Here is a 64466-nt window from a genome sequence, read left to right on the forward strand (position 1 = left end):
CTAGCTTCCTCTCCTTTTTAACACTTTTGTGTCACCTCCAATTAAAATGTTTTGTCCCCATCATTATTTTTCTCTCTCTTCCTCTATCTCTCTTCATCTGACTAGTTATTACCAAGTTGTCAGCTTGGAACCCCTTATCTTGCCTGGTTCTAAGTACTCAGCTATAATCCATGCCATGGCCATAAACTTCTGCCATATTTTCTATTGATGAAGAAACATGTTAATATTCTAGTGACTAGAAATTGCCTTCTGACCATCCTGGTCACAGGAATCACCCCGAAATTTTTAAATATATTATCAAATTAAAAATAAAAAAGAACCCAGAACTCATTTATATCATAATTCATTTAAATTAATGTTGATTTTCATGCATTTACAAGTATGAAGTTGGAGATCTTGGTCTGGGAAAAATAGCTAAAGGTGGGAGAGAAAGTCTAATTCAGACACATATATATATATATATATATATATATATATATATATATATACACATACAGAGAGAGAGAGAGAGAGAGAGAGAGAGAGAGAGAGAGAGAGAGAGAAGGGTAACACCTTCTGATACAACTCATCACACACCACAGAAAGATCAGTCCAAGACAATTGCCTTATAGTTCATGCTTTTCTTTATTACTTATTGCAACACTGGGGAAGGATAAAAAAAATTTAAGACAAAATTGATGTTTTTGTAACTCTGTTAGCTTGACACCAACAGAGAAACAAAATAGATGATGAATTTAGGGTCTTCAAATTCTGTCTTTGTCTTCTTCCACTGGCCAACTAGAAAACAAAATATACATATATATGATAAGTAAAAATGATTTTAAAATCTTGAGTTCAAAATTCTCTCCCTCTTTCCTTTCACATCCTTTCCTGAGACATTAAGCAGTTTGATACATTGTACATGTGCAATAATATAAAACATATTTCAATATTAGTCATGTTGTAAAAGAAGACACAGACCAAAAAATATGAAAAAATAGAAAGTGAAAAATATTATATTCCAAACTGAATTCAGACTCATTAGGGCTTTCTTTAAACATGAATAGCATTTTTCATCATGAGTCCTTTGGAATTATCTTGGATCACTGCATTGATGAAAATAGTTGTTATGCTACATCATGTCAAGAATAATAAGATTCAGTGTGAAACAGATCCCCAATCAGCCTTTATCCCAAGAAGGATGATTTCTTAAAGACCACAAGACTCTTTGACTAAGGTAGTCTGGTGGTATAGAATTAAATTCAGGCTCCAGTATTGTCCATATGCCAGGTGACATGGCATAGGCCACAGAATGCTGGTAATTTAAATCAAGAGATTTAGATTGGTAGCCCACCTCTGATGCTCATCATTAAATCATTTAAACTCAACTAAGACTAAGTATGTATCAGCTGTGAAATGTATTACTGCAATGTGGTCCCACAAAGTTGAAATCCCAGATACTTGACTTATCGATTTATTGCCAATGAAATACCCAAAGAGAGTTACCTGAAATGCTAGTATTGGCTTGTCCATCTGGTGTTTAAGCTAAGGCAGCTTGAGTTGTAGCAACGAGTTTGGGACCCTGCATGCAAAAAAAATCACAATTGTGTGAGAAAGTGATTCTCATCAAAGAATTTGGGAAGATATTTTGCATAACCATCCTTCAATGTTAGATTTCTACTAAAGGAAAAGGGTGTCTGTCTTTATATTCAACTTGTCTTGAAGCTATAGGAAAGTCTCTCTTGTGAAAGAGATATTAGATTGCTTTTGTTGGACCCCAGATGATGGCAAAGCCAGGAGAAGTAATGAGTAGATGTTACAGAGAGAAACAGGGAATTCTTCTCCCTCAAGGTCTTCAAGTTGAGCCCGGATGAGAAATTTTCAGGTAGAGAAGAGAGAATTCTTTTATGGGTGAGTGTTGGACTATATCAACAATTCTCAATTTTTTTATATTGAGAAATGATTTTCAATATAACTGGTTTCCTTGACACCTGTGTGTATTTAATTTTTGTGTATTTCAAAAACGTCATTCTGAAAAGGACTCCATAGGATTCAATAGAATGACAAAGAGATCCATGAAACAAAAAAGGTTAAAAATTACTGACTTTGATGGTTTCTGGGGTCCCTTCCAATCATACAATTTTGGATTCAGTGATTGGGTGAAACTGGATCTGTTTTACCTCTGTACAAGCATTGAGACTGGTCCTTTTCAAAAAGATGATCAGCTAAAGGAATTCTTCTATTAAATCTTATAAATTTTACATATGTATGATTTTCATTCAACCTAACACATAGGAGTCAGGGGAGACTGAAACCATTTGGACAAATGAAAAAAACTACAACTGCATAACAAAAATCAAGCATCCAATGGACACATGAAAATACTGTAGTCAAGGGAAAAAGGGGAATAAGCTCTTGCTTCAAGGATGAACAGTGATGACCTTGTAGGAAGCTAAGGTAAAAAAACCTAATATTCCTGGATAAACCTCCATTTGAGATATCACCAGGGACTCCCAAAGATAGATGCATTAAAAGAAAAAAGAAATCCGTACATCTTCAGCAAAGCAAGCTTCCTGGTTGTCAGCTTTGCAGCATTTGTCCACGAAGGCAGTGAAATCAGTAATGACACCCTTGAGTTGGTCATCAGTGATCTTGGGCTTGTGTTTCACAAGTTCTACAAGTATACTGAAATGAAAGAAAACACAGAAATGATCAGGGAATGTAAGGAGCAACCAGGCTGGCCAACCATTTTTCATCTGCCCCTAGCTCTAGGTTGTAAATTAGAGGGGAGAGGCTGACATTGAAGCCTGAAGTTTGGAGGAAGATGTGAATAAAGATGGTCCTTTTGAAAACATTAGGGCTTCCTTAGGACATTTCCCCTTCAGTAATCCTAGGCTTCGTCCCAACTAACCAGAGAGATGTTCCTTTAGTTGACATTGTCCACCATGACAGATCTACCAGATAGCTCTCTTGTAATGGGCTGAGGTTTGAGTTGATGTACTGAGGTCCCAAGTACGTGAGACTAAATAGTAATTGGACTATACTCTATTAATATACATGCTTGGATAAAGAATGGCCCCCGCCCACTCTCTGTGCAAGTCCTGATGTGTTGTATAGGAAATGACGATTTTGGGGGGTGGAGGCAGAGGGAGACAGGAAGAGAAGCTGGGAGAGATTGAGCCTGGGTTCCATGCTAGCAGCTGCTGGTCGTGTGGCTTCTGGTCTAGCTAGCTTCTTGACTCAGCTACACACATTGCTATTGCCCATTCTCTTCCACCTCCGATCTTTCTTCACTGAGAATAAAGACTGATGATTTTCCCCTAACCTGAATTCCTGACTCCGGCTGATTTTAAAATACGCAGTCTTCACACTCTCTGTTTGATTCTGTTTGGGGATAGTAGTAGACTTAGGCAAGTGGTTAGATGCCAAGAAAGATCTAGTGCTGGACTTGAAATCAAGACTCTGGGCTAGTTGCTTTATTTCTTTAGCCTCTGTTTTCTCATCTGTAAAATGGGATTCATAAATAGCCTTTACCTCTCAGGATCATTGTGAGGATTAAGTGAAATAAAATGCATAAAGCATTTTGGATATCTTAAAGTACCATATAAATACCAGTAGCTATCATTGCTATTAGATAAAATTCAATTATAGTCATTTTCTTTTGAATGACTCGAACGTGAATCGTTTTATAAATACTTTTCCCTAACAGATTCTTGCCCTGTGACAGAAAGGTTTGTTCATGCTGACAGGAGCTATCTTTCTCACTCTCAAGGAGGAAACAAATAATTTTGAGACAAGCAGGAGACCTGACACTCCTTACCCCTGTTTCTTGTCCTGTTTTTCCTCCTCAGGAAGTGTGCATAGGTCAGCATGGAAAGTGAATGTGTCTGCAGAAAATGGCTTGGCTACATATGTGTCATCAACTCCCAAGGCACTGAGGCAGGGTCTGCGGTTCACCAAGGAGTCCTTGCAGCATTTGGTGATTCTGTCGCTCACTGGTGTCTTCTCATGCAGGCGGCACAGATTGTCAATGACGATGGCCAGCTGAAGAAAAAAGAAAATGTCAGGTGAATTCATCAAATGGGCAAGGGGAGCACATTGCTATTTAACAGACTAAATCAAACTGCTATATTGAAGCCACACTTATTCATTGCCTCAATCTAATTTCAAACATTGAATGTTTAAGCCTCAATTCCATGAGCAATTAGAAGCTTCTGAAAGTGTGGGGTTTTTTAAAAATAAATAAATCAAGATTTTTTTATGTGGGATTGTTTAGGTCCTCTGCCATGGATTTTTTAAATTGGCATCTCAAAGTGAAAACTCACAATAGGATGAAAGTAGAAAAGAAAAGAAAATAAACTCACATAACCCTCAGCACAGCCCAGTTTTTCATTGTCACTGACTTTACAGCATTTAGAGCCAACTTTTGCCAACTTATGTCCAAGGGCGAGCAATGTTGGGGTTGACACTTGAGGTGCTTTCCTGGTGTATCGGACCAGCAATCTGTAATTATAATGTTCAAGTGTTTGTAGTCAAAGAATCACTTTTTAGTAAAATAATAATAATAATTGCATTTTAAAACTTGTCAAGCAGCAAACACCAACCCAGAGTCAGCTTGACATCTTTAAACTGACCATCCCTGGCAGTCAATATGGCTCTTCCATTTTTCTCCTTCCCTGACTCTCCACTGCCATGGCATCTACCACTAATCTGTTCTCCTCTGTGCTGTGATTTGCATAATGCTGGAATATGAGCCTTCATAAATCACCTCAATCATGTTCACTTTTTTAATGATGTAAGTTTCCCAAATATCCCAGTTTCCCCCAATATTTATCTTTCATACACAGGTCTTTCTTAAATGTGGCACTTAAATAATGCTTTAGTCTCCACCACCTCTTTGTATTCTATAAATTTATTTTCCCATTACAAATAGTAATCCATCCATTTATTTGTCCTCAACCATTTTGTTAACATTTCAAATGTTGACCCAAGCCTTATAGTTGCCTGAGCAAGTCTGGCTTTCTTTGCTCTGTTGCTTTCTTTTGTAGTTTTTTTTAAACATTTTATCCCATTATCTTTTAAGTTTTGATTTCCGATGCTGAAAAATCTATTTAGTTCAACATTGGATCATTGATTTAGAACAGGAAAGGATCTTGGAGGTCATAGAGTCCAACACTTTCATCTTACAGTGAAGGAAACCGAGTCTGTTACTTGCCCAAGACTAGATAGCTAGCAAATGTCATTCAGGTCAGAATCAAATGCCAAATTCAGGTCTTCCTGACTCCAAGCCCAGTGGCCCTTTTACTGTCCAATGCTGCCTAAATCTATAAGGTCAGCAGACCTTCCAAATGCTACTCCTGCACTCCCAGTTTTAAAAGAACCAAAAGCTTACAGAGCACTTTGAAAACGAAAGTTGAAGCTTTTGTATTTTATTGTCTTTTATAAGACATACTCCTATTAAACCCTAAATATTAAAAATTGATCAAGCAGCAAGGTCCCACTTACGCATTTTCAAAACCATACTCTCCAACTTTGTCAAAAAGGTCACAGTTTTCCTTGATTAAATTCTGGCTTTCATCAATAAAATTTTTGCGATGTTCACCCTGAAAGAGAATAAGATAGTGTTTGTATTATGTCCTGTCTGGATATGTTGTATATATTGCTTATGGTTTTTCACTGATTATACCCCAGTTTAGAACTAATTTCACGCAAAAGCATATCTAAAATATCAAAAAAGGATCTTCAAGATTTCTCTATGAGGACATTCCAGTTCCAATGCCTAATGACCCTCAGGCTCAGGAAAACCCCAAAATTCTTGAGTCTCTTTTAAATTGTACCTCTCATAATGTTTTTTTTTTAATTTTGTCTTCAGTAAAAATGTAGAAAATCCAAACCTTTTCCGTTGTTAAAGAGCTGTTCTACAATGAGAGTCTCATCTGAAACCTTCCTATCTCTAGGGCAGCTCTTCTTAATTTTTTTTTTAACCATTGCTCATAACATCTTGATTTGAAAGCCCAGAATGAGACAAGATTCACAAGAAAAGATCCAATTACCCTTCCTTTGATTTTACTTTGCAAAAAAAGATAAGTGAGAAAGAGATACATAGATTCACAGATACATAGATACAGATGTGCTGTGCTATCATTTCCAGATCAAGCAATCCTGAGCACATGCCATCCCCAAGAAAGTACTTTGATTTTTCCTTTCTTATGAGAAACCTACCGCTTTAGCATAGCAAGTGGGAGGATCGGCTGTGGCGCAGCACTCCTCAAGTGTGGTTTCGTAGTCCTTGGCAATTCTAAGTAGTGTGGTTACAGCAAGCTCAGGGTGTCTTCTTCCATTGTCATACAAATAGCTTAAAAATGAAGATCAAACAGATGTCAGCATAGTAAGGAAAAGGACCAGTCCTCAGCATTATCTTCTATTCTGAGGTTCCATGAATTTTGTAAAATTAAAAGAACAACAAAAATGCTAAGAAAAAATGTTTAGATTTAACATTGCTCATCGGTGTCTATACTGACTGATTTAACAGATGGGTTAAATTTTCCTTTTTTTTTTTTTTTCAAAAAAAGTCTTACGTTATGTGAAGTCTTATTGTATAATATTATAACATATCACTGAGTCCAGAGGACAGCAGAAATAAATCTCCAGTTCCACACTTATTGCACTGAATTCCATACTGCTTTCTACCATTACTTAGTCGTCACATATCTGGATGGCTGTTGGTTTCTCAACTGGTCTGTACATTCAGTCTTAGACTTCTTTGTCTCCCTTGCAATGCCCTGTTAAGAACTGTGACTATAATGCAGACTCAACAAATATTTGTCCAATGAATGGGAGTGAATGTATGGATGGATAGATGGAGGGATATTTTAATGAACAAAAATCATCTTGGCAGGCAGGGAAAATGTAAAGCTTCCCTTTCTTCCCTAATAAATGAATGATAATGTCATCAAGCCGGAAGGCCATAAAGTGGGTCATTTTCAGAGATTAAAGGGGCCTCCGAGGTCTTTTGTACTCCTCCAACCAGCACATGTCCAAAACTAATCCAAGTTCCCATATATCTGTCCTCTCTGGACCAGCAAAGCAGTTATGACTTCCTGCCATCATTATCTGTTCTTGAACTTGAAGGGAAAAAAGTCTATTTCATGGAGCCAAAGATGAAATACAATTATACTGAAGTACAGTCATGGATCCCATAACTAAGCCCATCAGAAGGCACAAAGAAGGTTTGTCTCTATTTTTGCCTAAAAGGCTTGAGAGAGGAATAGGATACAGAATGAGGAAAAAGGCAAGGAGTGGCCAACTATTCTATAAAAGTGAAGCAAATAGACAATCAGATAAATGGTATTCAGCACATGAATGACACACATGAACAATATTAAACGTTAAATTACGTGGCTAAGAAGAGGTCTTTTGCTTCTTTGTAGTTTTGGCAAGCGTCCTTGGTGTTTACGTATTCAGCAAGAAGGTCAGGGAGGCCATCAGGAATAGCATCATTCCCCAAATCAGCGATGCACTGGCTCTTCTCTATCAGAGGCTTGTCACAGCACTCTCCAAGTTTGGTGGAAATTGTTTCTTTGTTGTTACAAAGGTATTCAGAAAGAGCCACCTACAAGCAATTAGATAGAAGTGATTAATTCAATAAATGTCTTGGGAACTCCAATTCAATTTTGCCTTTCTCTTCTAGAATGCCTTGGAGAACCTTCCTATTTTTAACAAGCTGTCCTTCACATAGGTCTCTTCCTCTGAAGTCCCTTCCATATCCTTGCAGCCTCAGAAAACTGATGTTCCCCTGGAGATATCTCATTCCTGTCTGCCCTCTCCAGAATGGGATGTCCTTTTCTCATTCTTTGCCTCAGTTCACACAGAGAGATACTAGCAGGGGTCCTCAAACTACGACCCACGGGCCAGATGCGGCAGCTGGGGACATTTATCCCCCTCACTCAGGGCTATGAAGTTTCTTTATTTAAAGGCCCACAAAACAAAGTTTTTGTTTTTATTATAGTCCGGCCCTCCAACAGTCTGAGGGACAGTGAACTGGCCACCTATTTAAAAAGTTTGAGGACCCTTGCGACTAGACCAAGAGAGAATGAGGAAGATGTCTTGCTTTGAAATTCAATCCAACCAGATGAATTACCCTATCCAATCCCTAATGGTTTTTAATCTACTTCCCCTAAGTGATTCTTTCTTTTCTCCTGCACTTCATTATTTGGACCGCAGCTCAAGCCTCTCCCCACTCTTGTCCATCCTCCACTTGGCTAATTTTTCCAAGACTTAGGTCTAACCAGGTCACTCCCTTATAACCAAAGTGCTCCATAGTCTGTCCCCTTTCTACCTTTCTAGTCTTCCTACACTTTACTCCTTTCCACAAACTCTTCTGTGTAGGGACACTGGCCTGCTTTGCACTGGCTGTCCCTCATTCATCAATGCTCTGGTACCCCTCACTTTTGCCACTTAGTTTTCCTGTCTTTTTAAAAGATAGATTAAGAGGTGCTTCAGTTGTAAATTCCCTCCTCAGATAACCTTCCATGTACTCTGTATATATCTTGTATATTCATTATTTATTCACATGCTGTCTCCTCCCATCAGAATTTAAGTTTTTTGAGGACAGGAAGTATTGTCTTTCTTTGCATATACAACACACACACACACACACACACACACACACACACATATCGCACAGTATCTGTCATATAATAAATGCTTGATAAATGCTTATTAACTGTCTGACCAACTGGATAGCAGTCATATTTACCTTAGTGTCCATCAGTTTTTTCCCCAAGATAACAGCAAAAATGACAATAATGACTCCATTAAGAATTAATTTTGGTAAGGGGAATAATAGAGAAAATTTGAACATATTAAGAATCATGGGAGTTTCCTCAAGGAGTGGAAAAATTTCTCAGAATAAGAGTTAGGGGGAAGCAATGAGAACACTAGAAACAAACCTTGTCTACTGTATTTCACCATCTTGCTAATGACCTCTCTTATTTTATCATGCAGCAAGTAATTACTAAGTGCCTTCCAAATACAAAGTATTATGCTAGGTCTCAGGAATTCAAAGTCAAAAAGCGCTTATCCTTCAAGAACTTATGTTCTGGCCAGGGAAATAACAAATATAAACATAAATATGTAAAAATATGTACAAGTCAATACATGGTAATGTTCTGTAGGAAGAAATAAGCAGTTGAGGAAATTAAAAGAAAGACTTCCTCTTGAGAGGTATACTTAATCTTACTCTACTGCCTGGCATACAGTAGGTGCTTAAAAATGGCATTCTGAAAGACTGAGGTGAGGTTTAAAAGAAACTAGGGATTTGAATTTATTCATTATGATTCCTCTTATCCTAAATTTATCAAATTTCTGTTTAAAAAATTGAGATAAGTATATCATAGAGAAGCTTACATAACAACAATATGGCTTAATGTCAGTAAATACTTACTCTATCATCAGCACACTCCAACAGGTCACCATGGCAACATTCAGTATGAATCTTAGCAAGATCTTCCACTATTTTGTGAATTTCAGCAAAATCAGCCTTAGGGAATTTCTGGCTTAGCCTAGCTACAAGCCTAAAAAGATAATCCAGAAGAGGTAAATAATTAAAACTTAAAGTTCACATGAAAATTTTCTGAAAATCATTTTAGTTGCTATGAAATTTTTTCATGAGTTAACACATAGAAAGTATTTGGCAAGGTTATGAATACAGTATCAGTGCTGACTTTGAACCATCATCACCATCACTACCTGAGTCTGGAATGAGGAACATGAATTCAAATTCAGCCTCACTATGTGACTCCAGGCAAATTATTTAATCCCTATCTGTTTCTTCATCTGCAAAAAATGGAATAATAGTAGCAGCTACTTTCCAGGCTTGTTGTGAGGATAAAATGAGATAACATTTGTCAAAACACTTTGCAAACCCAAAAGCATGATATGCATGCTAGTCATTATTAATTGTTACCAATGCCAGCATAATCCCTTATGAGGCACTATGGGTTTATGATCAGTAAAGAAGGCCAGAGTAATTAACCATTTCAACATAATCATAGAGCTATGAGATGTCTTCTGAAACTAGCCATTATCCCTCCAAATACTGCACCAAAACCTGTTAAAAAATGATCTATGTTTCCCTAACTTGTAAGGATCCCAAAGAACAGAGAATCCTAAGTTTTGAATTTCTTACAAGGGGTCTTAAGCATCCAGATGCACATGTTAACCTGCATTGTTGATCAGAAAAAAAAAAAAAAAACTAGGTTTTCATTTAGCCACAGGAAATAAATACATGGAATGTTTATCAAGGAGTTAACTGGTCTCCTTAAGAAGAAAACTACTTCCAGGTCTCACAAGAGGGAGATTTGGGCAGGGGATGATGAAAGGATTGGGGTGAGTGGGAATAGAAAAAGGTTCCTCAGTTCTGACAGGGTTAGCACATGCTGACTTTGATAAAACACCTTAAGGTTATAAAGTGCTTCCATATATATTTCAGCAGAACTCCACCACCTAAAATAGTGTATTTAATGTGTATCTCTCTTTTACAGAAGTAGACTGGTTTTCCCAAAGTCCCAAAGCTAGTAAGATGCCAAGTAGGAATCCTAATGAAGTCCTTTTTTAAACATTCTATTTCATTGGAAACTTAACAATCATCAACACAAATAAACTTTATGAAAAGAAAGATTATATATTTTAAAATACCTGTGACCTTCTGTAATAAACTGATTTTACAATCTATTTTCAGTCATATATTCACAAACACATAGACATATACATGTGCATACATATATGTTGTACATGTGCATGTGAGAGACTCTGACCAAATCACTCAACCTTTCATTTTTCTACACAACTCTCTAAGATTAGAAAGAAGTTGCAGAGAAATGTCAACTTCCATTAGTAAAGACTATGATCTCAAGACTTCTCCATAAAAATCCCTGTTCCAGTCCTCCTATCCCTCTATACATACTTATAGAGAAATATGCATAAACAAATATAGTTCTGTTTGTGTCCCCCTTCTGCATTTTTTCTTTTAAAAGATGCTTTTTTCCCATCTCTATCCCTACCCATTAATCTACCTCTTCTTTGTCTATCTCACCTCCATTTGAAACACTCCCTGTAATAAATCTGCATGTATAGTTACTTAGCAAAAAAGGCAATACACTGACCAGGTCAGAGATGTATATACTTCCTTCTGCACCCCTACTCCATCACGTGCCTCCCAAGGACTTGCATCATTAGTGATTTGAATCCACTATTACTCTAAAAAGCCAAAGACTTGGACATCTCTTCTTTTCAATTCTATTACTAAATATGGCATGTATTTCTGTCCTCAACTTATCAAATGTTGCTTTCAAATCCAGAGTTTTTGTATGTGGTTTTTAAGATCTTCCTTCTTATCATTTATTTTGGAGATGGGGAAGGATTATCCAATCCTTAGTATTAACGGTGACCTTCATTACTATATTTCTTATGGTCTTAGAAGGCAAAAACCACGATGTCTATTATTCTCTTTGTAATTTCTAAGTACTTAGTAAACATGGTCACCTAAAGATTCTATAAGGTACTTTGGGAAACCCCATAACAATGAGATACTTTGGGTAGTCAACCCAACGTAGATGGATACTTTTATAATGAAAATAGAATCAGGGTTTAGCTCGGCTGAATGAACCAAACTGAGCAGTAAACACAATCAGACTCCTTTACCGATGTGGCAGGAGTAGGAATTGGAACAATAATCTCAAGCAGGATGGGATTGTGGAATAAATCCCTCCCAAAAAGCCCCTCTAGTACTCTAAGTTTGAGGATAAACCTTTCTAGGTCTTATTATAAAACTGAAATAGAAAATGCTTGTCACTTTTATTACAAGGACTAACTAAACAGGAAATGTTCAATTCTAAAATAATTAAATTGACTCGTGTCATTTTTATTGATCCTATTTGCAGTTAATTGACTCTCTCCTATAACTGCCTAAATTATGATTCTTTGTCTCTGAACTTAGTGCAAAAATACATTGTCCTGTAATGAGCTAAGTATAGAAATCCAGTTCTTCTACTAACCATTGTTCAATTATTGCCTGAAGGAATTCTGCCATGCCTGGAGGATGAGGGTAGATGCAAAGCAAATGTTCCTTCAAGGATGACTAGTTTGCTATCCAAAGAAATCTAGCCCACTATCTTTTAACCTTGCAGGTGAACCCAAAAAATGAAATTTTTCTAAGTCACAAGAGGAAGGAAGGAGGCTATTGCTAGACCCTCATTTCCAACTTCCAATCAATCATATTATTTCCTGTGCCTCAGCTAATATAACAATCATATTGTCTTCAACCCCATGATGTCACCTATTCTGTATTATTGTTTGTTCTATCCTTATAAAAATGAGTTGCATCTTAAATTCTTTGTTTTTTTTCATTAATTGAGATAGTCTTTAGATTCATTCTACTAGGGGGTAGTTAGTTCACTGTAAATAAAATATTATCTTGCTTGGGAAAAGTGCCTCAGTTTACCATTTTGTTGAATTTCACTTGGGATATGTTTTTTTACTGCTTTGGAAATGAAGAAATTAACAACAAAAAATGGTGATAGCTATGGATATTGTAATCCCAGATCTTTTTCTGTCTTTGTTTCTTTTCTTCAAGAAATACAAAGGTTTTTAGACAAATGGAGCTTAGAGACTTACCCAGCCTTGACAGCTCTCTCTCCAAATTCATCTAAACTGGAGCATCGGAATCGTTGTTTTGCTCCTGAACTTATGACTTTATCTCTTAAAACAGAGAGCTGTAGGAAGAAGAAATCACCTCTTTCAAAAATAATTTTCCCTTTTTTCATTAATATGAAAAATAATTTCCCCACAAAACCCTCACAAATTAATCCAACATTTTCTTCATAATTTAATTCAAAATAAGGGGTTTAACCTGAATTTCATGAATAAGAGACAGAGACAGAGAGAGACAAAGAGAGATAGAGACAGAAAGAGACAGATACAGAGAGAGAAAGGGGGCAGGGGTTATGTTTCAATATTATTAGTTCCTTTCATAATTTTATGCTTTTCCTTTTATGTACCCAAAGACCTGATTATGAAAAGGATATATAAGCTTCACTAGACTGCCAAAGGGATCCATTACACAAAAAAGTTAAAAAATCCTGCTTTATATGAAGATGGGATTTCTCACCCACCAATAATAAAGTATGCACTTGGACTTTTTTTCTCTATAGTAGTGACAGATTTTTGGACTAAGTCCTTGATGCACACTTTCCTGGTGCCTCTTATGCTAAGGTAATAAAATTAGAAGACTATTATTCAGATTTAAGAATGGTCTGTTATGATCTCCCCAACTTGTAATACATTGCAAATTCCAAAGAAAAAGAAAATATTTTGAGTTTTCTCTTGGTGACTCTAGGACCTTGTAGGTATCTAATAAGGGACTGCTAATTGCTTGTTGGATTGGAATTGAAGCTAGGACCTTCATTTCTATTAACTTTATGTGAGAATCCATTGAGTTAATTAGGCACAAACAGAATAATTAGTTAACTGAATGTTTAACCTCAGTGGACCTGTTTCCTCATCTGCAATGAAATTATTAAACATAAGAATCTCTAAGGCCTCTCCCAGTTTTCAATCTCTGCTCCTATCTGCACTATAACATCTTTAACATTCTATATCCTATTGGAACAAGCTATATATCTTTGCTAAGTAGGATATATTCTACACATTTGTAAAATTATATAGCTTATGTTATTCTCAAAGAGAGTTTCAAAAGTATTTGACAGAAAATTTGTTAATAGTGTCAAAATTAAATTATTTATTTACTAAGCAACAGTACATTTGGGAATAAAGTGAAAATGTATAGGATTTGATGGGGATCCAAAAGGAGCTCATATACAAAAACCATCTCCTTCATTGGCTTACTATTGGTCTAAAATTTCACTCTTAGAGATTCATTCCTTCAGGGTAAGGAGCTGTATCTCTTAGAATCCTCTTTTTAAAAGGAAAACACCCTTAGGATGACAGTTCAATTATTAACAATTTCATGTGAATTACTTTACAAGATTATTTTTCAAAGAGAATGTTTGACTGAAAGAATGGTGTCAAAGAGAAAGGGAAGACGATAGAGTAATTTTCATGTGGGAAGACTCTTTTGGGGAAGAGTGGACTTGGGAATTTTACTGCAGTGGGATACTTTGAACAGTAAATAAGCAGTATAAAGATGCTAAATATTTCTTGGGGTATGGGAAAGACCCTAAAGGATCCAAGAAGAAAAACTTCACTGGCTTCCTAATTTTTGCCTAGGGTCAGACAACTAGATGGGTCAGTGCATAGAGTACTGAGGGTGGAGTCAGGAAGACTCACCTTCATGAGTTCTAATTTAGTCTCACACACTTACTAGCCGTGTGAACCTGTGTACGCCATTTATCCCTATTTGTATCTATAAAATGAGCTGGAAAAGGAAACGGCAAACCATGTTAGTATCTTTGCCAAGAAAAACCAAGCAGGATTACAAGGAGTCAGACACAATTGAAAAAGCCTGGACAAGAACATAACCATGTCATCAACTGCATCTTCAATCGTACCTAAATGTTCCCAATATCATCAGTCAGCACAAATCACTCTTCTGCCTGCAGTAGGGTCTGTCCATTCCAAATTCCCCCACAAATAGAAATCCCTATGCTTGGACACACACGTACAGGCAGATACACACACAATACTGATACCAGGTGCAGAAAGTTCTCAATTGCATTATTCCAAATAATGAAATGATAGAGTGGATTGGAAAGTTTAAGCAGCCTCTAGGCAGGCTTTATTACACTACCCTTCACAGACATGAGAACAGTTCTGAAGAGGAACAAAGAAAGAATCATATATTTAAAGTTGGGAAGAGCAGCAAGTATCATTCCCTCAAATTACAGATTAGAAAACTGAGGTCAGGAGAAATTAAGTGAGTTGCAGTACTAACTTACACAGTTAGTCAGCATCTGAGAGAGGGCTTCCACCCAAGTCTTCCTGACTTAACCCCACCCACACCCCCAAAGGTCTTCTCTCAAGCCAGAGCCAGGCCTCAAAAAGGTGCTAATTAATGATCATTGTAAAACATGGGACTTGTAGTGAAACAAGGTTGCCCACTATCACCTTTACTATTCAATATTGTATTAGAAATGCTAGCTTTAGCAATAAGAGTCGAGAAAGAGATTAAAGGAATTAGAGTAGGCAATGAGGAAACCAAATTATCACTCTTTGCTGATGATATGTTGGTATACTTAGAGAACCCCAGAGATTGTACTAAAAAATTATTAGAAATAATCCACACCTTTAGCAAAGTTGCAGGATACAAAATAAACCCACATAAGTCATCAGCATTCTTATATATCACTAATAAAATCCAACAGTTAGAGTTACAAAGAGAAATTCCATTTAAAATATGGGACTTTCTTGGGTCCATGTCAGGGATCCTACATTCTCTTCCTCTCTCCCTACTTTTTTCCCTTCCTCCCTCCTTCTCTCTCTCTCTCTCTCTCTTTCTCTCTTCCCCACTTTTTCTCCCTCTTTTATTAAATACCTTGTTGTCAAAGCAAGCGCCTTTGTCAGCCTCCTGGCAACATCCTTTCACTGCCTCCTTATACTGATGAGCGTAGGCAAGGAGAGCTGGGGCATAGAAGTAGGGGTGTCTTCTGGCAACCTCATACAGGTAGCTGAGAACAGGTAAAGAGAACAAAATGGTCACTTTTGAGTAACTATGGATAATAAATGTCCTCCATGCTGTATGATATCATTCAGAACCAGGGATAGCACTTTCCTCCGATTGAACCTATATGATTTTTATTGCCCTCTCTAATCCAGAGCTGTGATTTCATTGACCTTTCAGCTCTAACTAGGAACCAGTTGTGTCTAAGGCAACTATCCCCAAGAAGACCTGGAGCAAATGATATAAAAGCCTCCTCCCCATCCCCGACATCCCCATCCGCTGAGGAATGAATTTGGACACCCTGAGAGGGCAGCAAAAGGCCTGTGGAAGGCCAAGTGTAGACAATGATTCCCCAAGGCCCAGGATCTTCCTATAGAAATAAGCTATTACTGCCAGTTCAGGAGTAGATTCTATTTCCACTTTGATGAAAGTCCTATAAATGTTTTTGACTTTCTCTGACTCTACCACCTTTAGAATCCTAAATCTGGGTATACCTCTGAGCACAGGAAATTCTGAATAGAGAAACTCCCTCTATCTCTGCACATTGACCACTTTTCAATAATAGTCTTTGTCAAGCTGCCTGGGCCATTGAACCACAGAATTCTAGAGATAGAAAAGAGCTCAGTGTCCATCTGATCCAAGAGGCCCAGGGAGGTTGACTTGCCTTTGCCAATTAAATGGCAAAGTGGATAAAATACTAGGCCAGGATTCAGGAAGACCTGAAACATTTAGAACCTGGACTCAATAAAATGGAAATCATAACAGCATCTACCTGATTTGTGGCAATCAAATAAAAGAATATTTGTATTGTAAACCCCTTAGCGCCGGGCCTAGCCCATGGTAGGTGCTCCATAATTGCTTATTCCCCTTCCCTCTTGGTCCCACACAGTTAGTGTATGTGTCCTATGCCAGGGTTCCTTGAATCCTATGCTGGACCATTGGCCCCTACACTCATTTTCTGGTCTTACTTACAATCCCAGTACTCTGTTTTCATTCTCTTGGAAGTTTTTGCAGAGAGTCTCAGGTTCAGGGGCTTCAATTTTAGGAAGGTTTGGTTGGTCATCTTTGTGGCTCAGGAAACAGCGATGTCTCTCAGGTTCTTCCTTAGCACAGCAGTCTGCCATTTCGCCATAATTTTCCCGAAGACTTGGCACTTTACATAACTTATCACCTAAAAGTTCGTGCTAGGAAGAAAAAAATAGATCGTTAGTCCCTGACTTATTTAAAGCCCTGGGCATCCTTGACTTTCTTATTTGAATGGACCAAGACTCAGGAGACAAGAAGTTAGGAAAGGAAATTGCCTTAATAGCCTTCCATGCCTTTCAAATTATCTGACTTTCTTTTAGTTCAGACAACTCCTTGCATTTTTTTTAATGACAGGGAACAGTTCTGGGTTGGTATTTAGATGAGAAGTTCAAGAACAAAGAGAGAAATGGAACTTCTTAGTGGGACACATTACTATTGACTCTAATGTCCTATCTGAAATAAAATGAGAGGTCAAACTCAACTAAAGTTAATACTCACAAGGGATTTGCCACAATTTTCTGCTGATTCATCAGCAGCACAGCCTTTTGCGAATTCCACAACCTCAGACACTAATTTTACGTGATCTTCAAAAGGGCATTTCTGGAGGTACTGAGCAAATGTGATCAGAACTCTGAAACAGAGATTTCTTATGGTTACTGAAAGCAAAGATGGAATAAAATATAAAAATCCCATTATAAAATGTTTGCTATGGAGCAGCTAGTTGGTGCAGTGGCTAGAGCACCAGCCCTGAAGTCAGGAGGACCTGAGTTCAAATCTGGCCTCAGACACTTAACACTTCCTAGCTGGGTGACCCTGGGCAAGTCATTTAACCCCAATTGCCTCAGCAAAATAAATAAATAAATAAATGAATAAATAGACATATAAATGAAATAAAAAATAAAATGTTTCCTATGCTGAAGATCCAATTGCATCTATATTACCTCCAGGTTGTCTAGAAGACCATCTATACCTTGGCCAAGTTGACTACAGTATCAGTCCCTCAGAAGAGACAGGAATGGCATGTGCCACATGGGTAAACCATCACTACCACCTCAACCACCACCCCCTGTACTCCCACCCGTGACTCCATGCCCAAGGACCTAAGAATAGCAGCACCCCTCTAAGCCTACAGTTTGATTCTAATTTGACATCCTCACAGCCATTAAAAAGGGATCAGCCCTTCTAGAGATGAGATTTAGTAACTGTTTCTGAGGCTGCTTGCGGCCTCTACCTCTTTGACAGCCATAGCTACTAAAGAAAAAGAAAATTCTCATCACTGAAGTCCTTGGCAGTGTCAAATGGTTCAACATCAGAAGCAGAAAATAGTTTTATCAGTGGAAATGTCATTAAAGGAGAGATATTATCATGTTTTTTTGCCATTTTACCCTAAAGAATATGGAATTTTTCTATCTGTCATGTACATGGGTTCTCCTTGAAAACAGGGACTGCTTTGCTTTTCTATTTATGTGTATTTTTTTCCCTTAGCACAGTGTTTAATGCATGTTTTTTAATGCATTCACTCAAGGTTAAATATATATATTATGTCTTCCTCACTGCTCCTACCAAAGAATGGCGGGATAGGGAGAACAAGCATTTATAAAGTATTTACTATGTGCCAGGCAACTGTGCACAACACTACAGATATTAAGTCATTTGGTCCTTACAATCTTATACAAACCCTACTTTCAGATTCTCCAGTCACACTATATGATAAGTAACTGATAAGTTGAGAGTAATTTTCATCCCAAAGGCATTGGTATTTTGATAATTAAACAAATGAAATCAGGTCTCAAACATTAGCCAGTAGATAATGATTTTGTAGGTGAAGCAGAGGATCTTCCTAGTCCCCCTCAAATCATTCTATATGTAAGACAATCACTGAGTAACTGAATTCAATTCAATTAATTATCTAGGATCTTAAGACCTAGAAGACATGAGTGTAGAATCTACTTTTGATGCTTATTATACCACGCTTACTAGGCATGTGACCCAGGGGATGTCACTCAACTATCATCTGCTTCAATTTCCTTATCTGTAAAAATGGGGATAAATGTAGCATGTTCAATCGCCATCCTTGGTGACCATGTGGAAATGTGGAGCGCCTATTTCCAGTTATAAATGACATCAAGGCTTCTTTGGAGAGATGTTGAAAACTTCTTTAATTAACTTTTGAGCCAGAAACCAATGACAACTAACTATATTCCTTAGGAGAGGTGGCAGAAAGAGGGGAAAGGAACCCACTATGTAAGGTTTAAAGGAATAATGTCACAGTCAATATTAGTGAAAAAAAGTTAATTCAATTTTTCATTAATTATACTTACAGGCCTTTCACATTTTCTTCACCCAAATCTCTATACCGTTTGGCAATTTCACTTGTAGCTAGATGTAAAAAAAAAAAAGAACATTGATTTACATTTATGTACATATATATATATATATATATATATATATTAAACCATCAACTGAAGAAACCCTTATCCATTTGATTTACAAGAAAGCTTCTACCAGCACAGATAAATCTTTGTAGAATAGTCAAACTCAGTTCAGTATAACACCTGGACAGTTGTTGAATGGTAAAGACATTTATTGAATCATAATTTGAACTTTATGAATTCTTTGTTTTTTTCTCAAATCCAAAGTAACATTTTTATTTTTTATTTAGTTATTTTCAGTCATGTCTGAATATTCATGACTTTTTGGATATTTATTGGTTGTTAGTTTTGGAATTGTTGTTCATTATTCAAAGATAATGAAGTAGTTTTCCATTTCTTCTAATGCTTATTTTATAGATGATAAAATTGAGGCAAGAAGGGTTAAGTGACTTGCCCAATATCTTACAAACTAATAAGTATCTGAAGTCTTCCTTGAATTCAGGTCTTCCTGACTCTAGGCCCAGCACTTCATTTATCTAGCTGCCAAAGTAGAGTTAATTCTTCTAGAGCTCCTTCAGAGGAGTGACGGGAAGTCTGCCTGAAATACAAGTTCTATAAACCCAAACTCTAAGCATAAAATTTGTCTAATGGTTCTCGATTTCTATATACTGGGACAGGGCCGATGCAGTCTTAGTGAGGAAATGGGAGAAATAGGTTCCCTTTCTGTCATTTCAATTATTAGTGGTACTAATCAGTTATATGCGACTTTATAATATTGTATAACTTTAGGAAGTCATGGTGGCTACATTTTCTCCATCTGCAAAAGAAGATTACAGAAACTATCCTGTCTAGTTCATTGGCAATATTAGACAGACATATTAGGCATATGTTCTTTGACACTATATAGATACAATCATTCTGATGATTATTTTCCATCACAAAAGAAAATATACACAATGGCATCACAAATCTCCAGAGATTTAATCTTCATTTAGCCTCCCTTTCTATATTAAAAGAAGCCATGAATAGAAAATTTCTTACGTGCATCTCGACGGAAGATTTCCCTGGAATGAACAGAGCTGAAGAGGAAAATAAGGGAAATAAAGGTGACCCACTTCATCTTGTCAATTGTTTGTGGGAATTGGCAGAAGAAGGAAGGTAGGATGCTGAAAGAAGAAATGCACTAATATACTTTTTGAAACCAATAATTGTAGATTATTAACTTTGCATTTCATTTCCTCCCACTGATTACAAAATTTAGAATATTCTTGCCAAAATTGTGTTTGCCCAAATTCCTTGCACATGTTTGCCATCTGGAACTCTCTTCTCAAAAAGACCTTGCAAATTCATTAAACTTATGTAAAATATCTTATCAAATTATAAACAAGGATCTAAACTATTTGTACCTTTTATTCAGTACTATGTCCTTTATCCTAGATTCCCATTTGGACATTTTAGTGTGCAATAGTTGTAAAAATTTAACCAAGCTAGAAGTTAGGATTGGAAAGCTGCATGGACAAGGGCCTTAAGTTCCCAAATGTACCTTGGCAATTCATTTGCAATGCTGATCTTACATAATGGTAATAAGAGTCTGGAAGAAAAATTACCAAATCAAAAGGATTAGAGGGGCTTCTATGTCATTCATTCCTACCTTTACTCAAGATGTGTTGGAGTTTGAAAAGTCCTCATATAGCCCAGGATGCAACAAAGGGAAAGAGTAGCATTAGAATATCTAGAACACAGCTAGACATCCAAGAAATTTGCATCATCAATATCAGAATGACCCACAAAAGCAATTGCTCTTTCTCTAACTCCCTTTAATTCTTGAATTTGGCTTCACTTGTGATCCTTAGAAATGATGATAGAAAAATAATTGAAATAATTGGTAGTAATAATGATCTTGGCAACATTGAGATAAAAATCAAAAGCTTTAAAGCCACAGGACCAGGTGGCACCGCATATCACTTTGAAAATGCTGAAATACCCCTCAATAATCTGAAGCAACCTGAGTATTCATGAGAGACACAGCAATACAAAAAAAGAGAGCCACAAAGCTCATATTCTTGGAGAGTTATGGATAGATATAGGCTAGAGAGGAGGGGAAGAAAATAGGAGGCAAGGAAAAGGAAGAAGGGAAGAGGAGGAGAATGAGCAAAAAAAGGGAAGAAGTAAAACATACTTGAATGACCAATTCAATCAAAATCATTAGTCTAATTATTCTACCTAAACAAATATATTTTTTTCTGATAAACTTCTTTTTCTCAAAAAGAAAAAAGGCATCCTTTCCCCACATACTTTTATGCCCCTAAGAAAAACATAGGAAAAATAAATAGACAAATAAACAAATAAATAAGGAAAATAAATTTTTACTTTATGCCAATTGCTAACTCTAGTAGCTAACTCTTCCTCTACAAGGAGTTTAGATTGACTCTGGGAGACCTAATCATAGAGTCCCAGAATCTCAGAGGCTAGTCTAATTTGTATTTAAGAATATCATCTATATGACATCATGGACAAGTAGTCATCTAGCCCTTGCTTAAAAACCTCTAGTAAATCAATTTTACTTGCAAACAGCTATAGTTGTAAAGACTTTTCTCTTTTATTAGGTCTAAATCTATCTTTCTGGATTTCCATCCATTCTTCCCATTTAAGGCCCATGGCATCAGAAATAATGATTCCTACATCAACATAAAAACCCTTTAAAGACTTGTTGTAGTTGCTATCACTACCCTCATAACACCCTCTTTTCTGGTCTCTTCAGTCAATTCCCTCACTATTACTGTTGCTCTCTTTTGGAAGGGTTCTCACTTTCCTAATGTAGTGAAAAGAGCACTGGACTTGCAGTCAGGAAATTCTAGATTTGAATCCTACTTCCACCACATTCTAGCTGTCCACTTCATGGCACAGGCATTTAATTTGTCTGAGACTTAGTTTAGTTTTCTGTAAAACGGGAATAACAAATGACAATTTATGCACAACACTTTGCAAATACTTAAGTGTGATATAAAGATCAGTTACTATGCTAAATATTGTTATTGTATAGGTCCTTCCTCAAATATGAGTCTCAGAATGATTTATAAAAGTCCAGATGTCATCTACATGGGACAAAACAGAATGAAACTATGACCTCCCCCACTCTAAATACTGTGTCTCTCAATGTAAAGGAGCAATAATGTTTTTGGTTGCCATGTTATATCATCAGCTCAATTCAACATCAGAAAGTAATTGATTGTATTAGTAGCAACAGCATTAAAGAAGAGGCGTTACTATCTGTTTTTCCAATGTATCCTAAAAACCATGGCATCTTTCCATCTGATTTCCATATGAAACCTTCCATATGTGTCATCTTCTTCATAAGAATGTGAGCCCCTTGATTCCTTTTCCATTTGTATTTTCTTGCTTTTCATATAGTAAACATTTTGTCAGTGATTCATTCATTCATCCCACTGAAATTAGAGTCCAGATATTTACCTGAATAAACTCTTATCTAATCACCCCACCTTTTTTTGATTTTTTTTAACTCAAGGGAAAAAGTTTCTAGCAGTTCATGTTCAATGTCATCTTATTACATTCAACCTACTGTCATGGTAGCTAGATGGTGCAGTGGATAGAGCACTAACCCTGGAATTAGGAGGACCCGATTTAAAATCTGGCCTCAGACTTTTAACACTGTGTGACCCTGGGCAAGTTACTTAACCCCAATTGCCTCAACACCCTCACCCACATACACACACAAAAATATTCAATTCAACCTATCCATTCAAACCTCTCAATTTGATTGTGGAGCCTGATTGTATCATTTAACATAAAACTTCTTAAATTGTGGGTCGTGATGCCTGTGGAGTCACATAACTGAATGTGGACATCACAAAATTATGATTTGTTATTAGTAAATGTTTGATTTGTATACATATTTTATATATCTATATGCCCAGGATCACATAAAAATTTCTTGGGCACAAAGGAATCATGAGTGGAAAAAATTTAAGATGCCCTATATATGTCCATATGAGCTCTCCATCTCAGCCTCATATCATCTGAAACTTTATCAGAGTCTCTTCTATGGCTTTTAGGTGACTCGATAAAATTGTTGAACAGCACAGGACCAAGGACAGATCCCTGGGGCACTCTTCCACAAGACCTCCTTTGAAGCTGACCCTGACTCTTTGGATCTTGACATTCTGTTCACAAGAATAATGTGAGAGACTTTTTCAGAAGTTTTACTGAATATCAAATGTAGCCCTCACAAGCATTTAGATGTCTGTTGTAGTTACATAAATATATTTTTGATAATAATGATGATGGTAGCTAGCATAATGTAAGATTTACAAAGCGCTTTGTAATTGTTGTCTCATTTTATCCTCACAACAATCCTAGCAACTAGGTGCAATTATTTCTCAAGGGTTGGAAAAATTAACTAACTTGCCTAGGATCACATGGTCAGCAAGCGTCTAAGGGAGAATTTGAATTCAGGTCTTCTTGACTAGATCCAGAGCTCTATCTATTACATTTTACACAGCATGGTTCGTGAATGCTGTTTGCACAGGACAGAGAATAAATCACTGTCTCTTGTGCTTTAATGATTTCAGAGAAAAAAAATTTTTCATCCTAATGTGCTCAATGGACAGTAATACATTAGTGTGTTACCTTTCTTAAATTATATATCTATCCTTTATATGGCATATTTATTTATAATATAAATCGTGTGAAATTATATGTCAAGCAGAATATTGTACCCAGTAACCCAGCAATATTGTAATGATATTTAACTGCAAAGACTTAGCTACTCTGATCTCTTGATAATGCAAGACAATTCCAAAAAATAATCCTAGACAATTCCAAAGGACTCATGACAAAAGAATGACATTGATTTACAGAGAGAGAACTGATCCACTCTAAATGAAGACTGAAGCATACTTCTTTCACTTTCTTTCTTTTTCATGTTCTCTGTGTATATGTATGTGTTTTCTTTTGCAACATAGCTAATATGGAAATGTGTTTTGCATGACTTCACACACATAGTCAATACCATATTGCTTGCTTTCTCAAGGGGTCAGAGATGGAAGGAAAGATTATGAAATGAAAAGTTTTTAAATATAACTGGGAAATATCAAAATATATAAAGATAAATTTTAGTGTATAAATTAATCAACAAGATTACATTAAGTGAGCACTGGTCATTGTATTGATTTACAAAGAAAAAAATATCAAAATAGTAATAGCCTTCAGAGATGATATGTTCTATCAAGAAAAACAAAATATATACATGTAAATTTAAAAAAATCCATATGCATGGCAAATACAGAGGACTTACAGACCAAATTTATGCTTTAGGAATTTTCTGAAGAATTTGTGTCATGGTGAAGCTCTGAGCCACCTGGGATAATACATCAAAAGGACACTGAGTGCCTCTGAAGAAGAATGATGTCAAGAAGCACTTTGAAGTTCTTTATTATCAATTGCCTGGCAACAGTCTAAAATGCAGTAGGCCTCAATGATCCAAAGGAACACAATGAGCAAGTCAGGGAGTCATGATTCATTAAATTTTCAAGCTCTAAAAAAAAGCACTTAACAAAAATTTTCTTTTTTATATAATTAGATTTGATATTTTAAAAGGGCAACAAATAAGCTTATTTATATTCCACATTTTAAGTGGACTTTGTTCCTGAGGAATTGTGATTTGAATTTGTCTAAACTGTTCAAAAAATTTCTGTTGACGTGTTTTTTCAAGAATTCAAAGAAAAAATATTTGCTGCCATTTAAAGTACGTTTATTAACACCTTATACATTATCTCCTCTTGGAGCCCTTATTATAGAGTAGGAGTAAAAATTGAAGCATTTGTCTCTTATAAGAATAATGAATGTCAATAACAAAAAAAAATCAACATACATATTCATGCATCTCTTTCTGCCCTAGAGAGACTATTATGGTTTAATGCCAATGTTGACGATAGCATTCATCATCCAAAATGTTACGGCTCTATTTATGGAATCTTAAAATTCCTCCAACCATCGTCCTTCCTTCCAATTGGTTTCTCTAATTCAGACATGTAGAGTTTTCATAACAGTAGCACCTATTTCTGGACCTCAATGAGCATATTCCTAGTCTATGTGAAGTTTTGGTTTTATTCTTAATTTACTAAAACTGCAACATCTAATAAACTCAGTCTTTAATATCTTTAAAGCTAACGGATTCAATGATAAGCCCAAACCTCTCACTCAGCAGGTCTACTAAATATTGGCATAAAAGTCACGTCATGAAATAGACAGTATCTAGAAACAAACATTGACCCTAGCATTAACAAACATGATTATTTATTCAGGGACTGGTGCATTTTTGCTAACACTGCACAAAGTTAAAGCAGTATTCCTATGCTAGCTTCATGAAGCACTATTAGCCGGAAGGGGCCTTTCTTTATGGAAAATGAATCTTTCTTGGACTTTAAGAACTGCTGGGAGCTTGAGACTACCACTGGCTGCACAGGGTATGTGCCTTAGGAGACCATCATTTCTCTAGCTCATTTCTAGCAGAGCTCTTGGGAAGAGACCAGAAGCAGCTTTCAGTACTCCATCAGACAGCTCCTATGGTGGAAACTTCCATTAAACTTGCTTGTGGAGAACTGGTCCTATTTTCTGCATATCATCTATACTCATGAAAAATCTCCACTAATCTTTCTTCAAATGGAAGGATTCTTTTGGTATACAGAGTTTGTAAAACATTTGTTCATCTGTAGCTGACACTTTCAGATGATATTGTAATAAATAAAACACCTATTCCTTCCCTCAAAACCCTTTCCAAAATGGTTTGGTACTATTACAGAATTATTTTTATTCTTGAAACTTGGTGACTGATACTGGCTGTGTAGATGAAAACCTGAATCATTTAATAATTAAAACTTTTTTTAAAGCTCAGCCCAGGTCTGATAACTTTGCTGAGTGTCCTAAAGCAACACTGTTTGCTTCGTGTTTATGCACGAAAAGTATGCTTTTACCCTTTGAGTCTCACGTACACCATAAAATGGCTCATGTGAGCTTAATAATCACAAGCCAGAATAATATGTCATACTTGGAATAATAGCCCACTTCAAGGCATCTTTCTTCTTTTCCTGTCTTAATGATCTCTGGCACAGAGAACAAAACCAGATTGTCTTCTTTTTGCTGACTCTTTCTAACATTGAAATTCCCCTTTTCATAAGGGTAAGAGTTTCTGTTTTCTTATAAATGTTTTCTTCAAAAGATTTAAGCCGTTGTATAGGGAATATTAATCATGGGAAATGGGAAAGATAATACAAGATTGGAGAAGAACAAATGTCATCCAGATTTTCCAAAAAAGAGGAGAAAAAACTATATGCCAGTGAGCTTGACTTCCATTACTGGGAAAATTCTGGCAAATATGTAGAAAGGGAAGTAGTAGTTACAAATTGCTAATAGGTTTTCATCCAGAATAGGTCATGTCAGGTTAAACTCATTTTCTTTTTTTTTTTTTTGATAGCATTAGTAACTAATAGATAAGTGAAATACTATGAATAGAATTTACCTAGATCTTAGCATAGCTTATAAAGTATTTCATACTATCCTTGTGAAGAAGATGAAAATATATGAGTTTAAAAAGAATGAGAACTGGTTGTACTCCACTAGGAATCATTTATGGTTTGATGTCAACATGGCAGGAGGTCTCCAAGGAAGAACCCCAGGGATACGATTGGTCTTGCACTGTTTAGTATTTTTATCAACAAGTTTGATTGAGATGATATGATTATTAAATTTTCAAGTGGCAAAAATTTGCATGAGAGAAACAGGATCCAAAAGCATCTTGACAAGTTGAGCCTTGGGGTGAATGTAATAAGATGAAATTCAATGGGAATGAATGTAAAGTCTTATATTTGAGTACAAAATTTCAATTTCACAAGTACAAGATGAAGAAAATGTGGATAGGTAGCAGTCATTCTGGGGAAAAATGACCTGGGGGTTTTAGTGAACAGCAAGCTCAACATGAGTCAGCAGTATGATGTGACAGCCAAAGCAGCTAATGCAATCTTGGGCTGCTGTAAGAGAGGTATAACTTTTAGATATTAAGGGGCATGAGTTCTTCTGTACTCTGCCCCTTGTCAGGCAGAGTTCAGTTCTTAGTAACACAATTTCAGAAGGATATGGGTAAAAACTAGAAAATAAACTGGAAATGAAAACTATGTTCAAGTATTTGGCACATGTAAAATTTCTTCTGTTTGGTCCCAGAGCAACGGGTAAAAGTTGCAAAAAAGACCAATTTAAACTTGCTAACAGGAAAACTTTTCTAATAAGTAGAATTGTCCAAAAATGCAATAGGATTGCCTAGAGTGATGGTGGGTTCCCTCTTCTTGGAGATTTTCAAGCAGAAATTTATTAACACTTGTCAGACACATTATCATGAGAATTCCTTTCATAAGTGAGTTAAATGAGGTCTGCTAAGATACCTTCCAACTTTCAAATTCTATTATTCTATAATTAACTTCTCAAGATTAAACCCTTAAGTAACTGGACAAGGGAAGAGGAAGAAACAGTGATATGAAGGCTCAAAAGAAAGAAAAAGAGTAGACAAAGACAACCTATACTTCTAGGAGAGTTATAATATAATTTTATTTCAATCCCTGAAATTACTCCAGAATAACAGAAGTCATAACATTCATTTTTAAACTTGTGATATGATTGTAGAAACTTGGAGTAGAATGCTATCTTCTTTTTGCTGTAGTCTTCTTTTGGAGGCAGGCTGGAAAAAATAGATGAAATCCTTCATCTTAGCTCTGTAGTCATCATCATAGGGTTGTAGATTTTTGATTTGCAGTACTAAAGCTCAGTATACCAAACTGTAGTGATATCCTCACTCCCTTGGTTGTCATCATTTCAAGTCTTGCCACTTTTGCCCCACACTTCCAGTTCTCACAATATCACTTCCCATTTTGAAGAAACTTTTTGCCAAAAGACTCCTCACCCAGAAAGACCATGATTATGAGATTTCTCTGAAACATCCTATTGACCTAGAGAATAATGGTGGGAAATAAAGTCTTTTAGATGTTTTCCTGGTAGAAACATGCCTCGATGCATGACTCTTGCCTCCTCAATTCCCACAGTCACCTTTTGTCCCTACCTTTCCCCTACAGCTTGACCCAAAACATCCCATGCAAATTAAAATTAGATGGCTGACCCAAATGGACATAGTATAATAGCACGTTGGAAAGGAAGAATTTTTCTTTTGCAGACATCATAATTGGCCAAGGGTCTAAGGAAGCTGAGAAAGTAAAAGATTCTAGAGTGATAATTTGTTATCAACACTTAATCATCATTCTATATCACTCTCCAGTCCTTCACCTAAGACTTCTAAAGCTTTGCTGGGCTTAGGTGCTACACACAAATGCTGCGATAATTGTGGGTAAAACCTATTTTCTTAAATATCAGTAACAGGAAGCCCTTACAATCAAAGCCAGTGATTTAGGGAGTCAGGAAATTATGGATTCAGGAATGGGTGGGAGATGAGAAAATAGGAAATCCCTCATCCTAAATAAATTCAATCTCTTGTCTTTCTAGTTGTGAGAATGAAGTCATTCAATCTAAGTGTCTTTGTACTTAATTGTTGGAATGTAGTTGCCTCATTAGACTGTGAGATGCTAGAGGGCAGGAAAGATCTTTTGTCTTTCTTTGAAAACGACTTTTAAATTGCCTTGACTTTTCATATTTCTAATGGAACAGCTAGGGAAACAGATAAGGATAGAAAGCCAAGATGCCCTCAGAAACTAACTCTTACACTGGCCTAATCTCTTATCCAAAGTTGCAGAGTCTAATCACTAGTGCTGAGATTTCTATATAGCTTCTATAACTCATTTTGTTTTGAAAACTCTTCTAATCATTTATTTACTGATTCTCTTCCCTTTCACTGATCCAATTATCATCACTCTCTTGCTTTCCCTCTGTTGAAGTGGTATTAAGGACATCATCAGAGAGCTGTGTGATGAGGAAGAGATGGTAAAAATGAAGAATAACCAATGAGCTACTCTTATGCTCTACTGGTCTCTACATAAAGGAAGACACATAGGGTCAATTCCCTAGGGAGAATTTATAGCTAAGAACAAAAATTTTACAGGATGAAAAGGCTTAGATAGATTTCCATCTGCACTGTTGAAGGGAATACTCCTATCAGTGAAATTCTGGTTCTATGAAAAATAGGAAGAAGTTCAAACAACTCTTTAATAGACAATGTAGTACAATGCCCTGTGCTCAGAGGGTTCAAATCCCACACCAGGTATTTAACCTGTCTGAATTTTACCTTCTTGGATCTTTATAAGGAACAGGTGGAAAATATCGAATTTGCAGGCCATATAAGGCCAGAAAAATCATTTGTCTGATCCTGCCAAAGCAATGGCAGATGAGGATGAGCTAAAAGCTAGCTACAATAACCTCTCACTGCTTGAGTTCTTAAGTTGATGATTTTTTATGAACCACAAAAGATGTTATAAATATCCAAATGGCCCTTGGCAGAAAAAAGGTTTCCCACCCCTGATGTAAAGGAAAAAGTTGATCTAGATGGTCTCAGTAGTAGACCTTCAGAGCTAGGATCTCTTTCCCCAAAATCATTCATTGTACAAAAATCAATTTAGCACCTATAAGAGGCAAAACAGTGAGATGAGAGATATTATATGTAATTCTACTTCTTTTAACTTTTCTCTTCAGATTTTATTTTCTGATCACTTGATAATTTATGCAGATGCATTTATAAATCTAAAAAAAGGGAGGAATTATTTATTTGGAAAGTAACCAAAATAACCCCCCCAAAAAGTTTTGTTATCTAGCACTTTCTAATAAAATTAAAATCAACAAATAATTATTAAGTGCCCACTATAAACAAATAAGCAAAAAGGCTATTAAATAATAGCTAATTTTATAAAGCACCATAAAGAATTTTTAAAGCATTTTACGTAATGAGAAGGAAGCTTTAGAAGCTGACATTAATTTAATATTCTCCTATTTCGTATCTTGAATAAATTAACAATATTAGAAATAATTGAACTAGCTTGAATCTCAGAGGATTGCTGTAATTGAGCTAAAAAAGGGATTGGGGCCTTTTTTAATGGGAGTTCTTGAATACCAGACTGAAGATTGTAGAATTTTTTCTGCCAGTCAAGGTGTTAAACAGAGGAATGACTTGATGAAAACATGAAGATTAACCTTCTAGCAAGGTATAGGATAAATAAGACAAGGGAAGACAAAAGGAAATCATTTCAGGGATCACAGGATGAAGTAATTAAAGAGGGCCTGGATAAGATTGGAAGCAGTACCCAAGCAAAAGAGAAAAAGAACAGAAATACTCAGAAAGAAAACTGAGAGGATTTGGTAACCTTGATTTGGAATCACCATGTCACCTTCAGCAATACCTCCCCTAGAGATTATGGTCACTTTTGTTGTATCTAGAACACCCGAGTTCCTTATTTAATCTATCTGCAAAGCACCAACTAGAAAGCCACCTAACTCCAAGCAGCCCTGTCACCATATTGGATCAGACCATCCTCTGCTTGCAGGGTTGATGGCTAGGATGGTGATACTTTAACCCCTTAACATAGAATCTACAAGGCCTGAGCAGACAGTAAACATATTTAGACCTCTAATCAGCAGAGGCTGAACTCTGGCCAATGAAAAGTGTACTCTGAGCAAATGAATGACAGAAAGTGCCCACGGATGTGACCTCCAGCAGCAAGCCTTAACTCTTGGGGAGAAGGAGCACTGCTGATCATAGCACCTCTGCTCCAGTAAGGGGGATCTCCTAAGCAAAGAGCAGCAAATTATTTTACATCAGCCCAAAATGGGAATGGTGAGTAACTGCTCTGAACACTCATGTTCTATTATGGTAGTCTTCTTCTACTGCTCAAACACCAAGTGATAAAATCAGTAAAACTGCAATGGAAGCAATTTGGTACAGCAGAAAATGTAATTACTCAGAAGTCAGATCTGGTCTCAAACCCAACCTAATACTTGCTCCCTGTATGATTTTAGGCTAGTCACTTATCCTCTGTGAAATAAAGGAGTTATATTAAATGGCTTTGAGCTAATCACTCAGGTCTCATTTTTCTTGTCTATAAAATGAGGGAGTTAGACTTGATAGCCTTTGACTCTCTGTCACATCTATACAATATGTGGTAGATGTTTAATAAATATTTATTGACTGACTACACCAGTAACTCTATCCATTTGCTTTTAAAAGAATCTTGCATAATAGGAATGATTTGTGTTAAATATCAGAAACATTGAGAAAATGTATTCTAATTCCCTATTTTGCTCATCTTTTACAAGTAGAAGCATCAAAAGGAAGCAATTGGCCCAGTCATTAAACACAGAAAAACACTAGAAAATGAAGAGCTACCCATATTAACCATACTTATTCATTCACTCCCTTAGCAACACTGATTAAATGCCAACTTTATGCAAGGCACAACGTCGAAAGCTGAAGAGGATTCAAAGGTTACTGTGACACAGTACCTGTCTTAAAGGAGGCAATATCCAAGTAAGGAATAGGAGACATATAAACATAATATGGAGTGGTACTCCAAAAAGGTATAAAAGGTAGTCAAAGACTATGTTAGAAAGTCACTTGACCTTCTTGTGTGACCAAAATGCTGAGGACCATGGGGACAGGTTACAATATCTACTGATTGAAAGAAAAGTGAATTGGGATAAAACTAAAGAGAAATCATTTTCTTATCTCTCTTACTGTCAAAGTATTTTTTTTATTTACTAGCCTTTTATTTACAGGTTATATGTATGGGTAACTTTATAGCATTAACAATTGCCAAACCTCTTGTTCCAATTTTTCACCTCTTACCCCCTCCCCCCTCCCCCAGATGGCAGGATGACCAGAAGATGTTAAATATATTAAAATATAAATTAGATACACAATAAGTATACATGACCAAACTGTTATTTAGCTGTACAAAAAGAATCAGACTCTGAAATATTGTACAATTAGCTTGTGAAGGAAATAAAAAATGCAGGTGGGCATAAATATAGGGATTGGGAGTTCAATGTAATGGTTTTTAGTCATCTCCCAGAGTTCTTTCTCTGGGCGTAGCTGGTTCAGTTCATTCCTGCTCCATTGGAAATGATTTGGTTGATCTCATTGCTGAGGATGGCCAGGTCCATCAGAACTGGTCATCATATAGTATTGTTGTTGAAGTATATAATGATCTCCTGGTCCTGCTCATTTCACTCAGCATCAGTTCGTGTAAGTCTCTCCAGGCCTTTCTGAAATCATCCTGTTGGTCATTTCTTACAGAACAGTAATATTCCATAATATTCACATATCACAATTTATTCAGCCATTCTCCAATTGATGGGCATCCACTCAGTTTCCAGTTTCTAACCACTACAAAGAGGGCTGCCACAAACATTTGTGCACATACTGTCAAAATATTGATCCTTAAGTAGTAACTTCTATTTTCAAGTTTTAAGGAATTCTAAGTATTTTCCTTATTCATTTGTAATGTGCATCCAAGTTTTAGAAAACATATAACACCAGAAATTTATATTTGGATTGTTGAACTTTGTTTGTTTGTTTTTTAGCAAAGGAAAGAATAAAGTCTAAATATTGCAAAATATTCCTCTTTCACTTTGTATTACAAATGTACCTTAAAAACTAGGTGTAATTTATACCTTTTTTGGTATAAGATATAAAGGTATAAATTACACCTTTTTTGAATAAATTATGTTTGATCTATTTTCCAGACATAGCCACCATGCTTCAGTTGCCTTCTCTCTCCCTCTTAGGCCTCCTTCTCCTATTGATGAATTCTTCTTGAGGCCTTCATTTTAAGGAAGGGCCTAAAGCAGCCATTGTTTATTATCCAGATTTGGCCAAAATACTCAGCCTTTCTCTCCCTTGTTTTTCAATTCCCTTTTATGTGTTATCTTCAATCATTAGAATTAAGCTCCTTGAGAACAGGAATTGCTTTTGAATTTTTGCTTGTATTTATACGTGCATAGTTTTGTACAATACTGAAAACATAATGTGAATTTAAATATTCACTTCTGACTGGATATTGCAAGTAGGCCATTGAAACTAGTTAATGAAAATCTACCACAAAGGGTTTTATAACTCAAAGAAACAAAAATATAAGCATTTGCCCCTTAACTCATCTGTTTCAGAAATATTGGGGGGTTTTTGTATGATGATTTTTATCTTAACTAGAGCTACTGAATGCTATACATTCGGAAACCTTTTTCTAAATCCTAAAATCAATTAATAAAAGAAAATAATTCCATCTGCTTCAGTCTGAAGAAAAGAAGATGTGTCAATGAGACATAGGAGGACCAAAGGCTAGAATTTTGCAAGTCATACATTAAAAGAGTTTATCATCCTTGAGAGACACTTGTAAGATGAAGCCAGTCAGCCACATGAGGCAGATGAAGTATTGCTTAAGGACTCCAATTGCTGATTGGACTATTGGGTAGAGTGATAACCAATACTCAAAAGCAGAGAAAAACAGAGATGAAGAAATCAACTTATCCCCGAAACTGCTTTATGAGAGATTGAGAATTGAGAGAGATCTAGTATATTTGTACTTTGTAAATACAACAAAGATGATTGTGGCCTGCTATCTTTGTACAGTATTAGACACCTTACACACACACACATACATATGCGCTCACACACACACACACACACACACACTATTTGTTCATTCTTAGGAAAGAAATACAGGAGAGATTGCCTCTCTAATAATACCTCAATCTCAGACCACTTTTATTCAATCCTAATGACCCCACTAAATTCCTTCAGTGGGGTCATTGGAATTGAATAAAAGTGGTCTGAGATTGAGATATTATTAGAGATTAATTATTTATTTCAGGATTAGGAACAAATCCTGAAAGAGTAATTACCAGCATAAAACACTGAATCATCATTTCTCTGATTTCACTACAATCCATCACAAAAACACTAATGAAATTATAGAATTTATAGGTTGAAATAAATATTAATTTTTATTATCTCTTGAGAGATAATTGTCTTGAGACAATTAGAGATGTTCTTAAGCAATTATTAAGTGATTAAGTGAATCAGTGCCATAGAAGAGTCATTTGGAAAAAAATTACACATTCATATAAATTACTCAGTTGGGATCACCTTCCTAGACAAAGTTGATATCTAAAAAAAAAATAACAAAAGATTTCAAGATTACATGGACTGTCTGAGTAAAAAAGGATATTGGAAATCAGCAAATCTAGCCCATATCAAAGCTAGAATCTACTAGACTCCAGCTTCTTAAATTATGAATCATGACTTCATATGAAATCTTATAGCTAACGTGGGAATCACAAAATTATGACTTATCATCAATAAATGTTTGATTTGTATACCAATTTTATATACCTATAATTTTATGCCAAAAATATAAATACCAAATATATATGCCCTATGTGCTCAAGGTCACATAAAACTTTCTTGGGCAAAAAGGGGTCTGAAGTGGAAAAAATTTAAGAAGCGCTACACTAGACAACATACTAGACAACATACACTAGACAATATATAATGGGCTTCTTAGGTTCTTAGGAGAGCATCTTAATGTGAAAATCTCTATTACGGCAAGTACCTCCATTCCTTGCTTCTCATATAAGTCCATACCACTCTGAAATATAACTGTAATTCTCAATTAGATTTTCCTTAAATCAAACTGAAATCTACACTTCTAAGATTTCTCATTTCCTCATTCTGCCCTCTAGGTATAAAAGAAAAAATCTAATCCTTTTAAATATATAAAGACAATCTTAATTCTTTCCTTTTACAAGTTAAACATCCCCAAATCCTTTGTCCAGGTGTTAGATGGCAAGGACTGGGGACATTTAACTTTCAAAGACACCTCCTCTGAAGTACTTCTAGTCTATCAATGTTTTTTTCCTACAATATAGTGCCTCAAACTCTCCCAAACCTTCCAGGTGTGTGTAGTCTGAACAGGGCAGGCTGAGTACAGAGGGGCTCTCACTTTCTTGGTCCTGAATGCCATACTTCTTTTAATGTTGTCTAGGATAGCATTACTCTTTTTTTGACTACTAGATCACACACCGTAGACTTACATTGAGTTGGCAACATAGCTACTTCAAATCTTTTTCTGATAAATTATCTATTCACACTTTCACCAAATGGACAACTTCTTTTTTTAGAAACTATATAAAGATTTTAAATTAGTTTGTTAAATTTCATCAACAAATCTTCACGAAAGGCCTTCTTTGTTGGCTCACCATGGTGAAGTACTTCCAACTTCTTTTCCCTTTCCCTGATTTATTTTCTATCCTACTCCCTACAAAAGGTCTTCAAAATCTTACTCATCCTGTTGGAAACTTTAGCCCCACTTTTCCTTTATCAACAGAGCACTTTGTCAAATCACTCAAAAAGTTGAGCCCATTCAACATAAACTCTTCTCCCCAACTGAATACTTCACATTATCCCAGCATTACTCCCCTCATCCCCATCCTCTCTTGCTTTGTTTTAACTCCAGGGAATAAAGTAGACCTCCTTACCAAGGATGATACTTCTATTTGTGTCCTTGACGCTAACTTTCTCCTGCCCCTTGGATCACCCCTTCTATCTCCCTAATTCTCAACTGCTTGTTATCTATGGGCTCCTTTTCTGTTTTGTTGATTTCACACCTGCCCAGATATCCCTATCTTTGAAAAATCTTCTCTTGACCCTCTATCTCTGCTAGCAATCATCCTATATATCTCCCTTTTTTGACACAATTGGGTTAAGTGCTTTGCCTAGGGTCACACAGCTAGGAAGTATTAAGTCTGGGTTCAGATTTGAACTTGGGTCTTCCTGACTTCAGGACTGGTGCTCTATCCACTGCACCACCTAGCTGCCCCTATATCTCCCTTTTAATAACTAAATTCCTAGGAAAAGTTGTCTACATTCATTGTCTCCTCTTTCCTCACCTTCTATTCTTTTCTCAACTCCTTGAAATTTGGCTCCTGTTCCCACGATCAGACTGAAACTGTTCCCTCCAAAGTCACCGATGATCTCATCGCTAAACCCAGTGGTTTCTCATTCTCCATCCTTTTTGACTCCAATATAGCATTTGACATAGTTTATTAACTCTTCCTTTTGAATACTCTATTCTCTCTAGGTATGTGTGTGTGTGTGTGTGTGTGTGTGTGTGTGTCTGTCTGTCTGTCTGTATCTGCATCTCTGTCTCTGTGTGTCTGTAAACTCTTCTGTTGTGGTTTTTCTTCCTACCTTTCAGACTAATCCCCTTTGGGGATTTTTTAGTCCCCTTTGGGGATTCATGATTCCTGTCCATTAGCTGATGTGTGTGTGTGTGTACCCTGATACTCTGTTTGGACCATCCTCTATTCTCTCTCTACATATTCCTTTTTAGTGATCTCATGAGCACCCATGTTGCTAACTATCATCTCTATTTAACTGAATCCCAATTATATATAACCAACCATGATTGTTCTTTTGAGCACTTGGTCCCATATCAGCAGCTGTTAGACATCTGAACATTTGATAAAATTTACTAGTAAATCCATCTATTCCTGAAGAGTAGCAAGTGGGGCTCCTTTGAGAGTTTATTTTATGTCTTATTCATTTTTTCTCCTGAAATTGTATTTCAAATTCTTTATTTCTTATTCTGTTACTCTGGGAAGTTTACATTTTCATAATTTGTTTATTTCATGTAGCAAGAGCATATGTCTCATGATTTTCTATCAATTCTATCATTTTTCCCCCACATCATTTCTCATCTTTTTAGTCACCAAACAACATTTGACATGGTTGATCAACCCCTCCTTCTAAATATTCTGTCCTCTCTGGGCTTTTGTAACACTATTCTTTTGAGGTTTTCTTCCCACATTTCAGACTGATCCTTCTTAGTTTTCTTTATCAATTAATCATCTTTTCCTATTAACCTATGTGTGGGTGTACCCTCAAGACTCTGTCTTCAACCATCCTCTAGGTTCTTTTTATATTTTCCTTCTGATTCATTACTAAATTAAAATCTATTTCCATTTGATTTGATCCTTTCTTTAAAACTCCATTGGTTATAATTTTTGATACACTCTTAAAAATGTGTTTAATATTTTATGCATTTGTTGTGAGATTTTTATGCCCCAATCCATGATCAATTTTTATAAAGGCTCAACTAAGAATGTAAGGAATGTATATTCCTTTCTGTTCTCAATCAATCATTTCCAAGTTCCAAAATACCTAAAATTCTATTGAGGCCCTTAACATTTTTCTTGCCTTTTTTTGTTAGACTTACCTAGATCTGAAGAGAGTCTCCACTATTATGATTTTGTTTTATTTTCCTCCCTGTAATTAGGTTAATTTTTCTATTAATTATTTAGATGCTATACCATTCAGTGTGCATATGTGAAATACTGATATCGATTCATTATCTATGATGAACTTAAGCATATTGTAGTTTTATATATATATTTTTCCTCTCATGTTCTGAGGATATGATTACCATCTCTGCTTAGTACATCTCATGCTTAATAAACTTTGAATGAGCTTCTTATTTTAACTGTCTGTATCTTTTTGTTTCAGGTATGATTCTTGTAAACACTATATAGCTGCATTCTGCTTCCTAATAATGAAACACTCCACTTTGATTTCATGGATGAATTCATCCCAATCATGAAGTATTTTGCAGAATTACTGATTTGACATTTCATGTCCTCCTTGGCTCTTCATTGTCATTTTTTTTAGGTCTATTGAAAGGGCAACTCTTTTTGGCTTAGCAGATACTTCTCTCCCACCTAGATTTGATATTGTCCTTTCCCTAGAAACTGTAGTGAGGGACCCACCCCCACGAGTTGCTGCAACATCTTGAAGTGTCAAGTCCTTCATCCTTGAGCCAGAACACAAATGGCCCACCAGAGTCAAGATCCCACATATCATTGGGGGTTAACTAACTCATTTGTTCCCATTGTATGCAAAATAAATGAACCGTTATTTTGGATGATGGTACTGTCAAATGGGGGAGACTAGAAAAACATCTTCAAGGAAATAATTTTTGAGGTGAGCCCTGAAAGGATTTTATTCCCTACCCTTATCTTAGAGATGAGGAAATAGAGCCTCCTTGTAATTTAGTGCAAAGTCACAAAACAAGGTGGTAGCAGAGCTGAGACTAAAGTCCAAGTTTCCTATATCTCCCTAGGCAGAGCTGGGATTAAAAAACCCAGTTCTTCTGACTTCTAGTCAAGTGTTCTTTCATCTACACAGCAATATAGTTTAGGTAGCTATGAAGCAACATGAGAAAAAGGTGAATAGAAATAGTCAACTGTATGAATATCAGAGGAAACACTGTATTTGAACAAATTTCATGTTTGTATAACAATCTGGATTTTTAAAATGTCTTTATTTTGGTGCAGCAAGAAAGGAAATGGCAAGATGACCATGTATATGAATTGTAAATAGTAGTACAGGAAAGGAAAGAAACAAGTATATATTATTTACTATATGCTAAGCACTCTGTTAATCATCTACAAGTACTAGCTCATTCAATCTTCACAATAGTTCTGGGAAGTAGGTACTGTTATTATTCCCATTTTACAGCTGAAAAACTGAGATGGACAGAGTTGACTCTCCCAGGATCACAGTTTGTAAGCATACAAGCCAGAATTTGAATTCAGGCCTTCCTTAAGTCCCCAATATAATGTAAGCTCCTTAGATTTTCAGTTGCTGCATAATAAATTAAATGAAACCTAAATACATGCACACACAGTGACCCTAACAATGTATATTGAAATAACAATCAAAACAAAACTGAATGTTATGAAATTGTTAAGACCACACGATGCCAAAGATAGTGACAACCATATCATCCAAATGAAAAAATGCACTTTCCTCCCTTCCTTATAGAGACGGGGACTAGGGATATGAAAACATTGCATATATTGTAAGATTTGGTTTAGAACAAAACAGTTTTTGTTTTTTGTTTTTCTTTCTTTTTTGATTCTTTGCTACATTGGGTAGAAGAAAGAAAAGGGATATTTTCTTAAGTGAAGCTAGTATAAAAACAAATATATGTATATATGAATAAAAACTTTAGGAAAAATGGAAATTTATTTTTATTTTAATTTTTCAAATACATGTAAAGATAGTTTTCAACATTCGTTTTTGTAGGATTTTGTATTCCAAATTTTTTCTCTCTCTCACCCTATCATCCCCCTTCCCTAAGACAAGAAGAAATCGGATATAGGTTTTACATGTACAACAATTTTAAATATATTTTCATATTAATCATGTGAAAGAAAAAATCAGAACAAAAGGGGAAAAACACAAGAAATAAAAAACAAACAAACCAAAAAGGTGGAAATTATATGTTTAGATCCACATTCAGTCTTTATAGTTCTTTCTCTGAATGCAGATGGTATTTTTCAACCCAAGTCTATTGGAACTGCCTTGCATTACTGCATTGCTGAGAAAAGCTAAATCTATCATTGTTAGTTATCACATAATATTGCTGTTACTGTGTAAAATGTTCTCCTGGTTCTGCTCATTTAACTCATCATCAGTTCATGTAAGTTTTTTCAGAATTTTCTAAAATCAGCCTGCTCCTCATTTCTTATACTATTCCATTATATTTGGGTGCAACAATTTATTCAGCCTTTCCCCAATTAATGTCCACTACAAAAAAAAGGTGTTACAAACATTTTTGCACATATGGATCCTTTCCCCTCTTTTATGATCTCTTTGGGATACAGATACAGTACTAATACTATATCCCTTTGGAAAATGCAACTTATATGATTGCTATATAGGAACTATATGATTTTTTTTTTCTTCATCTTTCTAGAATCTACCATTGATATATACTGTATGGTATAAAGGCACTGGTATATAATAGATATTTAATAAGTGGTTGTTTAATTGAATTTAATTGAAGGTAAACAAAATCTAGGAAATTACCTGAGATGAGGGGAAAGAAAACCTTAAATGAGAGTAAAAATAGAGATGTTTGTCATATTAGTTTTATGTTGTTCTATGTGCTTGTGATCATTTAGTGAGGACTTAATAAAAAAATGTTGAATCCCATTTTTTATGTTTACAAGACAAAAACTAAAAAAAATAGTTTTTTTCCTTTGGTCTAGACTTGTGATTTCATTGGCATAGGGAACCCCACAATAAGTAAGATCCCTTGTGATCAGTAATGATCCATGAAAAGATTCATTGATATAGATGATCGACTCTCCTGAAATACATAGTCAGAGTTGCCTAGAAATGTGAGAGATTAAAAGAAATCTGCCCAGAATCACAAAACCAAGAGGGAGAATATGGATTTAGACCACCCTACAACATGATACCCACTAAGTACCAGTTATTATACACAATAGCTTTCTCATTAGAAATTAGAAGCTTGACTCATAGGAACTCAACACATAGATTCCAAAATTAAAGCTAAATAGAATCAAGTAATATGAAAACCTGTGGAATCAACAGAGCATGAGTTAATTATCCTCAGCAGATCCACTGACCAAGAATTCTTCAGTTGATTTTTTTAAATCAATAGACAGATAATGGTCAACAATTAGAAAAGGGGGAGATGGCAAGAACATTCAGGTCCTATAAATCTTGCTTTGCTATTACCCTAACTCAAAACTATGGGGACTTTTCAGGTGCTCTATATTCCACAGGGTAATGGGGAATGGCTTTTATGGGGAATAGCTTTTATAGCAGAAATCAAGTAACTGGTGATGATGATGATGATGGTGGTGGTGGTGATTGCTTTGCATTTATAAATGAATTGTTTAACTCTGGTCAGGATATAATTATATGGTGGGAGGGGGGAAGGAAGGGATTGCTGGTAGATACAAGGTTATTACTATTTCACAAAACAAGTTTTCAAACAGTAGCAGCCACAGCAGCCTGTCTCTGACAGGTCCAGTCTTGGTTGGCATTGCTCACAGAACTTTGAACTGGCCATTTTGTTTGGAAAGCTTAAATATGCTGCATCTCGTTAAGCTAAACAAACCCTTGGACATAACCCTCCTGTTTAGTGATCAAGTCTTCCACCCACGGATGGAAAATTTCATGTTAAGGCCACATTAAGTCCAGTGGTAAATAACCAACTCAATTAGTTCCCAACTCTTATGGTCTTCCTAAAGGAATTGAGAGACTTTTAAAAAATTTTATTTCTCAATGAGAATCATTTCATTGGCTTGGAGTCAATACTATTAAAAATTCAGGTTGAAGGACATATATTAACTTATATTTATAAAATGTCTCAAAAGTCACTACAATGTTAACTTTTAATAGCTACTGTAGCCATTAAATATAACTATTTAATAGCAAAGTTGAAGTTTTAATAGCTTTTATAGCTGTAATATTTAATAACTATTATACTACAATACAAATCCAGCCTCAGACACCAGCTCTGTGAACTTGCACAAGTCACATAACTTCTACTTGCCTCGGTTGCCTCATCTGTCAAGTGGGGACCATAAAAGCCTCAATTTTCCCAGAGTAATGAGAATCAAATGAAATTTATGTAAAAAACTTAGCATAGTACCTATTACAGTAGATGCTTAGAAAATTTTTATCTCCTTTTTTTTCTCTGTAAGGGGACAGAATCTTCAGCTGAATAAAATTTATCACCAAGGCAATCTTGCTTCGGGGAAGAAAAGAATGAATGTTATTATACTGGCAGGAATGCGGAATGCTGGAGATGTGGGTGGACAGCACTGAACTTATCTATTTAGCTTGCCTTTGATTCTTGACCTTCATGAAACTACCCTCTTCTGATTGTCCTGATTCTTGCCCCACCCCTCATCTGCCTCCTATGCTGTCTTTCTTTCCTTTAATCAAGCTCTCCACATCCCCATGGCATCAAACAATGTTACTTTCTTCACCCAAATAAGGTGTTTTCTGTTATTCTTTCACATGGTTAGGCCAAAGATAACCCAATGGATACAGCACTGGGCCTAGAATCAGGAAGACCTCAGTGTGCCATAGGGGTCTTATGCCCTTTTCTCTCATCCCTCTATACTATTTCACTTGATGATTTCTTCAGCTCCCTTGTGTTCAATTATCATCTTCATACTGATGATTTACAAATGTGCTTATCCAGTTCTAACCTTTCCAATTGCCTTTTGAACATCCCAAATTGCATGTTCTATAGATTTCTTAAATTCAATTCCTCCATCCCCTGTCCCTTCCCTCTTCCTAACATTAATATTCCTGTGCAGGGGTCCTCAAACTACGGCCAGTGGGCCAGATGCAGCAGCTCTGGCTCACCCAGGGCTATGAAGTTTCTTTATTTAAAGGCCCACAAAACAAAATTTTTGTTTTTATTATAGTCTGGCCCTCCAACAGTCTGAGGGACAGTGAACTGGCCCCTATTTAAAAAGTTGCAGGACCCCTGCAAAGTGTATCACCATCCTCCCAGTCACCCATGTTTATATCCAAAAAGTCCCATTTTGGATACTTACTTGCTTTGTGACTCTGAGCAAGCCTGAATCTCAGTTGCCTCATCTGTAAAATGAATGTGTTCTACTTCTTGTCTTTCTAATCTAAACCAAATATCCTAAAGTTTTACAAATGCCTCAACATTTATTGGAAACATTAAAATGTTCCATTGGTCCACATTGTCTCCTCCCTGTATGTACTATCTATTCCAGAAAGTTATACTCCTAAATGTCCCCCAAATATGGAATGCTCATTCTTCCAGACATTTGTCTGTGAAGTTTTATTTACCTATGCATCGTGAAGATGTCAGGCTGCAGTAAGGTTCTCCTTGGGATCATAGAAATATTAAAAGTTCCACTCCAGGAGCATGTTGACTTTGGAAGGCTTGTTTAATATTGCAGAGACTGTACAAAGAATACTGGAGTTAGTTTACAAGTTCTCATTAAGACTCACTATATTTTAAGGTTACAGGGACCTTAAAGAAGGTACCACTAAGCTTTGGGAAACTAAAAAGAAAAGATTTGGAGGGAAGATCTAGACACAGGCATATGAGAACAGAGCCTAGGGAGTGAGACAAGAGAATACATAGTGAGGGATTGGACCTAGAACCAGCTCCAAGAGGCAAAAATCTTTAAATTTTGAATGTGAGCATTCAACCTCAGAAATAAGAAAATACTACAAAGTAAGCCTTAATTAATTGCTTTGTTGATTAACTGGATTTGAGAAAGAGTGAAGAAAATGTTAATAAACATCATGAATACACTTCTTTGTTTATTTGTTTTCACCAAAGCTAGTTATTAAATACATCAGAATGTCCCTGATTGGAACTAAAATCAATCTGAACCTATGGTTTTGGCAACTAAAACTGCCAATTAAAATAAAGTTTACTCAACTACTCCTTTCTTCCCCTTTCTTTTCCTAGAGCATAGTATTTGGGAAATGTCTTTTTAAATTTTCTTTTCTTTTTTAAATTATAAAATTGTAAAACATGTAAAAATAATTTTCAACATTCATTTTAAAAATTGAGTTGTTTGGGAAATTTCTAACTAAAAAATTCATTTCAGTAACTTTCTTCACCAACTCCCCAAGGTACCCTGGAAAGTAAGAGGAGAAGAGAAGAATATATAGATCTATCTTTTGTCAGACATATTTCTATATTTGTGGGAGAATACATGATAGGGCAATGGGTAGGGAGATAAATCATAAGCATATTGCTAGAGTTATTGGTAGGAAGTTTTTTCATAAGAGGTGTATTAGTTGGTCGTAGCGGAAACATGGGTATGAGCTCAGATTCATAGAAAAGCTATTTGAATATTTATCCATGTTTCTATGTTATATGATACTGCAGTTAAAATACATAGCCATTCATAAAGATTATATCTTAACCTATAACCTCATAGTTCAAGATTGAAAGAATGAAAACTAACTCATTGGGGGAAAATAAAGCTTGGCTTGCAATTCTGGAAGTTTCTTGAAATATTATGTATTGGTCCCCCAAATATGGAATGCTATTGATTTTTTTATTTCTTGATTTTTCATAAAGTCATTAGCATCCATTTCTTCAATTCTAATTTTCAGGGAATTATTGTCCCAGGGTAATGTCTTGACTTGCAAGTGAATTGAATTTAAATTGAGGCTGAGCTACTCAAAGTCATCAATCTCATTCTCTCCTTTAGAGGCATTAGAATCCAATGACAAGACATAGATAAGGATGACTAGTAATGGCCCAGAACATAGTAGAAAACACTGATCTTTTCCTAGGTCTCAGTTTGTCAGAGCAAGACCCATTCAGTAAATAAAAGCTAGGTAAGAATTGAGGCAAAAGATGGTCTAGTTTGCCCTCATAAAAGAATCACTCTGGGAAGGAAAAACCCTCAGAATTTCTGGCCAGAACAGAAACAATTGCTTTTTACCCATCCTCTACACTGCCTTTGAACCCAGAAAATTTTTTAAAAAGATAATTAGTAAGATGAGCCAGGAACAAAAAGTGGGTGGGAGTGTTGTAGTGGATCTGAATATACCTGAAAATCTTTTATTCACACATCCACATGTCACAAGAACTAAATTCATGATACTCTATCATTCTATTGCCTATCATTATTATCCCCATTTTAAAGTAGAGGATTCTAAGACAGACTGAGGGTAAGTGTTTTGCCCGGAATCACACAACTACTAAGTGATAGCTGAACTCAGTCCTTGATGACTCTAGGTTCATCACTCTCTTCCCTGTCCTATCTCACTGCCCAGGAGAAAAATAACTGTAGAATAGCCATTGTGGAAAGCTAAATAAATAAAGAATGACAAAAGGCAGGATCATTTTGGAAAGCATGGATACATATGTCACAATGTGCTCATTTTTGTGTCTCACTCTTAATCGTATGCATTCATAAGGTGAGAAGAGAGAAGAGTTTCCCCATGGAAGAAATTGCCTTAATGCCAAATCATGGGATCTAATTCTATACCCTCCCCTTCCCATCATTATTCTCCTTTCCATATGTCATGTCATCTCCTCTCTGGTTCCATATCTTCTTAATATTCTGGGTACCAGTTACCCTCCCTACTAAAGAACTCTGATTTACTTTTCCTGAAGCAAGATGTTTGTTACTTTTATTATTTGTTTTATGTGAGGCATTGGAAGTTATGTGACTTGTCCAGGGTCACACAGCTAGCAAATGTTACATGTCTAAGGCTAGATTTGAATTCGTGTTCTTTTGACTTCAGGGTCCTTATTCTATCCACTACACCACCTAGCTGCCCCTATGTTTCTAGAGAAGAGGAAATGGTTTCCCTGAGCATGAGCTCTCTTCAATTTACACCCATAATTAGATCTTTATCTCCCATTACAAAATATATTTCTATCCCCATAGGAGTGCTCTTAATGTAAATCTCTTCTCTCATAGAGCCTCTCCTTTTTCTGCCTCTTCCATTTTCATTCCCTCTTACTGTAGAGAGTCTACCAGTGTTATCTTCCCTTCATTATTCACCCTTGGAATTGATTAGATAACATTCAATCACCTTTATCTTTCACCTTCTCTCTCTCCCTTTTTACACCTTTCCATTCTACAATTTAATCCTACAAAATCTGTAATGGGTTTAGTTTATGAACTTTCAGGCCAAGTCCTTCTCCTTTATATCTATTTTTTTTTAAATTACACACTCACTTTTAATCCCATTTTGCCCTTAAAAAATAATTTCTTAGCGATCCTTTAGTTATTGCTTTTTTTAACCCAATAGATCAGTCTTTCTCTTTCTCATTAAAGTTAAAAAAAAAAAAAAACACTAGAGATGGATAGTGTGTTTTATTACTTTTTCTTTATTTTATTACTTATTCTACAAGGCAGTTCTATTTGTTTTCCTTTTTGTGTATTTTAAGGGGGTGTTTGCAAGTCACAATCTGTCACATCTGTTTTCGTTATTGTTTTCACAAAAATATTTTCAAATGCCTCTTCTGTATTAAATGAACATTCAGTGCTGTGGATAAATTCTCTTACCTTGGAGTTTACTTTTCAGGAATGTCCACATTGACAATGAAATTGGCACATGCATTGCCAGAGCCAGCTCAACATTTGGGAAGCTCTGAAGGGAAGTGTGGGAGAGGAGATAGTAGACTGACTACAAAAATAAAGGTTTACAGAGTCATTGTGCTGAGCTCATTGTTGTATACCATCACTATGACAGGAAACTGAATTGTATCCATTTTAATTGTTTTAGGAAGATTCTGAAGATCTGAAGATTACCCAGTAGGATAAAATACCAGACACTGAGTTCTTTCTCGAACTCAACCGCCAAGCATTCCAATTCTACTGCAAAAAGCACAGCTCCATTGGGTTGGCCACATTGTTTGAATACCAAATGTATGCTTGCCAAAAAACTTATTTTATGTAGAATTCACACAGGACAAATGCTCACAAGGTACTCATAAAAAGCAACAGAAAGACACTCTCAAGGTCTCTGTTAAGAACTTTAGAACTGAATGTATGACACGGGAGACACTGGCACAAGACTGTCCAGTATGGCGTGCCTTCATCAGAGAATGTGTTATGCTCTAAGAGCAAAAGAGAATTGGACTAGCCCAGAAGAAACTTGAGATGTGCAAGATTAGAGAAGCTACCTCAAGAGTAAATAGGGACTATTTGTGTCCACCCTGTGGCAGAGTGTTCTGAGCTCGTATCGGTCTAAACAGCCATAGTTGGACACCATAACTCTCCTTTAACATAGTGATATCATTTCGGTCCCCTTTGAGAACAAAGTACAACAAACATAAATCATTTAATGATAAGGCTCAAATTTGCAAGATGAGTCATTTTGAGTTCCTTTTTGAGCTCCTTTCCTTTTAAAAATATATTATTCTATTCTTTCTGTGGTTTCTAAGGGGTATAAAATACCCTGATATGCAAATTTACTTTCATTTATATCTGAAATTCTTTCTCTTAGACATTTGCAGAATCCATTCACATAGGAATTGTTCTATTTAACCACCATGTCTTAGAGTTTGAAGTATAGGACTTGGGCTTTTTGTTGTTGTTTTTCTTGATATGATCTGGGAATTCTTTTGCTTTTTTTTTTTTTTTTTTTTGCCTGTCAATATATATTTTTTAAGCACCTATTGTTTCAAGCACCATGCTAAGCACTTGGGAATGCAAAGACAAAAGACAATGCCAAGAAGCTCACTAGTGGAAGACATGAAAATATATGTGTACAATTAAAGACAGGAAAAATAAAAAATAATCAAAAGGAGGAAATCACTAGAATTTGGAAGAATATAAAAGGTGGAATTTTACTTAATCAAATCCAAAAAACCAGGAGGTAGAGTTGAGAAGGCAGAACATTTTAAGCACAAAGGACAATCAGATAAAATGCCCCAAGCAAAAGATAGAGTGTCCCGTTCAAGGAACAGCACGGATACCAGTATCATAAGATCAAAGAGTAGTGGGGGAGGAAGGGGAAAAGTGTAAGATTGAAAAGGTGAACAGGGCAATTTATGAAGAGCTTTGAACATCAGAGGGTTTTACATTTGATCCTGGAAATGATAGGGAGCCTCTGAAGTTGGTCTTTTGAATAAAAGAGTTTTAACTGTAAGCATTTCTTTTCTATCCTTCTCACTTCCCCTTCCTGTTATGGAAGGGGGAAAATCTCTTGTCACAAATATGCTCAGTGAAGCAAAACAAATTTGTGCGTTGATTATGGTCAAAAATATGTCTTATTTCGCATCTTGAGTTCTGTGGATTCTCTTAATTAGTGATTTGTTTCTTTATTCATATTTTATAGGCAGTCATATTATTTCCTGCACTACTATACTGCTTAGATTTTTCAATATGTCATGTCCTTCAGGAAAATGTTGTGATCCTTAAGTGATCTCTGTATAACTTCTCTTAATGATCAATGATTTGCTCATATAGAAAACATAGAGTTAACATCATAGCCTTTTGCTTCTAGGTTGTCCATCTCAGTATATTTGTCCATTGTTTGGGTTTTGATGGTTCACAGAGTGGGTAAATAGCAATTCTGAGGGTTTTCCCCTCCCAGATTGATTCTTTTATGAGAGCAAACTAGACCATCTTTTGCCTCGATTCTTACCTAGGTTTTATTTACTGAATGGACCTTGCTCTGACAAACTGAGACCTGGGAAAAGATTAGTGTTTTCCACGGTGTTCTGGGCCATTACTATCATCCTTATCTATGTCTGTCTTGTCACTGAACTCTAATGCCTCTAAACGAGAGAATGAGATTGATGACTTTGAGTAGCTCAGCCTCATTTAAATTCAATTCACTTGCAAATCAAGACATCACCCTCGGAATATAATTCCCTGAAAATTAGAATTGAATAAATTGAATAAATAAAATAAAGCTAATGACTTTATGAAAAATCAAGAAATAATAAAACCAAAAGAATGAAAAAGTAAAATATCTTTTTGGAAAAACTGAGGCAAGGAACTGAAAATTAAGTGGATGCCCATTAAGTAGAGAATGGCTGGATAAGTTAATGCATATGAATGTAATGGAATATCATTGTTCTAGAAGAAATGATGAGCAGGCTGATTTCAGAAAAGCCTGGAAAGACTTACATGAAGTTGCTGAATGAAGTGAGCAGAACCAAGAAAACATTGTATACAGGAACAGCAAGATGATGTGATGATCAACTGTGATGGGACTTAGCTCTTTTCAACAATGTGATGAATCAAGGCAATTCCAATAAACTTGGATTATAAAATGCCATGCAGAGAGAGAACAATGGAGAAAGAATGTGAATCAAAGGATACTATTTTCACTTCTGTAGTTGGTGCTTAGTTCTTTTTTTCTTTCTCATAGTTTGTTTTCCCTTTTGATGTGCTTTTCCTTGCACAATATGACAAATATGGAAATATGTTTAAAAGAATTGCACATATTTAACCTATAGTGGATTGCTTGCTGTTGTGGGGTAGGAGGAAATAAGTGAATTAAGGAGAAAAATTTGGAACACAAAGTTTAACCAAAATGAATCTTGAAAACTATCAATACATGTATTTGGAAAAATAAAATACGATTTTAAAAAGTAAAAAAAAAATCACCTTCCTAATGTCATTGATCATCTTTGAGAATGAAGAACAAAGAACAATCAAATCTTTTTTATTGTATTCCAAATCTTTTGTTCTTTTTACATCTTTGGGGAAATTTAGCATGATGGATTCTAGTTTTTATACTGTTAGTTATTTTTCTGGTGTAGACTATTCCAACATATGTTCTCTTCCAACTCATTCTTTTCTTTTTTTCTTTTTATTATAGCTTTTTATTTACAAGTTATATGCATGGGTAATTTTACAGCATTGACAATTGCCAAACCTTTTGTTCCAATTTTTCCCCTCCTTCTTCCCATCCTCTCCCCCAGATGGCAGGTTGGCCAATACATGTTAAATATGTTAAATATAAATTAAATACAATATAAGTATACATGTCCAAACACTTATTTTTGCTGTACAAAAAGAATCAGACTTTGAAACAGTGTACAATTAACCCGTGAAGGAAATCAAAAATGCAAGCAGACAAAAAATAGAGGGATTGGGAATTCTATGTAATGGTTCATAGTCATCTCCCAGAGTTCTTTTGCTGGGTATAGCTGGTTCAATTCATTACTGCTCTATTGGAACTGATTTGGTTCATCTCATTGTTGAAGAGGGTCACATCCATTAGAATTGATCATCATATAGTATTGTTGTTGAAGTATATAATGATTTCCTGGTCCTGCTCATTTCACTCAGCATCAATTCATGTAAGTCTCTCCAGGGCTTTCTGAAATCATCCTGCTGGTTATTTCTTACCGAACAATAATATTCCATAACATTCATATGCCACAATTTATTCAGCTATTCTCCAATTGATGGGCATCCATTCGGTTTCTAGTTTCTGGCCACTACAAAGAGACCTGCCACAAACATTCGTGCACATACAGGTCCCTTTCCCTTCTTTAAGATCGCTTTGGGATATAAGCCCAGTAGAAACATTGCTGGATCAAAGGATATGCATATTTTGATAACTTTTTGATCATAGTTCCAAATTGCTCTCCAGAATGGTTGGATGTATTCACAATTCCACCAACAATGTATTAGTGTCCCTGTTTTCCCACATCCCCTCCACCATTCCGTATTACCTTTCCTTGTCATTCTAGCCAATCTGACAAGTATATAGTTGTATCTCAGAGCTGTCTTAATTTGCATTTCTTCAATTAATAATGACTTGGAGCATCTTTTCATATGGCTAGAAATAGTTTCAATTTTTTCATCTGAGAATTGTCTGTTCATATCCTTTGACCATATATCAATTGGAGAATGGCTTGATTTCTTATAAATTAGAGTCAATTCTCTATATATTTTAGAAATAAGGCCTTTATCAGAACCTTTGACTGTAAAAATGTTTTCCCAATTTATTGCTTCCCTTCTAATCTTGTCTGCATTAGTTTTGTTTGTACAAAAACTTTTCAATTTGATATAATCAAACTTATCTATTTTGTGATCAATAATGATCTCTAGTTCTTTGATCATAAATTCCTTCCTCTTCCACAGGTCTGAGAGGTAAACTATCCTATACTCTTCCAATTTATTTATAATCTCCTTCTTTATGCCTAGGTCATGAACCCATTTTGACCTTATCTTGGTGTACAGTGTTAAGTTTGGGTCAATGCCTAGTTTTTGCCATACTAATTTCCAATTTTCCCAGCAATTTTTGTCAAATAGTGAGTTCTTATCCCAAAAACTGGGGTCTTGGGGTTTGTTAAACACTAGATTATTAAAGTTATTGGCTGTTTTGTCCTTAGAACCTAACCTATTCCACTGATCAACTAGTCTATTTCTTAGCCAATACCAAATGGTTTTGGTAACCGCTGGTTTATAATATAATTTTTGATCTGGTACAGCTAGGCCACCTTCATTTGATTTTTTTTTCATTTATTCCCTTGAGATTCTTGACCTTTTGTTTTTCCATATAAACTTTGTTGTTATTTTTTCTAGGTCATTAAAATAGTTTTTGGGGAGTCTGGTATAGCACTAAATAAATAGATTAGTTTAGGTAGTATTGTCATCTTTATTATATTTGCTTGCCCTATCCAAGAGCATTTAATATTTTTCCAGTTGGTTAGATCAGACTTAATTTGTGTGGAAAGTGTTTTGTAGTTTTGCTCATAAAGTTTCTGATTTTCCTTTGGCAGATAGACTCCTAAATATTTTATACTACCAGTAATTCTTTAAATGTAATTTCTCTTTGTAACTCTAACTGTTGGATTTTGTTAGTGATATATAATAATACTGATGACTTATGTGGGTTTATTTTATATCCTGCAACTTTGCTAAAAGTGTGGATTATTTCTAATAACTTTTTAGTAGACTCTCTCGTGTTCTTTAAGTATATCATCATATCATCAGCAAAGCAACTTATTCTTTTCTAGTTCGTTTCTGGTTCTCATTTCACTTTTAAACCATTATTGAGCATCTTATTCTCTACATTCTTGGGATTCCATAGTTCTGCATCTCATTAAATGTTGGTTCAATTTAATTTGTTTTGTAATATTTAATTAGAGAAGTTTATAATCATTTTTAGTTCTCATCCCACATTATAATTTTAGCACTTTTTTGTTTTCTTTTTCTACTCTATGTACTTAATTGAATTTTACTACTCTTGAAAACTTTTATGCTTTAAGCATATAGACATTTATGTCTATATGTATTTATGTGTGCATATATATCTATAAATACACACAGACATCTTATGAGCATATTTTTTTACCTAGCTCCTTTTTTTCTGACTTTTCTCCTTTTAATAGTAGGTAATTCACTTGAAGATAGAATGAAAAATGGCCTTAGCTCCTCCCATTTTGGAAATGTTAATCTTCATCAGCCTAAACCCTTGTCCTAAATAACTTTTGGAAGGAGAGGACTAAGCCTAAAGTTGGATTTCAGTTCCTTTCCTTTAAGCTCAGTGTATCCTCTAAGACTGGCCCTTTTACTCAGTTCTCTCTTTTCTTCTTACTCTTTTTTTCTGGCTTGGCTGAATTATTTGCCACTGATTTTTTCAGAGTTGATGGGTAATCTGACCAGAACTTCTGTAGCTTTGGAATTGCAGAAACTAGGGTCTAACCCAAACCAAAAAAAATGTCCAATCACCTTCCCCTCATATAGTAGTAGAGAGAACATGTCTGCTGCTTTGTGTAGGAAGGCAGAGCTAGAGGTCTGAGAGGACACGGTCTAAGGACAAGATATATCAGAGAGAATGACAGTTGGGATAAGCACTCTGAGTGGTCTAAGATATATTTTCTAGTTCTCTAACTCAGTGGCTCTTCTTGATCCTCCAAACATTGTAAGGCCCTCCTCCAGGCAGGGGAGAGTGAAGAAACCAGGACTAAAGTAGATATGTTCCCTTCTACCCACTGAAGTGAGTCTTTTGAGGGAGTTTAACTGGAATAGTCTTTCCTTGTTCCTTCTATGCCTGAATCCAAAATTCTGTTAGATGACTGAATAACTTGGGTTAGTCTTCTAATTTATAAATGACCCAGAGGACTTAACAAAGATTTTTTCAGCCAAGCTAGACCCTTTCAATCATCCAAAAACATTTCACACTTAATTGAAAATCTTTGGATGAGGTGAGTCTTATTCATACTTCATTAAGGTAACTGGATGAAGTGGGAGGATTTGATTCATTTATCCTTAAGCAAGAAATGTCACTGAAATATCCAAAGCTACCCACTGAATCAGGGAACTCATGATTTGGCAGATGCTCCTAAGTAGAAGAAAACTAGAGAGATTAAATAACAGTGAGATTTATAATGAAATATGCATAACACCAGAATTTCAGATTTTTTTAAAAGTGGACACAGCATAGGTCTCCTTCCCATATAAATATGCATAACACCAGAATTTCAGATTTTTTTAAAAGTGGACACAGCATAGGTCTCCTTCCCATATAAACGAAAAGTCTCAGGAATTTGTCAAACTCTAATTGCAATGTTCACTCTGAGTCTCAGAGAACTTATAATGAAAAACACCTCTTTTTTTCTTAGTAAAGGAAAAAGATGTGAGTGCAACCATATGGGGTCCCAAAAAAATTGTGTTCCTTAAATATTTTTTTCTACAGAAGAGTATCCAAAGACAATGGAGATGGCTTAAAAAGAATAAATTATATCAATAATAAAACTTTTAAAAATGATGATTATATTTATAGATGTAGAAAAAGCTTTTGATAAAGTGCAATACTCATTTCTATTTAAAAAAACACTTGCAAGTATTATATAAATGGATTTTTCCTTAAATTATTAAGAAGCATTTATCCAACCATTAGGAAGCATTTTTTGTAATGGGGATAAAATCAAATATGAAACAAAGATGACCATTATTACCAATATTATTCCATATTGTTTTGGAAATCTTAGCAATAGCAATAAGAAAAGAAAAAGAAATATTAGGAATAATAATAGGGAATGAAGTAATAAAACATATCTTTTTGCAGATAATGTGATGATATTTTTTTTGTAGCTAGTACAAAGATATACTTGGAAAATCCCAAAGACTAAACTAAAATGTTAGTTGAAACAATAATTTTAGCAAAATAGCAGGATATAAAATAAAACCACACAAATCATTAACATTTCTATATATCACAAACAAAACACTACAAGAAAAAATGGTAAAAAAGAATAATAACTCATTTAAAATAAGTCTAAATGGTATAATATTTGGGAATACAAACAATATAAAAACAAAACCAGGAACTATATAATCAAAATTATATTAAAAAACTTTTTGTACAAATAAAATCAATTTTAAATAATTGGAAAAACATTAAGTGTTCATGAATGGGCAGGGCCAATATAATAAAAATGACAATGCTACCTAAACTAATTTATATTTTCAATGCTATCCCAATTAATTACCAATATTTTAACTGAATTAGAAAAAATAAAAACAAAGTTCATTCAAAAGAACAAAAAGTCAACAATATCATACGAACTCATGGGAAAAATACAACAGTAATTTTCAAAACTATCTGGTTCTGGCTAAGAAACAGAAAGATAAATCAAAGGAACAGAGTAAACATATAATTTACAGCAGCAAAGAAATATAGTTATCTTGCAATTGACAAGTGTAAAGACAAGATTTGGGGTTAAGAATTCATTATTTTGTTTTAAAAATGTAGAGAAAACTGGAAAGCAGTATGACAGAAATTGGACATAGACCAGTATCTTATACCATTTACCAAGATAAGATCAAAATGTATACATGAGAGATATTACAAAATAAACTGAAGAACATAGACTATATTACCTATCAGACTTATGGATAGGCAAACAATTTATTAATAGACAAGAGAGAAAGCAGAGTGAGGTGTAAAATGGATAGTTTTTGATTTTCCCAATTTATTTATCTACAAATAGGCAAAATCAGAAGGAAACAGAAAAGTGTGGGGGGAGCATAGTTTCTCAGATGAAGTCTCTATCTAAAGTATATAAAGAACTTTTTCAAATCTATAAGAATGAGTCATTCTCAATTAATAAGTGGTCAAAGAATATGAACAAACATTTTTCCAGTGAAGAAATCAAAACAATGTATGTCATATTTTTAAATGCTCTAAATCACTATTCATTAGAGAAATGCAAATCAAAACAACCTTAAGATACCATCTCATATCTATCAGATTTACTGAAATAATAGAAAAGGGGAATGTTGGAGAAGATGTGGGAAAATTGGGACACTAATTCATTATTGGTGGAATTATGAACTGATACAACCATTTTGGAGAACAATCTGGAATTATGCCTAAAGAATTATTAAACTATCTATACCCTTTGATCTAATGATACATCTAGTAAGACTATTTCCAATGATGATTAGAGGAAAAGGATGTTCTTTTTTATTCTTATTGTTGATAATACATTTCACTTTATTGACTTCATGGATGACTTTCCATTTTTTTTCCAGAGAGCATCCTGCACATCATTTCCCATAGAATAAAAATATTACATCACAAACACATACTACAATTTATTGAGCCACTCCCCAATGGAGGATCTATATGTTCTAAAATTTTATAGCAGCTATCTTTGTGGTAGCAAAGAGTTGAAAACTGCAGGGATGCCCATCAACTGGGGAATGGCTGAACAAATTATGGTATATGATTTTCATGGAATACTACTGTGCTATAAGAAATGATGAACTCAGTGATCTTAGAAAACCATGTAAAGGTTTGTATGAAAGAATGGAGAGCAAAATGAGCAGAACCAAAAAAATCCATTGTATACAGTAAGGGTAATATTATTTTAAGAATGATTTCAAGCAAATAAGCCATTTTGCCTATTATAAGTACCTAAATTATCTATAAAGTTCAGGTGAAGAATCTGCATCTAGAGAAGGAATTAATAAATAGAAGTATGTGTAGAATAATTTTACACAAACACACATACATACACTATGTGTGTCTAATGATAGCCATCTTAGGATTGGGGAGGAGAATAAAAAAGGAATTTATATGATAGCTTTATTATATATTTGAAAGAAACAGCAAGTTGTACATAATAGAGTTCTACAACATCTATTTTGTTATACTACACTATGGAAATACTTGTTTTATTCCATAAGTTAAATTTTAATTAAAAATTTTAAAAACAAAGAGGAATAGCTTACAATGTCAACTCAAAAGTTAACGATAAGAAATTTTTGGTATTAAAAATACTTAATCCCAAGAACACAAGTTCTTTGTATTTGGCAAAAATTACTAGCAAAATGGAAAGAAGTTTGCAATAAATAAGGTTTGAAGCAGTATCTTGGGTCATAGGGCACAATAAACTTCAAATTTGTTATTCATAATGTGAAAGAACCATTGAAGGGAATTGTTCTGGACCTAGCTGACTAATGAAAAGATACTGGTTGATAAATAATTGAGTTGGAACAGTTAAGACACTAAATTCCATCTGACTCTTTGGGGAACATCTCAAAAAAGGAAAGAATCATAAATACTAAAATACAACCATCATTTTGTTCGGTACACTAACCTCAAACTGCCTTGGTACTTGAACATAATGTTCTAGAAGCTCCCACAACAAAGTGTCAAAAAAATCACTATGAGATAACAATCCATTTGGCAACAGTTTAATCAGTCAGCCTAGTGTTATTTGAGAAAGTGCTTCTGGGCAACCTGGAACAGGCACAACCTATTTTGTACCAAAGAATTTGCCCACACATGTTTGTCCATCATGATCTCTTGTGATCCTTCACCAATCCTAACAACAATTTGACCTTGTCAATGAACTCCTAGGTCCTGGGAGTAGAGGGCATGTGCCATTTGGTCAGAGTATGTCCTTCAAGCTAACGGCAAAAGATGGAAATATAGATCTCTTGATCTTTCCATTTTACCCCAGCCAAATTCTGTTACTTCTCTTTATTTACCCTTATCCATAGTCTTCCTTCCCTCCCATCTCATGAAATTTCTCAATCTTCATGAATTTAACAATCTTCAATGAACATGAACATTTCAATATATAAAATTTTGTATATATACAAAATTGATTTGTATTTTAAACCATTATCTATTATTAATATCATTTTAAAAGTATTTTAATTGAACATGGTTATGACAAAATCTCCCTAAATTTCTATGTCCTCCTCTGATCTTTTTGTTTTTAGCTGTATATTTTTAATATTTTTGATGTTATATGACTACCCACTAACTCACTACCCTCTCAAGTCCTTAGCAAATAGAAACATTTCCTTCTATTTGAATATGTATGTCTCATTCTGGAACTCTAGAATATCACTTCTCTGCCAAAAGGTAGTATACTCCATGATCAGGCTTCTACAGTTGCTTTTATTTCCAGGTATTTTTATTAATGGTATTTTATTTTTCCCCAATTTTGTGTCAAGCCAATATTTAACATTCATTTTTACAAGATTCTGAGTTCCAAATTTTTCTCTCTTCCTCTCTACCCCACTTTCTAAAATGACAGGCATTTTGATGCAGGTCATACATGTACTATCATGTAAAATATATTTCTATATTAGCTACAGTTGTAAAAATAAAAAGAAACAGATCAAAAGGGGAAAAAAAACATAAAAAGTAACAAAGTAAGGAAAAGGGTATACTTCAATCTTCATTCAGAGCTGATCAGTTCTTTATCTGAATGTGGGTAGCATTTTCTTTCCTGAATCCTTTGTTCTTGTCTTAGGTCATTGTGTTCCTGAGAAGAGCCGAGTCAGGCATAGGTGATCATCACACAATGTTGCTTGCTGATACTGTATACAACATTTTCCTGGTTCTGCTTATTTCACATTGCTTCAGTTTGAATGAGTCTTTCCAGGTTTTTCTGAAATCTGTCTGTTCATCATTTTGTATTACATGTTAGTATTCTATCACACTCATATACCACAGCTTGTTTAGCCATTGCCCAATTGATGGACATCCCTCAATTTATGATATTTTGCCACCATGAAAAGGGATACTATAAACATTTTTGCACATGTACATCCTTTTCCTTTTTTTTTTTTTTTAATGATCTCTTTGGGATCCAGACTAGTAGTCCTGTAATTCACTTAACTTCCTTAAGTATGTGGATGTTATACTACTTAGTATATCTATGTTTAATATTGATATTACTGCATTGCCTATAATACCTTTCAGCAAGATGTAATTTCCTTTATGTCTTTTAATTAAGTCTATTTTGCTTTCATTTTGTCTGAAATTGTAATTGCTACCTCTGCTTTTTTAACTTCAGCTGAAGCATAAAAGATTTTGTTCCAGTCCTTTACCTTTGTTTACTTTGTGTTTCTCTGCTTCAAGTGTTTTTCTTGTAAATCACATATAAGACTGTGGCTTTTTATCTACTCTACTATCCACTTCTGTTTTATAGGAGAGTTTATCCCATTTACATTCACAGTTATGATTACTAATTCTGTATTTCCCTCCATCCTATTTTTCCTCCTGTTTGTCTTCTCTTTCCTTTTCACCTTTTCTCTTTTAATCAATGTTTTGCATGCCTACGATTTCTTTCACTCTGCCTTCTCTTCTGTAAGCTCCATTATCCTTTATTTAATTTCCTCCCCTCCTACTTTCCTTTTGGGTAAGATAAATTGGTATTAAACTTATTGTATCTCTTTTTGAGCCAATATTGATGTGAGTAAGGTTCAAGCATTGCTCATCTCTCACCCTCCCATCTTTCTCTCTACTTGTAATAGACATTTTGCACCTTTTCATGTGAAATAATTTATCCCATTCTATCTTTCCTTTTCCTCTGTACATAATATACTCCTCTTTCTCATCCCTTAATTATTTTGTCATTCCCTCAAATTCACTTTATATTGGTAACCTTTTTCTATGTACATTCCTTGTAGCTGTGCTATGAGTAGTACTATTTTTAAAAATTATAAGTATCATCTTCTCATATAGGGATGTAAACAGTTCAGCTCCATTGAATCCCTTATGTTTTCTTTTCATTTTTTACTTTTTAAGGCTTCTTTTGAGTCTTGATATTGGGGATGAAATTTTTTGTTCAGTTGTGGTCTTCTTATGAATTCTCGAAGTCCTTCTATTTCATTGAATAACCATTTTCCTCGCGAAATAAATATTATGTTTAATTTCACTGGATAAATGTTTCTTCCTTGTAATCCTACATTCTTTGCCTTTATTGTCTTGATTAGTATTCTGAAATCTTTCAAATTTGATTTCTTTTATGTAAGAAATGAGAGCTAGCGAAGAAAAATATGAAAAGAGAATGAACACCTTGGGAAATGAATGCAAAACCTTACTGAAGAAAAAACTCTCTGAAAATAAGATTTGATCAAATAACAGCTAGTGACTCCAAAAATATAAGAAAATATAAAGTATAAATTCAAAGTAACTCATAGGAGAAATAATTGGCCTAAAAAAAAGATTGAGGAAAGATTACTTATAAATCACTGGATTACCTAAAAGCTATCTGAACAACAAAAAAAGAGCTTAGACATCACATTTCTATAAATCATAAAACTTCCCAAATATCGTGGAGTTGAACAGCAAAATAGAAATTGAAAGAATCTTCCACTCACCTGAAAGAGACCCCAAAGTGAAAATTCTTAAGAACATTATAGCCAAAACTCAGAACTTACAGGTCAAGGAAAATATATTGCAAGCAGCCAGAAAGAAAGAATGTAAAGGTGCCAATTAAAATCACAAAAGATTTGGTGGCCACAGTATAAAAGAGAATTGAGCCTGTAATTTGATGTTCCAAAAAAGCAAAGGTTCTAAATATATATATAAATAAAGGAATATGGGGGAAGGGGAAATGGACTTTAAAAAAATAAAGAACTTCCAAGTATACATGATGAAAAGGCTAGAACTAAATAGGAAATTTTACATAAAAGCAAGAGTAAAGAAAAATATATTAATTACATGGCAACAACAAGAATATATGATGATCAATTCTGATGGATGTGGCTCTCTTCGATGATGAGATGACTCAAACTAATTCCAATTGTTCAGTTTTGAAGAGAGCCAACTATACCCAGAGAGAAGCCTGTGGGAACTGAGTGTGATTCACAACAGCATATTCCCTCCTTTCATTGTTGCTTGCTTGCATTTTATTCTGCTTCTTCTTTTTTTTTTTATTGGTTGATGTGATTTTTCTTGTGCAGCACAACAATTGTACAAATATATATGCATATATTGGATTTAAGATATATCTCTACCATGTTTAACATATATTGGACTACTTGCCATCTAGGGGAGGGTATGGGGGAAGGGAGGGAAAATTGGAACATAAGGTTTTGCAAGGGCTAATGGTAAAGAATTGTCCACATATATGTTCTAAAAAATAAAAAGATTTAATAAAAATAAATAAAATAAATGAAAAAATAAAGAGCAAGTTAAATGGGAAAAAAAGAAAAATATATTAAGATAAACATAAATGAATAATTATAAGGGACTGTTAAACTCTTTACATTCTTAACAGAGAAATAATAAATGAATTATATCTTCATCAGAGTCCATAAAAGGATTCTAATTAGAAAGGAGTGATTTTTGTTATGTTTTGATGATTTCAAAAGAAGAATGTAAAATGTGGGGAAGAGGAATACACTTGAAGAGAGGAAAAAGAATATGCATACAAATGGAGTGCAGAAGTAGAAATTTATACAATAAAAAGGGAACAGTAATGGGGAGTAGACACTACTACTTGAACCTCATTCTCATCTAGACTGCTCAAAGGATGAAAAAAATAGAAACACTCAGAATTTAGTATAGAATAAAGAGAAAATAGGAGGGAAATGAATTAAGAAAAAGGAAAAGAATAATTATAAAGGCAGATGAAGGAAGAGTTCACTAGAAACAAAATATACTCTAAAAGATGGAGTTGAGGAATAAAAAAGAAGGAAAAGTATAAAACAATAGGATGGAGGTGATACAAAATTAGTCACCATAACTGCAAAACAGAAAGATACACAAAGATTTAAAATAAGGAATTGAAATAGATTCAATTCTATTATGCTTCAACTGAATGCTTCAACTGAAGTGAAAAAAAGATAAAAGGATAGGGGTAACAATCATGATCTCAGACAAAACAATAGCAAAAACAGACAATCAAAAGACAGGAACTATATTCTGCTTTAAAAACTACTAAGGAAAATGAATTGGGCCCCTGGAACTGTGGATGCTGGACCTAGTGTGCTCAGGAATGAGGAAGTTGCCAGGATCAGAAGTGGGGCCGTGGGTCAGCTCACAGATTCCAGGATTACCATGTTGTGAAAAGATAGTTTTTGAAAATTGAAATTACTGTTTCAGAAGCATAAAAAAAGACTAAAAGAAATACCAGGAACATCCAAGAAATTTACACAGCTTACTTCACTCAGACAAATTCAATAGAACCAACTGATGGCTGGAGTGTTCTTACAAGCTCTCTTTGGAGACAATATAGTAAATTTGGATTAATGAGAAACTATTTTGCTAGTTTACTAGCCACATATTGTTGTCCCACCTTTACCTAAGAAGAAGGAAGAATTCATTTGGCTTAAACTCTCCACAGACAACATGATTTTGTGGAAAGATGAAGAATTTGTTTGGAAAACTTTTAAAAGTGACTGCATATTCTGTTCTTTCCAGAGATAAAATTTGTTTTTAACACAGAAAAATAACTAGTGAATCAAACAGGTTTCCAGCTAAAGGTAGACTCCAGGTTAAAAGTTCTCAATGCAATATTCAAAGTGAAAAAGCCCATATAAGAGATTTACTGAGCTAAAACACTATAATGCACTACAGTCTCTCATTTCTCATCTTCAAGTCAGAGCTAGAATGGCAAATCAACTCTATGGTATTTTTTGAATAGCACAAAAAGAAGATGTTTTTAATAAAGTTTAGCATTGAAGTTAAGAATTTATGGTTAACGCTACAAAGTCATTAGATATTGTCTGAGGGGATGCTGAACTAGTAGAAATTATATTATTAGGTCATGTTTATATGTCCTTTCAGCCCATGTTCTCTGATTATAAATGGATGCTAAACTAGTAGAAGTTTTATTATTAGGTTATATATATCCTTTCAGCCCATGCCCTCTGTATAAATCTTTACAGAGTTTTACTTAAGATTATATTCTTGAAGTTTACTCAGAAAAGATGGCCACGTAGAAACTCCAATGCTGGAGTGGGGTAGGAGGGATTTTTTTACTTGTCTTATGGTTGAGCGAATTGCTTTGACAAAAGCTCAGCAGAAACAGTGTGAAATCTAAACTATTCCATCTTTACCTTCTCAGCATCCTTGTAGGTAATGTATGCATATATTAGAAAATGCCTTCAGCTTTGTGTTTTACCAGAATTTTTATACTAGACAAAAAAATTTTTTTACTGCCAAAAAAGAAGACAATTGTTTAAATGAGTAGTGGAGTCCATTGTCATGAATTAGTAAAAAGCCTTTTAATCAAATATGTTAAATATAATAAGGAAATTTCCAAATCATTTTTTTTCAAACCTGAGTGATGAGCTTAAATTAACTTGGGTTCTTTTTTGACATAAGATGTTTTAGGACAAAGGATGTAGCATGCCAGTGTGTAAGATTTATACCACAACAAATGTGGTATCTTCATTATTAAAATCCTTCTTTTGTACTGCTTGGCTATAACTATATAAAAAATAATTAAATTATATCCATTTTGTTTGGTTTTTATAGTATAGTATATTCAAAAAACACACATCTATATTTTTTGCTAGCTTTGCAGAATTTTAAATGTGAACTTGCTGCTTCTAAGTATGTAAGATAACAATCATCCACTACTATTTAGCATTTGAGTTTTTTGCATGTTGAAAATGTAAAATATTGTGGAAATTGTCATACTTATTAAAAGAAAGAAATATTGTATTAAAATGAATTAATATCAATATCAAACCTGTATGAAGCAAAATGCATAGAATCTAATTCTTAAATGAAAAGTTAAATTAGATATAGAAATAAACAGATAATAAAGCTATAAATAGTTGGGAATTTCAACTTGTTCCCTGTCAGATAAATCTAACAATGACAATAATAAAAAGAAAGAGGACCTGATTAAATTTTTTAGGAAAGTTAAAAAAGCTGAATCTTTGGAGAATATTGAATGAGAATAGAAAAGAGAACATATGCTTCTCAACTGTTTATGACATCTTCACAAAAATTGGCCATGTATTAGGATGCAAAAAAAACTCACAAAAATAATCTTGTAAAGTTTGTGGTTATAGAGCAATATACACTAAGTAACTGTCTCTTAGTAGCATGCATTAGATCAATGTAGTGGGTATGCCAGTAATTTTTCACAACTGGTTCTCCAAAAAAAAAAATTATACATGTGATAATTGTAAATTTAATATTCTGTATCAGCTTTCTCCCAATCACTTTCTTGAATTTAGACAACCAACAAAACAGTAAGTCAGACCTTAACATGTAGCATATCCTTATTTCCAAGATGTAAATACCCATACTAGAAATTGAACAATCAGCTCTCAAGAGCTGGCAGAAACTGGTTCTTGCACATCCCTAGAACAATGATAATCCATAGATCCAATTTCAACTGTGAGGTGACATCATAGGAGTCAAACCTGAGCTTTTTAGTATTACCAGCCATTTGCTTTCTTTTTCAATCATCCACAGATAATTGAGGTAAAGAAGGCTGACTCATTCAAGCAAGATTTACACACACTTGGTGAAAGTTCCAATTCTCAGGAATTAACATTTTCTAGTAATCTACAATCCTGGGCATTTTCTTTAACTTTCACTCCCTCTTTAAATATCAACATAGCTTCAGTATTAACATTATTTTTTTTCCTGAGGCACTTGGAGTTAAGTGACTTGCCCAGAGTCACACAGCTAGGAAGTGTGTAAGTGTCTGAGACCAGATTTAAACTCAGGTCCTTCTGACTCCAGGACTGGTGCTCTATCCATTATACTAACTAACTGCCCTTAACATTATCTTTGAGAAAAGGCACCTGCAACTATATTAGTCTTCCACAGATGGTAATGTAAACTGAGGTTATAGTTGATCAGTGTTGCTATTCATCTCTGGCAGACAGCATCTCATTGAAAATAGTTCCAATATGTCAGTGGATTCTTGTCAATCCACACTCATAACTTTGCTCCATATTCATTCTTTGAACTTAATGGTTATGGTCTATTTTAAAGTCAAGAACTCCAATTTCTTGATCGAGATTCAGTCAGTCTGACCTTTGCTGACAAATGCATGTGGGTTCTGATAAACATCATTCCTTTAGTATAGAACTACTCCCAAATCCTCCAATCTGGAATCTGTATTCAATATAAAAGACTTGCTTGAATCTACAACAGGCCATTATTAGTTCATCATGAGGCAGATGACCAAATATTTGTATGCCTTTAAAAAAATATGTTTTTTTCAACAGTCTATAACAAAGTTTGTAGGCTTTAAGCCAACTTGCATGTCTTGCTTTCCTGCTTCTGGATCTCTTCAGTCATAAAATGCTAAGTGAGGTCATTCAATCATTCAGCAATAACAGCATAGTTCTTAATAAATTTGCTATAACAACCAACAAATCCTAGAAAAGTCTCTAGATCTCAAAGATTCTATAAATTTGTCCAGGTCAGGATCTTTGTAATCCTCTCTAAGTGTTCACAACTTTATGAGATATTGTGATCCACATATTTGACAGAGGCTATTTAAAACTGTCCCTTGATAACTGAAAACTTTAGATCATTTTCCAACATTTCCACCAGTTTTTTCTCTTGTTCTTCCAGGATCTTTTCAAAGTCAATGAGATCATCAGGGAACACTAATATTTTCAAGTTAATAAGCATTTACTAGGTGCTTGCTATGGATTCCAGGGGTCCTCAAACTTTTTAAATAGGGGGCCAGTTCATTTGCCCTCAGACTGTTGGAGGGCCAGATTATAGTAAAAACAAAAACTTTGTTTTGTGGGCCTTTAAATAAAGAAACTTCATAGCCCTGGATGAAGGGGATAATTGTCCTCAGCTGCCGCATCTGACCCGAGGGCTGTAGTTTGAGGACCCCTCTAGGCAA

At 35.0% G+C, this 64466-nt stretch overlaps 1 protein-coding gene across 1 annotated transcript; it reads right to left on the reverse strand.

Annotated features, from left to right (window-relative positions):
* Nucleotides 1-605: 605 nt before the first annotated feature.
* Nucleotides 606-20231, reverse strand: ALB (albumin). Its single transcript, XM_003772837.3, has 15 exons — nt 20095-20231; nt 19003-19060; nt 17180-17312; nt 16628-16839; nt 15530-15662; nt 12655-12752; nt 9425-9554; nt 7377-7591; nt 6202-6334; nt 5485-5582; nt 4344-4482; nt 3800-4023; nt 2532-2664; nt 1486-1561; nt 606-777 (listed from the first exon to the last, which is right to left on the reverse strand). Exons 1-14 carry the CDS (start codon nt 20171-20173, stop codon nt 1520-1522), a joined length of 1827 nt encoding a protein of 608 aa, XP_003772885.1. The 5' UTR covers nt 20174-20231; the 3' UTR covers nt 606-777; nt 1486-1519.
* Nucleotides 20232-64466: the final 44235 nt, after the last annotated feature.

The sequence above is a fragment of the Sarcophilus harrisii genome, chromosome 6 (genome assembly GCF_902635505.1).
Source record: "Sarcophilus harrisii chromosome 6, mSarHar1.11, whole genome shotgun sequence".
In the NCBI taxonomy this organism is placed as follows: Eukaryota; Metazoa; Chordata; class Mammalia; order Dasyuromorphia; family Dasyuridae; genus Sarcophilus; species Sarcophilus harrisii.

Excerpts from the sequence above, each read along its gene's own strand:
- ALB (XM_003772837.3), bottom strand. The coding sequence starts at position 20,173 with ATGAAGTGGGTCACCTTTATTTCCCTTATTTTCCTCTTCAGCTCTGTT. Across the intron at positions 12,753-15,529 it reads GCGCTTGCTTTGACAACAAG|CTCTCTGTTTTAAGAGATAA; the intron begins GTATTTAATAAA and ends TTCTTCCTACAG. Across the intron at positions 1,562-2,531 it reads AAGCTTGCTTTGCTGAAGAT|GGTCCCAAACTCGTTGCTAC; the intron begins GTACGGATTTCT and ends TTTTGCATGCAG.